Source organism: Panicum virgatum, chromosome 7K, assembly GCF_016808335.1.
Source record: "Panicum virgatum strain AP13 chromosome 7K, P.virgatum_v5, whole genome shotgun sequence".
Taxonomy (NCBI): Eukaryota; Viridiplantae; Streptophyta; class Magnoliopsida; order Poales; family Poaceae; genus Panicum; species Panicum virgatum.
Window position 1 is genome coordinate 28,574,622 of NC_053142.1, and position 71,095 is coordinate 28,645,716.

General features: G+C 46.0%; 4 protein-coding genes, 1 long non-coding RNA gene, 1 other non-coding gene and 1 pseudogene across 7 annotated transcripts; 5 read left to right on the plus strand and 2 right to left on the minus strand.

Moving 5' to 3' along the window:
- The first annotated feature begins 6,422 nt into the window (after nt 1-6,422).
- Nucleotides 6,423-12,979, plus strand: LOC120640077 (annotated as a pseudogene).
- Nucleotides 12,980-15,311: 2,332 nt separating this feature from the next.
- Nucleotides 15,312-16,066, plus strand: LOC120640758. Its single transcript, XR_005661984.1, has 2 exons — nt 15,312-15,457; nt 15,598-16,066. It is a non-coding gene; the product is annotated as an uncharacterized LOC120640758 (long non-coding RNA).
- Nucleotides 16,067-19,038: 2,972 nt separating this feature from the next.
- Nucleotides 19,039-20,919, minus strand: LOC120642992. Its single transcript, XM_039919540.1, has one exon. The coding sequence runs from the start codon at nt 20,756-20,758 to the stop codon at nt 19,283-19,285; it is 1,476 nt and encodes a 491-aa protein (XP_039775474.1). The 5' UTR covers nt 20,759-20,919; the 3' UTR covers nt 19,039-19,282.
- A 742-nt stretch (nt 20,920-21,661) lies between these two features.
- LOC120640078 lies at nt 21,662-23,944 on the plus strand. Its single transcript, XM_039915969.1, has 2 exons — nt 21,662-22,547; nt 23,826-23,944. Exons 1-2 carry the CDS (start codon nt 21,662-21,664, stop codon nt 23,942-23,944), a joined length of 1,005 nt encoding a protein of 334 aa, XP_039771903.1.
- A 2,822-nt stretch (nt 23,945-26,766) lies between these two features.
- On the plus strand, nt 26,767-28,838 carry LOC120642993 (11-beta-hydroxysteroid dehydrogenase 1A-like). Its single transcript, XM_039919541.1, has 6 exons — nt 26,767-27,074; nt 27,170-27,362; nt 27,559-27,644; nt 27,820-27,951; nt 28,099-28,263; nt 28,360-28,838. The coding sequence occupies exons 1-6, from the start codon at nt 26,892-26,894 to the stop codon at nt 28,648-28,650; spliced, it is 1,050 nt and encodes a 349-aa protein (XP_039775475.1). The 5' UTR covers nt 26,767-26,891; the 3' UTR covers nt 28,651-28,838.
- An 861-nt stretch (nt 28,839-29,699) lies between these two features.
- Nucleotides 29,700-36,371, minus strand: LOC120640759 (recQ-mediated genome instability protein 1-like). Of its 2 annotated transcripts, XM_039916677.1 has the most exons (9): nt 35,469-36,371; nt 34,159-34,329; nt 33,314-33,459; nt 32,849-32,896; nt 32,571-32,752; nt 31,384-31,940; nt 31,060-31,170; nt 30,794-30,925; nt 29,700-30,199 (listed from the first exon to the last, which is right to left on the minus strand). In XM_039916677.1, the coding sequence occupies exons 1-9, from the start codon at nt 36,324-36,326 to the stop codon at nt 30,035-30,037; spliced, it is 2,370 nt and encodes a 789-aa protein (XP_039772611.1). In that variant the 5' UTR covers nt 36,327-36,371; the 3' UTR covers nt 29,700-30,034. The 2 variants fall into 2 exon arrangements, with proteins under 2 accessions (XP_039772611.1, XP_039772610.1); XM_039916676.1 differs by having other exon boundaries at nt 32,571-32,896; nt 35,469-36,370.
- Nucleotides 36,372-37,354: 983 nt separating this feature from the next.
- On the plus strand, nt 37,355-37,426 carry TRNAG-UCC. The gene has a single exon. It is a non-coding gene; the product is annotated as a tRNA-Gly (tRNA).
- Nucleotides 37,427-71,095: the final 33,669 nt, after the last annotated feature.

A 71,095-nucleotide genomic window follows, 5' to 3' on the forward strand; every position in this document is an offset into this window, starting at 1 on the left:
CCAAACATAGTCAATTGAGTCCAGGATATCAATACGATTGTGTATGAGATTGATGCAGTACACAAAGTAGTGTTTCCCTGAGCATGCAGGCATGAATATCTGTATGGAAAAAAAGAGACTAAGCCCCCAATTGCAAATAACTTACAAAACAGTTGCAAAAACAAAGTGAAAAAGCAACAGCAAAAAAGTGGTGGTTCACAAATCACTTGCAATGTGGGGGGCTGATGTGAATGTGAAAATAGTTGATCAATTGCAAAGTAAGCTGGCAGCAGTTGTAAATGAATAGTTGGCCAATTGCAAGTAAACTGACGGCAGTTGCAAGTAATAGTTAACCAATTGCAAAGTAAACTGACAGCAGTTGCAAGTGAATAGTTAAACAAATGCAAAGTAAACTAACCAGTTTTGCCTTCAATATGTCATCATAATGCTCAATTTCTGATTCCAGGCACTGCCACAGCACCATGAAATCGTCGGTCTCGGTTACTCCATCGTCCATGTAGATGCTCTGAATGGACATTGCCTGGCCCTAGGATATATAATTTGAATCACAATGGGTAGAGAGAGAGAAAAAACCAGTGAGATAAAAAAAGATATTAAAACAATAGGTGAAAAAATGTTGTATAATCAGGGGCTGGGGGGGAACTCACAAAGAATCCGGTTGTCAAAAACACTCTGTATCCCACCGAGTCTTCCTTGTGGACAATGTCATCGTAGCGAAGGCAATGCATAGTAAAGTCAAGTATGGAAGAGTCTCCATCTTTGTCATCAGCAAAAGTGGTCAGTAGATCATTTCCATCAAAAGAGCTAAAGATGCTGAAGTCAATCAAAACTTTCCTGAAAAACGCAAGCAAAAAAAATATATTAGCAACTGTATGTGCAGGATTGTACTGCTGCTTGCAGCAAAAAAAATGCCAGTTGATTTGTGTTTATGCTTACTCTTTCAACGCTGGATCAGCAGCGATCTTGTTCCGCAATGCAAGTGCCTTTGTCAATGGAACATTCGGGCGACACCTTGGCAGTTTGAAGGGCGATATGTACTTCTTTGGCCTCTTCTTCAACCTCTGGCCAATGTGCTTGTAGATCATCCTCTGGAACTGGTAGAAATCCTGTGAACTTTATTCTATTTCCTCTTGAGACAGCCGAACAGGTGGGGTCTGGAAGTTAATTTCATCAATTGGATCCTCTGGGAACCCTAGAGCACTTGCGGCACTGGGGCCTACCTCTGCATCAACTACACTGCTCTTCAACCTTTGAATTTCTTCATCAGCGTGCTGGCGCAACAAGATCAACTTTTCTCGTGTTCATCGCGTAAAGCTTGGTTATCTTTCGCTAGCTGGGCCTTCGCCCTCTTGTTCTTTATAGCCTCTTTTGCTCTTTGCTGTTTCAGCTTCCTGGTTTCCTCCCTCTTGTTCTTTTCAGCCTCAGCTTTAGCGATCTTTTTTGCTGCATCATCATCTTTCTTGTTTTGAGCTTCGCTAGTGGAGCGCACGCTTCTTCTGCTGTATGCTATTGGACCAGTGTGAATGATTCCTGCAGACTGAATGCCATATATTGAAGAAAAAAAAGAAGGATTAGCTGCATCAAAATTGCGAATATGAAACTTGTGAGTTGCAGACAGCAAAAAAAAGGATAATGTGTTATGGGGGCAAAAGTAACTTACGTCTGAAGTGCCGCCACTTGCAGATCTCTGGGCTTTGGATGCATCCTGGGGGGCGCGTTCATCTGCCGTCTTGTTATAGGATGACTCCTCCTCTTTCTCATTTGTTTTCTCCTGTAGACACACAGATTGCAACACTGTAAGTCACAAAATCACAAACACGTCCGCTGCGAATTGCTACAAATGTGAAAAAGGGGCCCAAGTTGTGTTACTTCAGATGTGGCCCAAGAACAGAACTCTGGGGGTTGGGTGCATGCTGGGGGCACTTGAGTCTGCACCCTTGTTCTGGAATGCCTCCTCTTCAGTGTCATCTCTTTTCTCCTGTACACGTATAGATAAATTGCAAACACTATAAGTCATGAATTGCAAAAAAAAAATCCATCATGTGTGAATTGCTAGAAAAGGGTGTGTGAAAAAAAAACACAATGCGACGTTGTAAAAAACATGGAAACATGCACATTTTATATTATTTTGAAAAGAAAAAAATGTCCAATGTGAAAAAAAATAAAAAAGCATAATACTTACAGCCTGGTCCCTGTCCTCGTCGTTGCCATCTTTGTGGATGCGTGTATCGCTGAGACCATCTCCATCTGGCACTTGGGTTCCGTCACTGGATTCCTGATTTTGATTTTGAAAAACACGAATTGCAACTCATTACATATAGAAATTGCAAATGTGTGGTAGACAGATTGCAAAAAAAGCTGTCAGAGTATTACATTTGATTTTGGACTATCATCAAGGAAGTGAGTCCTCAATTGTGGGGGGTTCTGGGGGGGTTGCGTTGAAGAAAAAAGTCACAAAAAAATGGTGCGTGGGAAGAAAAAAGAAATAAATGTTGCATTAATGCGTACCAGGGCATCCCGGGCGATAAGCGGTGAGTTGTATAACATGTCACATATATTATCCACATCATGCATAATGTCTCTGTCTTCGGCATCATCATTTCCATGGTTGGGCGCTGGAGAGCTGTGATAAGAATCCTCAGGCAGTGATTCCGGAACTTCATCTTCTGGATCTTCATGTTCCAGCGGGCTGTCATCCAGGGGGCGATCACGTCCATCGCTGGTTTCTGGATCATCATCGTCTGTTGCGTTGTCATCATCTGATTGTGCCCCGCTGCTTCTGGCTCTTTGCTCCTTGGTCTAGCCCGCCTCCTAGCCTTATTGAAAGAAGCCTTATCGGCATGGGCATCAACAAGTAGCTTTTGCATGGAGGTGAAGCACTCATGGTGAGCTTTTGCCATGAGCTCATTTGCCCTTGATGTATACTCGACAGCCTTCTACATGAAACCCTGGGCCTGCCTGGTGCTGTCATCAAATGCCTTCAAGATGCTAAGCGCATCTGACTTCCTGCTTCTTCCAACTACATCAACAATGCTTTGGCCGAAAGAACTGCTAAAACTAGGGTACAGGTACATGGGAAGAGGCTCCGCATTGGTAGCGGCATGACCGCCAGGGGCGTCAGAGGTGCCAGCCCCCCTGCTGGGAGCAACTGGTGCTGGCGGGAAAGAAGCTGCTGATGGCGCAACAGGAGGGACATAGTAGCATGTGTCAGGCAGGCTCCTCAGCTGCCAAAAATTTTTTTTGTAAAAAACAATATAAAAGTTAATCAACTGGTGAATGATGGGGGAACAAATTGCAATGATATATGTACACAAATAACAACTTTGCCTTCAGTGCAGTTGCAAAGAAAGTTGAAAAGAATATAAAAAAAAGAGGAATGTGTGCCAAGAGGGTGTGAGTCCTTACCATAAGTTTACCAAACTCAACAGTCTCACTGGAGACATCTCGCATGCGATCCATGTTTGCTATAGAATCAATGGTACTCGTGTCGAGGAAAGCACATCGAGGCAGCGAGAAGGAATTTGTATTTAATCCATGCTGTAGGTTGTCAACATAAAGCATCTACAAAAAAAATAAAAAAACAGAAACAAAAAAGTTAGAAAAAAGGTATTGGCTATCATTGAAGAAAAGCATGAAAAAAATGTGTGCCAGTTGCAAACTAAAAAGGTGACAGCAGTTGTAACATGGTATCTACTCTGGTTGCAGACACATGCATTATGGAAGGTTAAAAAATGAGGCACAAACATGATAGCTACTCTAGTTGCAATATTATAGCTACACTGGTTGCAATATGATAGCTACTCTGGTTGCAACACACAGACATTATAGAAGACTAAAATGGGCACAAAAACATTATAGCTACTCTAGTCGCAACATCATAGCTAATGTGATTGCAACATGATAGATACTCTGGATGCAAGCACAGACATTATAGAAGATTAAATGGGCACAACATGATACCTACTCTAGTTGCAACATGATAGCTACTCTGTTTGCAACATGATAGCTACTCTGGTTGCAAACACATACATTATGCAAAGGTTATATGGGCACAAACATTATAGCTACTCTGATTGCAACATGATAACTACTCTGATTGCAACATGATAAGTAAATGGACACAGTTACACAAAAAACAGAAAAAATAAGAAGAAAAAAGTATGGGAGAAACACTAACCATTAGGAAGATTCCACAGCCACTTATCGGTGCCATAATACCTTTATCCGGGAAATCCTTTCTATACAAATAAGCAGCTTTCCGAAGATGATCAACTACTGCATTGCACCAGTTCCTATTGCCAATGTTCTCCAAATCTTTGGTGTACTTTACATCCTCCAGCTTGATGTAGGAGTCAGTGTTGGAGAATAGCAGCGACTGGAATGCACACATGAAGAACGCTCTAAGCCCCAAACTTCCTTTGAGCGTCTTTTTGTTCAGACCATCCAAAATGTCTCCAGCATTGAACCCCCGCCTTGGGTTGTACGCATTACCACAAATTTGGAATCCCAACTCCCTCCGAATAATATGAGCTTCATCATCCGTCATATGAGGTGGGTCACTTACAGCATTGGGGATCTGAAACACACACCATACACTGTGCTTAGTGATTGCTATCTCTTTCCCGCCACCAATCTCTAATTTCATTGTTTCTGGATTGAGCTTCCGCATAAGCCAACTGAGCAAATGCCTATCAAGTTTGTGTGGCTTGAACCGCAGCAGACCCCCAAAATTCTTTGCCACAACTTGACCTTTGAGATCATCACCGAGAGCTTGAACAATTTCTTTGAATTTCATGGGAGAGCAGCGGATAGAAACGGGCCTCTTCTTCGGCGCGTCTTACCCACCAACAACGCCGCGAGGGGCTGCAGCGTCAGCGGGGGCATGACGGCGAGCCTGTTTGCGACGCCTCTTCCTATTGATGCCCTCTGCTGCAATGCCAGCCTAGACAGGAGAGGATGACACATAATCCAAGTCGTGTCCATCACTCTCATCACTGCCTCCGTTGGGTGGAGCAGGACTGTTCAGTCTTAATACTTTCCTCCTGTTCTTGAACTTCATTCTATCGTTGCTCTTATCTGTACCACGATCTTCACCATGATTGCCGCTGCGCTGATGATCTGAATCTGCGTCCATTTGTAAACACTGCAATAGAAAAACACAAAAAGAAAGCCATGAGAAACCTTTGGATAAACAAATTGCAACTAGTGCTTAAGTATAAAATGCAGCACATCATTAGCTAAAATGCAGGACATCCTGATTTCTGAATTCTGATAACACAAAAGCCAATCAAAGATATTATTCTTGCGCAAAAAAAGATATCCCAAAAATAGAAAAAGACAGACATGTTTGCTGTTCTCTAGACTGGTTAACTAGGCCAAAATGCAAGTCAAACTGTAAATACTCTGCACTTTTTAATACTCTGCTCATAGTGTTGTAACCATTTAATCTCCTATAGACATATAACCAGACATAGGACAGCACAAACTAACCGAGACAAAAAGAACAGCACAGACATTCATAGGCCAGACAAAATTGCAACCAATACTTAACTGTAAATGCAACACACAGTTGGCTAAAAAAAAGATGAAAAACTAGCTGATAACACAAAAGCCTTCAGAGAAATGAATTGCAACCATTGCTAACTGCAAAATACAACACATCATGGACTAAAATTGCAAAAAGATTTAAAAACACTAGCTAATAATTATTACTGCATGGATGGCATTCCCACCCTCAATGTATCATACTGCATTGTAAAAAAAATCTGAAAAAAAAGTGCATCAAGGGGCAAACCCATCTGCCTAGTTGCAGAGTTGCAACCCCCCATTTGCGCCCCGTTGGCTAAATTGCATCGTTAGCTAACAAATTGCAAAGGTGGGCGAAGAGCCATTGCAAAAATGTATGACCCCAATCGCATAATCCATCAATAACCGCAACACAAAAAACTCCACATGCGTGTGGCATCACTGGGGCCCATCCCCCTCCCCCCCCCTCCCCCATATATGCACCAGTGAAACCCTAGGATGTAGTGCGAAGATGAAATTACGCGAGATTTGTGTGATTTTTGGGTGTGGAATGTGCAACGAAAATGTGGGAGCGCAGCAAATGCGGAGGGGGAGGGAGAGATATAGAGGGGTAGGATGGTGTTCAAATCACTTACCACGCCGGTGATGGAGGGCACGGCGCGCGGAATCCTATGCATCGATGCTTGATCAACCCCTGCTTGATCTGCTCCCGCTTGCTCCGCCTCCTCGCTACCAAATCACCAGCGCTCGAGGGCAAGCCACACCCCCTTCGCGCAGTGGCCCCCCTTGCTTGCTCTACTCCCGCTTGCTCCGCCTTGTCGCTACCGAATCACCAGCACTCGAGGGAACCACGACCCCTCTGCACAGCGGCCCCCCTCTCCACCACCTCCGCGGCAATGGTCCGGCGTAGGAAGGCGGGGATGGAGTCGACGATGCTGCACGCGGGGCAGAAATCCTCGATGGGGGGGAGGGATGCGGCGGCGCAGTCGAGCGGCGGAAGCAAAAGGTGAAGCAACTGCTAATTCAAATCAAAATTGGAAAAAGTGGAAACGTGGGGATTGTTTAATTGGGTGTGGTTAGAGAGGGAGCGGGGGTGGTTCTCACTTCGACAACACCGCCTTGCTTCAGTAGGAATGTCTAGAGGGTCGTCGAGCGGAAAGGGTTTTGGGAATGGGAGAGGAAAGGGGGTACGAAAGGGACCTCCTATTGTGTGAGATGGACCAGTTGGTCCTGAATACTTTCCAGAACCAGTGTTTGAGTTCTAGTAGAGAGCAAGACTGATTTCAACCCCAACAATCCTCTCTGAGGATACAATAACCGCAAAGAAGATTGGCCAAAATGCGTTCATGGTGAGGACTGTTTAGTGCAGATGATGACCGAGGTTCCGAAGGAGGCTGGCGTTTCTTCAAATGCCCGCATGCATGGGTAGGTGTTACTAATGTTCGTTCAATACATATGTCCCTATTCTATTATACTACTAACTACAGATTCATATTTCAGGCTTCCAAAGCACCGGAAGACTACGGGTTTGCTAGGTGGGTGGATCCTCCTGCTATTCATCCTTATCAGGAGTACATCGAATACCTTCACAATCGGATCTTCGATCTAGAATTGAGTTTCCCCGAGGGTGAAAACGACGCTGAAGATGATGACAATAGCAATGATGTTGTTTCACAGGAGAGCATCTGCACTGATCCTAATTGCATCTGCCCTTGTCAGAACAAAATGGGGCCTCCTCCACCGTCGGCACCGCCGTCTGAACCTACAATGCACGGATACTATGGCGAAGGTGCCACATAGTTTGCTATGTGGTCACACTATTAGTTGTAATCTTTCTTATGTCCATTCCTAACCCGGCATTTTAAATCCCCCAAGGCATGTTAGGCTTAGAAATGGCACTAGCTAATGATAGTAAGGTGCCGCACATGCCATTGCAAAAATTGTTATATTTTCTAGTGTGTGATGTCTGTTTGTCGCTTCATGTATCGTAGACGTAGACCTGCGGCACTGCGTTGTGTACAACTACCTTTTCTGTAATGTTGGTTCAAAGCCGGGGAATCATTCATTGTGCGTTGCATTTATGACGGATGGGACGTGTCCATGGCATATCTCAGAGCTTTTAATTGTACATTGCATTTATGACAGATTGGACACGTCCATGATGAATCTCAGAGCTTTGCCTCAAAAGTTGTGAATGTACAGTGCACTCCGTGCTGTGCAGCAACCACGCATAGAAGTGAAATGATTACTCACTGACTTCGTTTCGAAAAAGTATATGGACATAGCCTATGTGCTTCTGTGGTTCCTTGTGTAAGCTCATGAAGTCCAGGGTTTTGGGGGATGACTTCGGCATGAGGTTCTTCATGTGCGAGAACTTCGAGTATGACCCACCCAAGTGTTTCGGCAAGGATCGAGCAAAGGTACTGCAAAACACTATCAGGGTTTTCCACTTCTCGATCTGGTACTAATATCTAACATGTTTTGGGCAAAGACTCCACCGCCTCTATGTGATTTCGTACAGTGGTTAGACACCGAGCAATCTCAGGAGGACAAGGACCACGTTGAGCGTCAAGCAAGGTGGGCTGAGGAAAGGTGGCAGCGAATGATGCACGAGGAACAGATGGAGGAGAAGCGCAAGAAAGACCAGGAAGAAATCCAGAAGAGAATTGAAGAAGTAGAACGTCGGAAGGCTGAGGAACGTGAGGCTGACAGGGAGAGGAAGTGAGAGAGGGCTCGCCGTGGTAAGGAAGCAGGGCCCGAAGCTATTAGGAAGGGAAAATATCCCCGATGCACTCAGTAAAGCACCACCATGTAATCCCGGCAATTTCAATTCTCTAAGGCGTGTTAGGTTTAGTTCCAACACGAGGTTATCGTGTTACACATGCCACTGCAGTTCGTGATTTAAGTACTAAGGCCTCAGCGTGATTTACCATAGTACCAACGCATTAGGCCTTTGCTTTGTAATCCTTATCGTGACATTATTTACATAGTTATAATGCAAGCCGGGACTATGCCCTACTACTTTCATATCACTTGATTGTACCGTTTTCAATACAACGTCACAACTTGGTGCCTTTTCACTACTATTATCAGCATTTATTTGTTCGCATAACATCACCAACATATTCAAAACTTAAATTTGAAAGCCTGAACTGCCACAAAATGAAATGAGTATTCAACTCGGGATCAAAAATGTAAAAATATTAATAATAATTTAACTAAATTTGGTCTAATGAGCCGACAAAGTTAGTTACATGAACGAAAACAAAAAAAAATAATATAACTAAATTTCATCTACCCAGTGGACGAAATCTCTATTTTCGTCCACCAGGCGGACAAAATTTCAATTTTCGTCTCCCAGGGGGAAGAAATCTATTTTCGTAGACGAAATTTTAATTTCGTCATGCACAGTGAACGAAATTTGTAATTTCCATGCATTTTTGTCTATTGGCCGGACGAAATCTAATTTCGTCCCCTCGGTGGACGAAATCTACGTATTTCGTCTTCCGGGTGGACGAAATTTGAATTTTGTCTACCCACCATACCACAATAATCTATTTTTGAAATTCATCATATTAAGGGTATTTTTTTATAATTTGATTAAAAAATTGTATTAAAAAAATTCTCAATGGGTGAGCCGCAAACATTGCGTCCAATGCCTTCATCTCTGTTGCCATATTTTCTACTATTGATCTAGCACGGCATCAAAATGACAAGACTTATTTAATTACCGTTTTTGAGTTACCGCATAGGAATTCATTTCGAGATACGACAAGCCAGGAGGCTTGAATTTTTGTTCTAAAAAACAACCAGGAGAGGCTTGATATTAAGAGAGAGAAGAGCATATAAATATCTCTTTTTCGCTAATACAAACGTGCAAGGCAGAATTCTCTGTATTATAACGCTTCAGCTTTCTAGCTGCTTCACCGAATCGATTTGTAGCAATGGATAACGTGTCCGTTCCTAGAAATCGATTTGTAGGAACAGGGCATGGCGTCACCCGCTCCTAGCTACAAATTGATTTCTAGGAATAGTCACGCCATGATCCATTCCTACAAATCAATTTTCAAAAAATAAAAAAATAAAAAAAATAGAAAACAGCAAAAGAAAAAAGAAAAAATATCCCAGCTAACCGACCACCACCACAAGCCCCTAAAAATATTTTCTATTTTAAAAAATTCATTTATATCTTTAAATATAAAAGAACAAATCGAAAAAAGTGAAACTCCTACACTATGGTTATTGTGAACTATAGACATGCATAGAAAAAAAATATGCCAAATATATTACAGTGTATATAAATGTTAAGATTATGGAAACTTGAAAAATACTCCCTCCGTTCCAAAATGTAGGTCGTTTTGACTTTTCTAGATTCATATATTTTGCTATGGATATAGACATACGTTATATCTAAATGCATAGCAAACACTATGAATCTAAAAAATCCAAAACGACCTACATTTTAGAATGGATGGAGTATAACTTAAGTCGTATGAGATACTATATAGTCGTAGCCATATGTAGGGCATAACTAGTAAATGATCTTGTGATTCTAAATGGTCTTAAATGAATAATATATAAACTACGAAATTTTAGATCTTACCACTACAACTTTGATATGGAACTACTCTACATCGAGGTTGTTTGAAAACAATTCAAAACATGTAGATTTTGAAACTAGAGCAATTACAATAATTTTTTGGACTATTAAATGACTGTAAATGAAAGAATTATCAAATATAAAATTGTAGATCTCATCACGCTCTACAATTTTTGTACAAAGTTTGTCTTCATTCGAGATCATACGAAAAAGTTATAAATTTTCTTACGTGACACCATTTGTAGGGGCAGATTATGCCATCACCCGCCCCTTAAAATCATTTTTAAGGGCAGATGACGCCATCACCCGCCCCCTAGAAATGCATTTGTAGGAGTAGGTGATGCCATCACCCACCCCTAAAAATTATGGTCATTTCAAAGGGTGGTGATGGCGTCACCCGTCCCTAAAAATGGTGGCCATTTTCTAGGGACAGGTGATGCCATCACCCGCACCTAAAAATTTGTTTTTAGGAGTGGGTCAACGGTTAAAGTAGCTCCTCTCTATTTATAGGAATGGGTTACCTTTGATCTGCCCCTGGCAAAAAAAACGATGCATTCCTACAAATCATTTTTGTAGTAGTGAATTTTGTTGCCCTAAATTATAAGTTGAGTTGAACTGACCCTGGGCCCTACAGATCACTAATCTATCCATGGTCTCTAGATTTGCCGAGGCTGGACATGCCTCTATATGATCCGGTTTCTAAGGGGGCGATTGGTTGCTGTATGCAAGATCAGCCTGGCCCGTGGGATGCAATGAGCGCATGATTTCTTTTACTGTGCACAATACTAGATTATACTACCATTTGATAATGACTAGTATATAAACACTGGACGGTTGAGATTAATTGTATACTAATAAAAACTATCTGTGGTATAGCCGTATAGGTGGTATGCACAAGTAGTATAGGTAGTAGAGAGGTAATTTTGGAAAGAAAATGTTGATGGCATGCCTGTAATATTTTGTAACCCAGCAGTGAAATCGTTATTGTCGTTTTACAATTAAGCTGTATTTATCCTTTATTTAAAAATTAAGCTGTATTTTTTTCCCTGTGTTCCAGGTTTTTATATCTGTAGCTGTGATTCTTGTGGATGGTCTTTATAATCTCATCAAGATCATTTATGCTACTATAAAGGAAATAATGAATGCACGGGCAGAGCAAGGAAGACTTCCACTTGTCCAGGTTCAGGATGGTAATGTGATTTTCCTATTGTATACTTCTTACCTATCAATACATCAAAATCGCACGATCTTATGCTGCTATTCTTGGACAGATGATGAAGATTCTAAATTATCAACTGAGGAAAAGCATCTGAATGAAACATTCATAAAGGACAGTAGTATTCCTCCCTGGCTGGCTGGATCTGGTTATGTTGGTCTTGCAGCAATATCAACTCCACCTGTCCCAATGATCTTCCCACAGATCAAGTGGTACCTTGTCCTCTCAGCATATGTTGTTGCTCCCCTACTCGCTTTCTGCAACTCGTACGGTGCTGGGCTAACAGACTGGAATCTTGCATCCACATATGGAAAGATTGGCCTCTTTATTTTTGCCTCATGGTTTTGGTCAGAATAGAGGCGTGATTGCTGGCTTAGCTGCCTGCGGTGTTATGATGTCCATCGTAGCCAGTGCATCTGATCTCATGCAGGACTTCAAGACCGGGTACCTTACACTCTCTTCACCTAGGTCGATGTTTGTGTCACAGTTGATTGGGACCGCCCTTGGCTGCGTCATTGCCCCACTCACCTTTTGGCTTTACTGGTCGGCTTTTGATATTGGCAATCCTGATGGTTCGTTCAAAGCTCCATACGCTGTGATCTTCCGTGAGATGTCGATTATAGGTGTTGAAGGATTATCTGCGCTGCCCCAACACTGCCTAGCGATCTGCTCATTTTTCTTCATTGCGTCCCTAGTGATCAATCTCCTCAGGGATGTAACCCCAAAGAATGTATCTAGATTCATTCCTATCCCGATTGCTATGGCCATTCCCTTCTACATTGGTGCATACTTCGCCATTGACATGTTTGTTGGGACGGTCATCCTTTTCGTCTGGGAGAGGGTGAATCGCAAGGAATGTGAATATGTGATGATTTTGCTGGTGCAGTTACCTCAGGCTTGATCTGTGGTGATGGGATCTGGACTGTTCCTTCTGTGATATTGTCGATCCTTAGGATCGACCCACCAATCTGCATGTACTTCAAGCCATCCCTTACCAGCTAAAACTAGGTGTATAGCTCGCGCATTTGCGCGGCTAGTATTTAAAATTCAAAAATTTGCATGTCGTTGTGTCCTTACTTAAAGGTTATACTATTTTTTTACCATACATCATCCTATTCATTATCGTAAATTGTGTCTTATTGTTGATTAAAACAATTCAACTATGATCTACCTATAATAACAATTTGATTAGTTGAGCTTTAATAATATTATGAAGATAATTATTCTTATTTTCATTTTTATTTTGATTGATTGTTGTTAGCTTTTGTTTTTATTAATAGTATATATTTGTAACTGATATATAGCTAAATGGTATTTTATATTTAATTTTTCATAATGGCATTGGTGGGTGATTTTTAATTAGGCACATGGGTATTTTAGGCTAATTTTTATCGTAATGGCAGTGGTGGGTAATTTTTATTTTTTCTATTTTCTCCGATTAACGTGGGAATTTCTAGGCCTTGAGAGCGAACGTGGAGGCTCCATTTGTTGGCCAAATCATAAGATAATAGATTAGAACTAGTGCTGTCCTTTATTTTGGATGTCGTAATGGGACATCCAACTGTGTATATATGTTCTCTGTGAATTATAGAGCGAAGAAACTGCAGTTGCCTTATTCAATATTCATCGACATGTTATTATGTTTGGTCAGATCGACACAAAATCTATCGTACATACCTCACAGAAAATTCTTGTGAGGTGTCAGATTTGATCTGAATTCTCGTTAACCCTTATTTTCAAAACCAGGAACATTTTAAGCATACATGATTTAATATAAAGGTAGAAATATAGACAGTATTTGTTTTATAAATTAGATAAATTAGACTAAATATGTATATGTATCTCAATAAAAATACTACCTTTGTTCTTAGATATATTTGGTTCAGGACAAGCAAATTAGACAATATATATTTAAAAACGGAGCTAGTAGTGGTATAAGGGAACTCAGCAATGAACATGAACAAATATAAGAAGAGAATTAGTATTACCTTGCTAGGAATAATCATTTTGGAACTAGCTAGGGTAGATAGAAGATAGTGGATCATAGGCATGCGTGCATGGTCATTCCATCAATTACTGTTCTGACTTCTGAAGCATCAAGCAAGCAAAAATATGGATGACAATAATTTTGCCGCCATATCATGAAAATGACCGGATGGATTAACATATTTAGATTCACATATTTACATACAAGAAATTAAATTGTTGAACTGATCATCTAGTCTCAAAGTTGGGTATTTCTGTTATTTGAGGTAGCTTATTTTGTTGGAAATAGGGAATGCTAACACACTTTTGTACTGCATATCCATACACGCTTCTCAGTTCTCACAAACTTGATGCTTATGATATTATCCTCCATATTAGTTATTCCTATTTTGCATGAGTTCCACAAATCTTACACGTTAAACTATTATCCAACTCAATATTGGTTCACTGTTGACATAAAGTACTCATAGAGGTTCATCTGATCCTGGTTGGTGTAAAGGAAAACAGTAATGAACATTAACAAATTTAAGAAAAGAGAATTAGTAACCTTGCCAGGGATAATCATTTTGGAACTAGGGTAGATAGTGGATCATAGGCATGCGTGCATGGTCATTCCATCAATTACTGTTCTGAAGCATCAAGCAAGGAAAAATATGGATTACAATAATTTTGTCGCCATATCATGAAAAGGACTGGAAGGATTAAAATATTTAGATTCCCATATTTACATACAACAAATTAAATTGCTGAACTGATCATCTAGTCTGTCTCAAAGTTGGGTATTTCTGTGATTTGAGGTAGCTTATTTTGTTGGAAATAAGGGATGCTAACACACTTTTGTACCGCATATCCATACACGCTTCTCAGTTCTCACTAACTTGATGCTTATGATATTATCCTCCGTATTAGTTATTTCTATTTTGCATAAGTTCCACAAATCTTACACGTTAAACTATTATCCGACTCAATATTGGTTCACTGTTGACATAAAGTACTCATAGAGGTTCATCTGATCCTGGTTGTTGTTAGTGCTTAGGATGTACATGTTTACTACTCATTTTAGTGATAACTTTGGTCATATTCATATTACATGTGCCACTTCGCATTTAATATTAAAATACGACATATAATTGGTTACTCTTTGATGGAGCTTTTGGATTCCCAAAACTAGGGGACCCTAACCGATGGCATGGCTCTTTGAAGCCCAATCGATGCCATGATGATTCCGCACATTGCTTACCCAAGGCATCAAAGATCATTTGTTATCACTTGGATTTGATTAATTATCAAGATAATAAGGAAAGAAAGATGAGAGAAATTGTGAATATTGAATGTTAAACCTTATCACCAAGTCAAAAATGTGACCAAACTAATATATGAATTATTATAACATGATAGAAGGGAAAAAAATCAATGAGCACTATATATATAGGACCTAGCATTAATCATCCCATCTAGGGTACATAATGGATCTTTGGCACGCGCTTACTTTTTCTTTCATATACTTTTTGAAAAATAAAACAAGTGAGAAAAGTAGAAAGAAATATTTTTTTCTTTGATACACCAAAATGACTCAGTTGATTGGCATGTTAGCAAATAACCCAAATTTGACAATCAGATTGTGCCAAAATTCATTATTACATAATTTTTCGTGTCTATTAGTTGAAAAATTACTTTGAATCAATATGTCTGGATAATTGTTGAAATTATGGTAAGTAACCAATTTTATATGAAATAATATTTGAAAGCTAATTGCATATAATGTGATTTCTAAAATCCAATCTTTTAAAGATTTTAGAGTCAGTTTAGCTGAGCAAAATCTAAATGACCAAAAACCTTCATGACACAACACATAATTTTGTGAAGAATCAGATTTCCTTAACAATGTTTTGTCAATAGCGTTGTAGGGAACTTTTGTAGCTCGTGTTAGGCAGAATTATTGTGTCGATATAATGCGTCGTCATTACTCGAGGATCACTTGACTTTGTGGCACATGATTTGTAGCAAATTGTTACAGAAATATATTCCTTTATTCGTGTTAACATATAGAACTCTAGCTATAAATATGGTTGTAATGGTGTATAACACAATTCATACCTGGCTTCCACACAGAAAGAGTGTTTACAAAGGTTAGTTTCTGTTCTTGCATGCATGTACTACTGGAGTAGTAATAATAATTTTCTGATAAGTGTTTAGTAATTAGCCACTGTGAATATATATCTATCTCTTGCGATCTTACACCATGTTCATGTTGTGTGATCTTTAACAGTGTAATCATGATCATCAAATCTGCAAAACCTGTTGCACTTTCCATCCTGGTGATCCTCTTAGTAGGTATCGTAGTTGATGGTGTCCAAGGAAATGCTGATACCGAATTTACTCTTCGAGGGATCAAAATAAATAATCCTACAACGTTTGGTGATAGCATCCCCAACTCTGGTGACAAGGAAGAACACAAACAGTTAACCACTGCCCTTGGAGCTACTACGACGTACACAGACCACCATATACTATCTCGTGAAGAGTACTGCAAGATCTTCAAATGCCCTTAGTAAAACTGGGTATATGTATGGGTGTCCTGGAGTAACTGCAGCTTTCAGGCCTAATGTTAAGGCCAAGTAATAGAATAAAGCTCCAGGACTTAATTGGAAATATGAAAATATGTACACTGAACCCTTGCACGTCAAGGGAAGACTAGTTATAAAATGGAGATATGTTAACTCTCATGTTATGTGCTACTTTGTTGTTAGCTTTTAATTTTATTCCGCTATTGTTTGAAATGCATTATCACGTATACAAACATTAGGCTCTCTTGATTATTTTTTAATCCAAATATCATATAATCTACATTAATGTAAACAACTTACAAATGATAATGTTATAACTTTCTGGGGTTTGATGATCATTAATTCTGTATGCATGATACTTCTATAGTTCTAGCTTACATATAGGAGATGGTTTCAGCGAATATTTTGTCCAATGTGTTACAAATTGTAGTACATCGTGTATGATCCGTGCAGAGGAGGGTTCTGTCCTATTGAGAAAGTTGAACCAGTAATTTGTTCGTCCCGGAATCAAAGTATGCATCGCTGCCAATACATGGAGTTTTAGCGAATACTCCTTCCAAATTTTGTAGATTGAATATGTAAGATGCATGGATTTAGATACTTCTGTCTTGAATATTGTGAAAGCATTGCTATGAGGGAGTTGATGAATTGATATTGTTATGAGAATTGGGCATGAATCTTCTTTGAGAAAAAACTCGTAGAGTACAACATCCCCTGCTAGTTGATCTCGTCGAGAAATCTTCGAGTTATCCTAGTTGAGAAATCTATAATATCTGTTGCTAGTTGATATCGGGTGACCGTTGAGTGATTGTAATGTATCCAATCATCCAGGGGTGGGCCCAAGACCTGACGAGCCTGGGCACTGGCCCGGGCTCTTTGCACACCAGCCCAGTAGATTAATACCATGGGCTGTTGCCAGTCCAACTCAAAATACTTCAGTGGTCCAACCCAATAGGTAAAATCAGGTGGAGTTGCAGCCCAATAGGTAAGTTGGCCTAGGCTCTAGAAAATTTCTGAATCCGCCACTGCAATGATCCATCTACCATCACGCTTCGTTACTCGATCATCATCACCATAGTTTGAGCAAAGGACCCAAGTTCATGCCATGGGCAAGGTAGGCATGACTCTGTCTTGGCCGTTGGATCGGCCCCGAAGAACCACTAGCTACTGCCGGCAAATATTAGGAGTCGTTCGGACTACTGGCAGTCAAACCATCGCACAAGGCCCAATAACTACTTTTTGTTCCAAAACAAAAAAAAAATTTGTTCTCGAACAAATTTTTTGTATTGCTAGAACAATTAAAAAATTGTTTCGGAACAAAACGAATTTGTTTTATAACAAATTTGACTATGGGCCAGTTTGTTAGGCCAGTTTAGGCCCAATAACATAAAATTTGTAGTGGGTGATAGGTCTGCTGGAGGTCACCCGCGTGCACCAATGTTAGGAGTCACTCGGGCTACTGGCAGTCAAACAATCGCACAAGGCCCAATAACTATTTTTTTCCGGAACAAAATAAATTTGGGCCAGTTTAGGCCCAATAACATAAAATTTGTAGTAGGTGACAGGTCTGCTGGGGGTCACCCGCGTGACCCCGGCAGCGCCCGCTACTGCCTCCCCATTCCATTTTTGCACTGCACTTGCTTCAACATTCCAAGTTGAACCACTAATGTTCTTTTCCGGAATTTGAATCGAAGTATACATGTTGCATTTCTACCAACAAAGTGGAGTACGCGGAGTTTTAGCCAATAATCCTTTCGAATTCTGTAGATTGAATAGGTAAGACAGAAATGGATAAGTCCATCAATATTGTGAAAAGCGTTCCTATGTCAGTGCTAGTGAATTGACATTGCTATGAGAATTGAGCATGACTACCCTTCGAGAAACACGTAGAGTAACATCCTGTGCTAGTTGATCTCATCGAGTAATCTTCATGTTATGCTAGTTGAGAAAACCTATTAGGGAACATATCTGGTGCAAATCACGACTTCGTGAAAACCCGTGCAAATCGCGATAAAAAGTCGTCTAAATTTACCAAAAAAATCACACATGTAGATGATATGATGATATACAATGTTGTAAAATATCTTGTCCAAACTCGACTTCGTTTGTGAGATATAAAAATAATTTCAAGCAAGAAAGCTGTCCAGATGATTTGTTAGAAATTTGTTATTTTTATATCTCACAAATGAAGTAGATTTTGGACAAAATATTTTACAAGATTATATATCATCATATCATCTACGTGTGTGATCTTTTTGGTGAATTTAGACGACTTTTTTGCCGTGATTTGCATGGATTTTCACGAAGACTGTGGTTTGCACTTGATACGTTCCCAACCTATTCACGGGTCACGCGCTTAGGAAAAGCTGAAGAGTGGCAATGTCGCTGGGGAGGGAAGGAAAAAAAGGATCGTACCCCTGCTGCCCCTTTAAAATTGCTAGTGGGTGCTTTATGGCATACTTTCTCTGGTGCTTTAGTTGAGATGTTTTTGGGTGGACTGTTGTCCCTACTAGTGTCTCGACTCTCGAGTTTCCAAGAAGAAATCATAGAGCAGACCGGCAATGACAACCGAGCGAAGCAAGACGCCGAGTTTTTATCTTTTTCTTTGATTGTGCTGCCTGGTGCCACTGGCTTATCAGGAACTAGCAACATGGCCTGCGCTAATGATGCGGCTAGACCAGCCTCAGGTCGGCTTGTTCCCGGTGGTGCGCGGTGGCCATCGTGGACACCGTCTGCCGCGGTCGGCGCCACCTCACCGTGCCGCTGTGTGGTACCGAGCGCCGTTCCTCTAGCGGATGCTCGCGCCGGAGGTCGGGGACTTCACCCCATCGGCTGTTCTACCGCCGGGCCGTTGGCGGCAGCCACGGTGACCAGCAGGCCAAGGCCAGGAGGTTCCTGGAGGCCACCGGCGTCGCTGCAAAGCTGATCTGAAGGAAGCAGAGTGGTTTTGTCGTTGTTTGTCCGGTATATACAAATAACGTTAGAGCGAAATTGAGTTTGAAAATCCGATCGACCAGTGATCGGGTGGCTGTCACGTTCGTGCCGTGATAGTATCAAAGTGTACCAAAAAACAGACAGAATTGGTTTGATATTAAGAGAAAGAAGAGCATATAGATATCTCTGTTTTGCAATGTACACTACAGACAGCTATGTGCTAGTCCCTATTTATCGGTAACGATAAACAAAATACAAATGGCCACAAGAAGTTTTCTAATGCTTCAGCGTTTTTAGCTGCTTCACTCAGTTTGAGAAGCAACAATGTTAACATTCCATCCCAAAATCTACACAGAAGGAAACACAAATAGATGTACCTACGTAAACTTGTCTGGTGTGGCGCTCTCGTCAAGCCTTCAAATAGTGTTTGTTTTTTGTTTGTTCGCGAATTCATCAGCCTTCGAATAGCTCTTGCAACATCTCTTGCAAGTTCGAGGGACTAAATTTTAGAGGGGCATTTCCGTAGTCATCCTCTAGGTACCTCGTGTAGCATGGAATGACTTTATCTATGATAGCTCTGCGCAGCCTATTCCTCAGACAAGGATTGGGGACCTTCCATAGCTTCTGGGTAGTGTACGTCTTCTGAAATTCAGACTCGAACTTAGACAGGGGGGAGTAGTTTTTCCCGAAGCAACTAGGTGTAGGATTGATTAAGCATGACAACACTGGTGCCCATGATACTTGTATATACCTCTCCATGTAGCCTTTGACTTTGCCAACTAGGTCTATCTTGATGGACTTGGGAAAATCAGGAGTGCAGTGGAGTTGCTCCGCTATGAAAGATGAGTTGTTGAGCAAGAATAAAAACCTAAGGCCCGGGTCTGGAAATGCTTCCGACTTGTTGGCAAGCTTTTCTTCAAGACAAGACAACATCTCCACGGTCAGGTTTGTACGTTCTGTGGCTCCAAACTGAGAAACATACGTACCAAGGCTAGAAGCTTCGGAGACAATTGGCTCAATTAACGAGTAATGATCCGTCAGGAACATTACGTACATCGTAACGGACCTGGTGGCATCGTCAATGTCAGATGATCCTTGTGGAGTTTGAGTACCGGATGAGCCTTGGCCGTGCTCCAGTGATTCCATGATCCGAGTCCTAATCTCCTTCAGTGTGCTCCATATGATCTCTCCCACCTTGCCCTCCTTTGCTGATACGACGTCGACTAACTCGCGAATTATCGTTGCAACTTCTGAAGAGGATGATGAATCGAATGTCAACTGGATCTTATAAAAGGTCTTGGACAGAGCCTCACGTACACGGAGCAGGGTGTGGAGCCTAGCGTATGGTGCCGGGACACGAGTAAAATTTGGAGCAACAATGAAGTCAAGAAAAGTGAGCATCTTCAATATGGCTTGCTGGGTAAAGCTTGCAAGCTGTAATCGTTCCGCCATATTTTCCACTGCGCCGTGGCCGGGACGGAGCCCCGACGTGAGGCAGAAGATATCTACAATTTCGATGATGGCCAGGAACCAGCTGGATGCAAGATCATTGAGTTCCCCTGCAAGTGCACCATCAGAGATGTGGAGAACCCACCCGACGCCCATCTCCGTGAACCACCTCTCCAGGACAATCAGGTCGCCTCCTTCGGCGCTGCATTTTGTCGACGGCGCACCAAAGAATTCCTTGGCAAGGATTTTAATCTTCTTCATCTTCTTCTCTCTCGCCAAATCTTTTGGGGACTGAACAAACTCAAGATCCATCATCTCCATTTCTTGGATCTGCCTGGCCGCTTCCATAGACAACCAAGATAGCCGAGAGCTGGTGGACGTGTAGCCAGATGAGACCGTACCTGAGGTGCTGCTGCTGCTGCTGCTGGTGGTACAATGCCTCCAAGGCCCGCGGCGGTCATCCATGCCCATCGCCTCCATGCTAGACTGGTGACCTGCAGAGAGCAATCTCCAGACCGAGGGGGAGCCGATGTCCTCTGAAGAGGGGACGGGACGCCTTTGGTCTTCATCAAGACTGCAACACGCGTCTTGGAATTAATATATGATTCCCGTTCGCCGGCAATGGCATCGTTCTCGCTTGCTGACGCCTTGGTCTTGCCGATGAGGAGGGGAGGAGAAACCGAGAAAGGATCGTTACTGCCTCTTTAAAATTGCTAGTGGGCACCTCTAAAACACGGATACGGCAGGGGACATGCGTATTCACGCCGTATCCGCGTATCCCAGTTTAACTGGGCCCGAAACTCAGGATTGGAAACATCTCGGCCCATTATTGGATACGGCCCAGCCCAACTAACCAGCTCCCAGTTGCTTTTGACCTACCCGATTGCCGACCGCGACCCCTCCCAGCTCCCAGTCGCCTCCCTCACGCAGCCGCCACCCGCACGCGGCGTCCAGACTCGCCGCCCTCCGGCGACCGGCCTCCACCCTCGCCGGCGACCATCCTCCGACCTCGCCGACGACGAGGAGACCCCGCAACGGCGACGACAAGCCCCGCATCCGGCCTCTAGGCTCCAGCAACAAGTCCCGCGACGGCCCCGAGCCCCCGCGTCCCTCGTCGGTGACCAGCCTCCGCCCTCGCCAGCGACGAGGAGCCCCGCATCCGGCCTCCAGCAACAAGTCCCGCGACGGCGACGAAGAGCTGCGCCGAGCCGGCTACTACGCCACGCCCACGACCCCTGCGACGGCGAATCGTTGACTGCAACCTTGCTCTGCTCGTGCCCCCTGCTTATGTGAGTTACTGAGTTCCTCTCCCTCCCCAATCCAATTTAGATCTGAGCCAGTGCGTCCTGCCTTATTGATTTTGTCCAATGTTCATTGTCCAGTATGTCATCTCCAAATTTGAGTAGTGCTGGAAGTGGTACTGCTAGTGCTAGTGGTAGTGTGGGATCTGGGGCCACAAGAACAACTGATATCAAGGCTCCACTGTGGGATCATGTCACCATTCTAGAGAGGCCTAAAGCTGGTGGAGGAAATGCTTCATGGAGATGCAACTATTGTGGATTGGAAAAATGCACCAGCTACACTAGAGTTGAAGCTTATTTGCTGCAGAAATCAAGGAAGGGGATTGGCAAATGTCCGAAGGTTACATATGAAATGCTGAGTCAGATGAGGATGGACATGGAAAGGTGCCAGGAGCTAGTGGAAAGAGCGAAGCAACGCACAGTTTCTTTGCCTGTAGCTCCTTCTTCAGTCAATAACAGCAAGAAGAAGAGGGGACCTGCTTCTATATTGGAAAAATCTTGGGCATTGGAGGACCGCAAGCACTTGGATGCTTTAATTGTTAGAGCAATGTACTCTAGTAGAATATCTTTCAACTTTCTGAGAAACCCATATTTTAGAGAAGCTTTTGCATTTGCTTGCAGCCGCCACAATTTGCAAGGTTACACAATCCCTGGGTATAACAGGGCTAGGGAATCACTCTTGAAGCAAGAAAGAAGGCACATAGAGACTCTATTGGAGAGTACAAAGAGCACATGGCCAGAGAAAGGGGTCACAATCTGCTCCAATGGTTGGTCAGATCCTCAGAGGAGGCCAATCATCAACTTCATTGCTATTTCTGAGAAAGCACCAATGTTTTTGAGGGCTGACAATTGTGAAGGCGAATACAAGTCAAAAGAATATATTGATGAGAAGTTGAGGGCTATCATTGATGAAGTAGGTCGACAAAATGTGGTACAAATCATCACAGATAATGCTGCAAATTGCAAAGGTACGGGTCTTTCAATTGAAGCTGAAAATGATCACATATTTTGGACACCTTGTGTAGTGCATACTCTCAACCTTGCTATGAAAAATATATGTGAACCTAAACTGCCAAGGACACCTACTGATGAGGATATGCATGTTTGGAGTCAATTAGAATTTATAAACAATGTCAAAGTTGAGGCTATTATGATCAAGAATTTCATAATGAATCATGGCATGCGTCTTTCCATGTTCAATGAGTTCAGCCATTTGAAATTGCTCTCTATTGCTGAAACAACATTTGCATCGGTTGTGTGTATGCTAAAACGATTTGTTGTGGTAAAAGTAGCTCTCCAACACATGGTGATTAGTGCCAAATGGAGCATCTACAAAGAGGATGCTTCAACTGCCCAACATGTAAAGGAAAAAATACTAAGTGATGTCTGGTGGGGCAATGTAGAATACATTCTTAGGTTCACTAGTCCTATCTATGATATGATACGCTTTGCGGACACCGACACCTGTGTCTTCACTTAATATATGAGATGTGGGATTCAATGATTGAGAAAGTGAAGAAAGAAATATATTTGCATGAAGGGAAGGAACCAAATGAGGAGTCAGACCTCTACTCTGTTATTTATGATATATTGATTGCTAGGTGGACAAAACGCAATAATCCACTTCATTGTTTGGCTCATTCACTCAATCTAAGGTAATATGCACTGTGCAATTAAAATTCAGATTCTTTGCTCTTCATTTTTTCAGTTGATCATGATCTAAATTGCTGCCCATTCCAGATTTTACAGCAACATGTGGCTTCAAGAAGGTGCTGGCCGACTACCCCCCCCCCCCCACAAGGACAAGGAAATATCACAAATGAGGATGACTTGCTTTAAGAAATTCTTTCGCATACCGCAAGAGTTGGCTGCAGTAAAGGAAGAATACGCAAGGTTTTCTAGTTGTTCAGAAGAATTCAATGACCCTGATTCTATACATGATAGATGGGCTGTTTCCCCAATGACATGGTGGACAAATCATGGACAATCTGTCCCTCTTTTGATGGGTTTGGCCATGAAACTGCTCAGCCAACCAGCCTCTTCTTCTTGTTGTGAAAAAAATTGGAGCACATATAGCTTCATCCATAGTGTCAAGAGAAATGCCTTAACTCCTGAGCGAGCTGAAGATTTGGTCTTTGTGCACTCAAATCTGAGACATTTGTCAAGAAGAACTGATGCATACAAGAAAGGAGAAACAAGGATGTGGGATGTTGGGGGAGATTCTTTTGATTCCCTTAGTGGTGTAGGTCTTCTTGAAGTTGCTGAACTCTCCATTGATGAACCTGAGCTGCAGACTGTATCATTTGGATTGGATGATGCCGAGGTTGAAGGTGTGAAGGAGATGGGGAATGAGGAAGAAGCTTGATGTTGATGGCTTCATGCTAGTTTGCTACTACCTTTTAATTATTTTCTAAATTAGAATCGGCTCATATCATGTTATTTTGAGTGTAATAGACCTTTAATGTCTCTATGTTGAACTAGAATATCTATTTTGTAATTTATTATGCATTATTATTATTTATTAAAAAATAGTTAAAATGTATCCGCGTATCGGGTTGTTTGGGAAATTGCCGAATTCGCGTATCCGTATCCTTCCGATACCGATACACGTATCTGTATCCATGCTGCTTAGGTGGGCACTACACCATTATAATTTTTAAGGCGCGAGTAGCTAGAAGTACCCTGGTCACTGTAGCTGAAGTTCAAATCTTGCCGGAGGAGGCTGCCATTCTTGCTGCTCGCCGTGATATTAAGGAATACTCGTTCCATCTAAAATTATTAGTTGTTTTATTTTTTAGTGTATCATCCAGATATACGTTATGTCTAGATACGTAAAAAATTTATATGATAAATTTATGTATTTAGAAAAAAACAAAAACAACTAATAATTTAGGACTAATAATTTGAGACGGAGGAAGTAGTAGCAAGAACAAGATTAACGATGCACTTACAGAGGATCATTGCTGAGCTCGAGAAGAAAATTCCTATTGTTTCTGAAGAGAAGAGGACACTTGTGGCTTACTAACTTTTTTTTTGTCGCCCTGATTTATGACTTGAATTGAACTGACCCTGTTCCCTACAGATCACAGGTCTCTGGATTTGCGGATGCTGGACATGCGCTTGCTGGTGCCCTCATGCCTGAATATGATCCGGTTGGTGCTACGATTTCCCATCATTCCTTGTGGTCAAGCCGGTGGACTCGCGTAGATTGTTTGCGCCAAGCGAAGAGAGGCTTGAATTTTTTTTTGAGATTACACAGTACAATTTAGACACTCATAATGTACGCATATTCACACTCCTATGAACACACGTACGCAAACCCTATCCCTATAAGCATCTTCGAAAACTGAGCCGGCAAATCCTCAAAATTGACGAAGTCACCATAAGCGCCTCACTGTCGACGGGAACGTCGCCTACCACTGAATGCACAACACCGTTAAATCCCTGAATATTCGCTCCTATGGGGAGTCGAACCCAGGACCTCAGATGCTACCGAGACTCTTGTAACCACTAGGCTACATACACGGTTTACAAGTTCATGGTCCTTCTTAGGTGGACTAGGGATACAAAATTTAGAATTAAAGAACATGGCTTTACCAAGTAAATGGTTATATCGTCTGTTAACAATAGATGATACTTGGCAGCAGATCATACGCAATAAATATCTAGGGACTAAACCTCTGGTGCAAGTCCAATAGAAGAGCGGAGATTCGCATCTCTGGGCAAGTCTAATGAGGGTAAAAAGAGATTTTCTAGGGTTCGGAAATTTTGTAATTAAAGATGGGTCACAAGTAAGATTTTTGAAGGATATTTGGATTCGCATTTCTGGGCAAGTCTAATGAGGGTAAAAAGAGATTTTTTAGGGTTCGGAAATTTTGTAATTAAAGATGGGTCACAAGTAAAATTCTTGAAGGATATTTGGCTTCGGAACAGCCCCTTCGCGAACAATATCATCAACTCTATAATATCGTCAGAAAAAAAACCAGGATACAGTAGCTAAGGTACTGAGGACATCGAGTCCTAATCTATCCTGGCGTACAGACCTAATAGGCAGCAAGTTGGTGATGTGGAACAACCTTGTCTCACGGCTTGCAAATGTGGTGTTAACATACCACTGTGATGAATTCAAATGAAACCTAAACCAGCATGGTGTTTTTCGATTAAATCATATTATCTGGGTCTAATAAACCAAATCTCAAATAATATGAATAAAAGAATTTGGAAACTGAAAACCCCGCTTAAGATAAAAAATTTTCCTTTGATTCCTCAAGCGAGGTGTCACATTATCTAAAGATAATCTAGCTAAAAGGAACTAGCAAGGAATCAACAGTGTTGTTTCTGCCATGAAAATGAAACAATACAATATTTGTTCTTTGATTGCCAAATAGCACGTTTAGCTTGGGCAACGGTTTATGCGGCTTGGGGCATTCCAAAACCACGCAACTTCGCTAACATGTTTGGGAACTGGCTAAATGAAATAACAAAAAATCTTAAATAGCTAGTCCTTGTAGGTGCTGCAGCCTTGTGTTTGTCTGTCTGGCTCTACAGAAATACTGTGATTTTTTATAACATTTTTTTTTCCTTTTTGCAGGTTATCTACTCGACTAGTTACTGGCTCCGTATGTGGGCTATTCTTCAGCAGCCTATCTCACAGGATATGCTTATAGCGGCGTCTCATTTCTTGACTGAGGTGGTCAAAGTTTTTTTTGTCCAAGTACATGGGCGGCGGTCATTAATGTGTCGGTTTTGTTTATTCTTTCTGTAAAAGGCTGTGTGCTTTCAAGACGATGTATTGTCTTGATGTGTCCACTTAAAATTAATAAAATTTTTCTTTTCCAAAAAAATGTTCCTTCTTGGGACAGCAGGTCCGCCACTATAAATGGAAATACACTAAGGGGGAAAAAACGTGTTAGGCTGGAAGCAGAGCCTGTAAAATCTAAGCGAAGAACTTGGCCTCCTTCAAACTTCAACAATTACAACGCTTGTGCCCCGAAACAGCTTCGCTACATCCTGGGCTGTTAGCCGGTGCCGATGCGCGGCGCTGCACAAAGCGGGGGCCGGTGGCACGCACACGCGTTCATGTTGGGCCCCCAGGTGTCGTCGACTCTCCACGTGTCTCCTCCAGCCCGAACCGAACCAGCCATCATCACTTCGTCATCACGCCGCGCAAGTGCTGGTGCAGACAGGCACCGTACCCACGGCGGCGAGGTGTGTCCCCAATTCGCCGTCACCACGAGCTCTCGCTGCTGCAGCTGCTGCCGAGTTTGCATCATCGATCGCCGATTCGCCGGCGACGGCGCGCCGCGTGGGCCATGACGGTGTTAAGCAGGCTGGCCGGAGCGGCGCTGCAGGTGTCGCTGACAGCGCTCCTGGTGGCCGTCGTCCCGCCGTACTACGTGTACAAGCTCACCACCTACCTCCTCGGCGCCGTCTTCCCCGAGGACGTCGCCGGCAAGGTCGTCCTCATCACCGGCGCCTCCTCCGGCATCGGCGAGGTGCGAACCGTTCGTTCACCACTAGCTAGCCATCCATTTGCAGAGAGATCATGTTGCTACTTGCAGCTGCTCATCTGTGAGACCTGTGTGTGCAGCACCTGGCTTACGAGTACGCCAAGAGGGGGGCCTACCTGGCGCTGGTGGCGAGGAGGGAGGTGAGCCTCCGCGAGGTCGGCGACAGGGCGCTGGCGCTCGGCTCCCCGGGCGTCCTCGTCTTGCCGGCCGACGTCTCCAAGCCTCAAAACTGCGAGAAGTTCGTCGACGACACGATCCGCTACTTCGGTCGGCGTAAGTCTGACATACCGATTTCGCGGTTTATCGATCTAGCATGCTCTGACGAGCGACTGACGGGTGAATCGAATCAGTCTGATTGATCACATCCTGCTCCCTCCAAGCTCTGTTTCCACACACCTAGTTGGCCGCCGCTTATTTTCCCCTTGATGAAAGGACGAGGCTAACTGAGAAATCCGCGATGCATCTGCAGTGGACCACCTGGTGAACAACGCCTCGATCTGGCAGGTGTGCAAGTTCGAAGAGGTGGAGGACGTGAATCACTTCAGAACACTGATGGTACGAGTAGTACTGGACCATACAGTTCACTGAACTGTTCCACAACACCGTTGCTTCAGGCCTATCAAAGAAAATTTACCTGTATTTTTTGAGGGGGGTAATAATTTAACCTAATATTCTCTCTGCATTGGTTTTAACCGAATGTGGCTGCTGCTTGCTTGCACGCGCTTATCAGGACATCAACTTCTGGGGCCATGTGTATCCAACTCGGCTCGCCATCCCTCACCTGAAGAAGACCAACGGCCGGATCGTCGGCGTCACCTCCAACTCGTCCTACATATTCATCGGGAGGAACACCTTCTACAATGTCAGTAATACTACTGCTCATCGGTTTTTTGGAATATGGAATGATTTCCGGCCTTGATCGTTCACTACTACTCGTCGGTATATAGCAGCTCGAGCACCATCTCAATTTGAAACTGAATTGCTATTGCGCGTGTCCGATTCAACCCAGGCTAGCAAGGCAGCAGCGATGAACTTCTACGACACCCTGCGGATGGAGCTCGGCGGCGACATCCGCATCACCGAGGTGGTGCCGGGCGTGGTGGAGTCGGAGATCACCAAGGGGAAGATCCTCACTAAGGAGGGAGAGATGAAGGTGGACCAGGACGAGAGAGACGTACGCATCGCTCAACACCTTGTTGATGATGATCTATCTGGTTGGTGTAGCTAGCTACCATTGATCGCTAACAGAGACCTTGTTGTGCTGGCGCAGGCGATCCTGGGGCCGACGCCGGCGGAGCGTGTTGGCGACTTCGCGCGGACGGTGGTGCGCGACGTGTGCCGGGGCGCGAGGTCCGTGTTCGAGCCGAGGTGGTACATGGGGGTGTACCTGCTCCGTGTCTGCCTCCCGGAGGTCCTGGCCTGGAACTCCCGCATCCTCACGGTCCACAGGGCCGGCGCGTCCTCCACCGACACGCTGGGGAAGTGGCTCGTCGAGCTGCCCGGCGTGCGCCGCGCCACACAGCCGCCATCGCTCCGGTCGCCGGAGATCAAGGACCAGTAGGTTGTTCGGTGGTGACTGGTGAGGCCGGAGGAGCTGATAGTGGGCGTGCATCCGCCATCGCTCTGGAGCCTGGTCGTTGTGTTCAGGCTGTGGCAGCATGGAGTGCGAATAAGCTGCTTGATGGTGACCTGTATGTAAGAACTAATAATCAACATAATCAGCTTCATGCTTTCTAGTTTGATTCACAACAGGGGGAACAGGCCAAACCAGAAGAGGCGGCAAGAGATCGTTTTCTTGTCACCATGTTTTATCAGAAAAATGGAGTCTGAAATGTCAGTAATAAAATTTCCAGAGAGTCTGTACAAGCACGAGACATCGGATCGTGAATTATCGCCAGCCAATTCACGAAAAATTGCACAATGCCATGATAGTACAGTTACAACAATGCCCAGTTTAAAAAAATATAGAAAACTTGAAATGGTAAACCAATAATCTTTTTTAATTTTGTTACTCATGAACAAGTCCAGGTGCTGCTCTCTTTCTCAGTCTTTGACAGATTTTCACTGTACCAATTAAGATAAAGTTCCATGTCTCCAATGGGTACAAGATGCTGGATTCCCAGAAACGCCAGGGGGGCTGGTTAACGCTGTTAACCAGAAATCCCAGTAGCATCAAACCATTGAAGATCTGGATTTATAATTCGAATGCTATTTTGAATGAATTAATATAGCATTGAGGGTAACAGAAATTTGCGGAATGGGATAACACTACTAGTATCCACACTGAAATTGGACCTATTGGTTAACTGGATGGTTGTAAACAGAAAAACAGAACCTTGTGCCATATACTACTATAACACTATTAGCCAATGACGTTAAGTCTATGAATTATGTTGCTATTTCTCCTGAAGAAAAAAAAAGTTCAGTCCTACTTACCAAACTCAAATAAAAACCAATGATGTCAGCTACTGCAATTGGCACGGGTGGCCCTGAGCTTAGAGGAGTTTCTCTGTCGATCACAGGATAGCAATTCAGAAGTTCAGAACAGAATGAGACAAGCAGTATTTACTATTTTACCAAAGAACCCAAAAGCCCAGATCATGCAGATGGCAGGCCATAACAAATGTTTGGGGTTTAGGACCAGCACCATTTCTGGATACCTGGTTTGCTTTAAATTCATAATGTTTCGATTACTAATCTACCGACTAAATTTCGCAGTATTGTATGATATCAAGTGATGTGAATCAGTGTTGATTAAAATGTTCAGAATAAAGCACGAGGACCAACACATAGAAAGGATAATTACAGTAAGATATACAAGAAGCCAACAGGTGTCTGAAGCCTGAAGCTAAGTACTGATACTTCACAGATGCACATGGCCAATGACCTGGCTCATCGCAATATATGTGTATGCATCATCATCAATCATGTAAGGATGCAAATTATCATGGAGTGGTATCCATAGCATCCAGACTTCGCATGTGTCTTTGAGAAGAAAATGTTTTCAGCCTTCGGAGCAGAAGCCACGCATTAGAACTTGAAGAGCCTTCATTGAACTCACGTACGATAGGAATAGAAAAGTCTTTGTTGTACTCAATGAGCATCATACCCTAGAATCAAGGGAACCAAAGCTTATACACCTTTCAAATGCTATAATTTTTTTTAAAAAAATAGATAGCTCTTATCTTTTTAAACAGAATGTATAAGTAGATGGTCCCAAAACTACTCTAGAATGTATAATTGTACAAAAATAAGTAGGATTCAAACTCAAAATGAGTGCCCAATATATGGTTAGGCTAAGCCCTCATAACAAAGTAAGCACCAGTCAAAAGTGTCCATCAAGTTTTATGAGCAGTGTTTATTGAAACCTAAATTTATGGAGTTACTTAGCTTGATTAATTGAATTATATATTCTACAAAGCCAACAAACTAGCTCGTATGACAAGGGAGGCCTGAAAACCCAGAAATATCATTCCCCTCAAAACAAGGCCTGCTCAAGTCTAATAAGCATATTCAGACAATTTTGAATTTGTGTCAGCTCACATGTGGCCCTGATGGTAGATATTTGGGTAGTGATAGCAACGCACAGACAAAAAACAAAAGTCATCTAGTATGATAATGAGCATACCTAATAAAACACTGCTTTTCCAATGTAAAAGCACAATTAAGGAAACAGGTGTATGAATCGGTGAAAATAAACCAACCTCAAATTTCACCAAAAAACTCTGAAACCCTCTCATAGTTTCTTTTACTTCACTGGGTGATGCTAACTCGAATTCACCAGCAAGAGCTGCAGTGACCTCTCCAGGAGAAAGACCAAGCATGTTCTTCACAATCTATCAAACAGAAGTGAACATAATGAAATGTGGTTCTTAGAAAACAAGGATAAATTAGTAACAGAAGTGAACATCATGAAATGTGGTAAGATAGAAAACTAGGATTAACCAGTAATAGAAACAAATGTACTCACATCATGGTCAACAATGGCCTCCGAAATAAAACTCCCATCATCTATATATACATAAAGCTCATATTTGGTACGTTGTCTATATTGGAAACTTTTGACAGAAGTGATCAGACCCTGTAGCAGTTATGCCATAAATTAACACTTACATAAATCACAGACATTTAATGCAAATGAACAGTTCCATGAATCATCAAAAAAGTACTTTGGTAAAAGTGGAAATATGGAATAGCTGCACTTTTAATTCACGTTTTTTAAAAAAATAAACAAAGGAACAGAGAGGTTCCTAAGCTTGCAAACAAATGGTAAGGTATTTAGAAGCAAATGAACCTTGATTTTTCCTTGAATGTAGGCCTTTGTATCCTGTTGTGTACCCCAGTCATCAAGCAGGCTGCAAATATATGTAAATGGTTTTTCATTTTCACCACTTAGAATGAAAGAGTATTCCATATGATTGATCCTGTAGACATTTGGAGACCGTGCAGCATCCACATCAATAGCAGCAGTGTCACAATTAACATGTGACCCATGTTGGGAATCATACCCGAAAGGGGTAGACACAGACGATGCAGGCATACCAAAGACATTAGCCTGTTCCTGCATGGTGATTTCTTGGACACGCTGTATTTGTTCATGGGCATTGTTTGCTCTAATAGGAGGGTCAACACATTCTTCTACGATAGTCTGTGTACTTGTTTCATTTATATGAGTGTGATTATATTCATGGGCAGTATGTGCAGAAGTTTCTGTATTTTTCCTGGTATCATAAGTAGATGGATCCTCCATGTTAATTTCTTGGACACCCTGGATTTGCTCTTGGACAGTGTTAACTACTACAGGAGGGCTAACATGCTCTTGAACCACAGTTTCTGTACTTCTACCAATACCTGCACACAAAAATTACTATCTTTTAGGGAATGGAGAACACATAAATTACTTGACACTTAAACTTGAAACTGATAAAATTATGAGAGCTTTACATTCTTAAATAAATAGAAAATTAAAACATGAGGATTGCTTGATAACAGTACTTTTTTCAGCAAAGTATGGCATGCCAGAAAGAATGAGATCATATACAGAGAGCTAATCAGTAACTAGTATCACCACTTGAGTGAATGAGAAGCTTTAAGATAAGGAGCACTTTTATGAAACAGGAGGGAAGTAGAAAGAGTCCTCTAATAAAATGAAGATGTAAACCACGCCTTTCTGTAAGTGCATTTGTACTAGCATTATTAAATTTTTTTCCCCGGACAACATAGGATAATTGTGTCATTTCATTAAGAGGAGAGCAAATTATATCAGCGCCACACACGCCTAAGAGAGACTAAGTTATATCAGTGCCACCCTACTCAATCAAAACAATCGCGACCATATATACTCCTTAGATCTATGAGTCAGGGGCCAACTAGCATTATTAATTGTAATTAAGTTATAAATATTACCTCAAAAAAGGGTGCTAGGCCCAAAAGGCTAAAAGCTAATAGCCAAATGAATTCCATACAAATTATATATAGTACCTAGTCCTGTTGGATGAGAGGAATTAACTGCTCTTGGCATTGAGATCCCTTGTTCACCACCATTCGTAACATTGGTACTACATGGCCTTATAGTATCAAATCCTGTTGGATGAGAAGAATTAACTGCTCTAGGCATTGAGATCCCTTGCTCACCACCATTTGTAACATTGGTACTACATGGCCTTATAGTATCAAATCCTGTTGGATGAGAAGAATTAACTGCTCTAGGCATTGAGACCCCTTGCCCACCACCATTTGTAACATTGGTACTACATGGCCAGGCAGCTAGAGTGGCTCTTGAAGACAAAGGTAATCCACCTTGTTTTCTGCAGCATGAAGAGGTGAACACATGTGAAATCTATATAAAAAACAAGTCGTGACAGAACAACTAGTGACCCAATAAGGGAGTACGGTGTGCCACCAAATAGCAATAGCATGACATGCAGCGAATAAAACATGTATGAATATTCACTATTCACTATTCAGTGTATAAAATTTGAGATAATTGCAGTTGAAGGAAAAAGAAACAAACTGAAACCAACAAGTTTCACTGCACATAAAACATTCTAAACTGAAATGTTTGTGTTTCAGTTGATCCAATAAATGATCATAATCTAATCTAATAGGAAAATTGCATAAACAAGTGCTGATTTATTTCTTAAATATCTGTTATGAGGAAATATACATAGAAACGAAATATCATGTATGAGCATCTATCAGGTTCACTAATGTGCTATGTATACCTTTTCCCACGAGGTGGTTTGTTTACTTCAGAAACAAGTCTACCACGTGCTGCTTCCAATTCATCAACTACGCCCCCAAGAATATTAATAACCTCGGGAACTAACATAAGAAGCCCCCTCCTTATGTGCACATTCCGTATAATAATCTGAGATACGATACAAAAATAAGTGAGCTGTAGATAAGAATTTAGTAAAGAAAAATATATATGATGACAAGTTCCTGAGAAGGCATGGTTCTGAAACTGAGTTCCAAGTTTTCTTAATTACAGTCATGCCTTAGCCGAATAGCCAGCTTCCTAATAGCTTCACATGTCACATGCATCGCTTTTTTATGTTTGTCACAGAAAGAAACTTTGACATTTTCTTCAGTGAAAAAGCACTTGATGGAAACTAAGCATCCACCTATCAATCACATTATTCAGATGTGTAATGTAAGTTTATATTAAGAAGGAACATATGGGAAAAGATATTGAACAATCCAAGACAGTGGTTGACAAAAGCTTAGCAGTGTTCAAGTCAACAGGGTAACAATAAGCAATGGGAGGGCAACAGATAGGCGACAGATGCAGTTCTTTGTTGGCATATCATGAATTATTAGAATATCTTGTGGATAAAAGAAATATAAAGAGTGCCATACTCACACAAAAAAATCTGCACAAATTTAATATACATATAACAACAGCAGTAAAAATTTACACATTTATATCATAGTGTGCATATCTTATATTGCTATATATTAAATGCAACTAAGCATATTTGTCTCAACTCTCAAGTATAGTCTATGGGGCGGGGGACATTCAAAAGGTAAGGCAACCTTCTCAGGCATGAAGGGGCATAAAAATGACCTTTAGTCCAGCAGGAGCTAGAACTGCCAGGTCTTTGATAGGCCTGTATTCCATTCCAAATATGCGTTGGATGCCATCTGTCATTGACAGTTTTAAGCATCGTTTTGGCCCCGCATGTGCATCACGATATCTTTCCTTCAAAGGAGCTGACATGTTGACAATTTCATCAACCTGCAAAACCCAGAGTTACATATACAATGCATCATCGCAAAAAAGACATGAAATCCTTTACCACATTGTCCTATAGAGGAAAAACTAAGAAAATGTGCAATAAGCATACAATATTGATGGTAAAAGGATGAAGGGGTGCTGTAGCAAATAAACTGGCATATGGAAATTAGGAACACAAGACATCTGGTAATGCATAGTGAAAACCCCATTTCTTGAAACAGTCAGCAATTAGCCATTTAGCGCATACCAAAAGCCTAAAAAAACTAGTATGGTACAGAGTGATCTAGTGTGTGCAATGACTGCCAGGGACAACAGTACCTTGGGTTTCATAAATCAGATGATGATATAAGCATGTAAGGTCGATCAACCATTTCTCTGATTTATTCTTACAATTCAATTGTAGCTCCTAATAAAGGAATTAACATCCTAGGGTAGTTATTCAGCAGGGCGACATTTGGAAAACAGGACTTTTGCAGATTTATGCATGATCCAAACTTCTGTTAATTCCAGCATAAGGGACAGGATCTAGTTTTGTACTTTTGTAATATTTTCAAGAAGGCAAACTAGCCTGCATAGTTGCTTACTACAATGTGTATCTTCTATAATTCTATATTTGAAGATAAAGTCAAGTATAGCTACATTAGCTTGGAGCAGCTGAAGACATTAAACCTTAGCTTAGAAGCACAATCAAAGTAACATCAATCTGCCAATCTCAAGTCTGAACTATTTTTCCTAATTGATGTGGCCTTCATTTACCTTCAAGCTCTGAATACCTTCAGTATTTCTAATACTATGCAGCCAGCGTCTGGAAACAGTTCTAACCCAGATTTCCTGATTTTAATGAACTGTGCATTTCTGGAACACAAGTTAAGAATACATCAAGCAAACCAAAGCTTTTGACATTCGAGTTTGACAACCCACTTCAGATGAAACTCAAACCATAGGGCAGTAACATCTAAGTTCGAAACAGAGACTAATTTGCAAACATTCTTTTTATCTATCAGAACCATGTGCGGCATTCCATGGATTTTACAACTACATTGCCACTAGGGGGACACAAGAAACAGCATGAAAACCAACAGCTTAGTAAGGAAAGTATAACCATCATTTTTCCCAAATTGCAGTAAGCAATGTCGAACCTGGAGCACGAAGGGGCCATCAAGGACGGCGGCGTGCATGCTTCCAACACCCTCCGGGAGGACCCCAGCCCCGCAGGCGTTCATGTCGGCGAAGAGGAACTGCTCGAAGCACCGCCTGGCCTGCGCCTCCGCGCCGCCGAGGACGTCGAACCCGGGAATGCCCGCCGCGCAGGACTCGAGCCACTCCGGGCGCAGCCGCAGCCCGAGCCCCCGCAGGAGCTCGTACACCGGGCGCAGCCGCCCGCTGAGCGCCGACGGCGGCGGGCTCGGGTGCGGAGACGCTGCCGAAGGCGGCGTCCGCGCCAGAGGCGGGGTCGGAGTCGGAGTTGGGGTCCGGAACGGGGTAGTGATAGGAGGGGGGCCGGGAGCAGGCACGGGAGGCGGCGGAGTCGGGGTTGGGGTTGGGGTCCGCGCCGGAGGGGGCGTCGGAGTTGGGGTCCAGAATGGGGTAGTGGTAGGAGGGGGAGGGGGAGGGGGAGCTGGAGCGGGAGGAGGCGGGGTGGGGGTTGGGGCCCGGAACGGGGCAACGGTAGGAGGGGGAGCGGGCGCTGGAGGCGGCGGTGAGATGACCTCGGGGGCGTCTACGATGGGGGAGTCCCCGTCGGAGTCCACAATCTCGTGGACCTCCTCCTCCTCCTCCGCATCGTCGTCGGAGATCACGACGGGATCGAAGGATTGCGAGAGGGAAGGGAAGGGGACCGGGACGGGGCTAGGGTTTGAGGGCGAGGGCCGGCCGCCGCCGCCGCTGGCAACGGAGGCCGAGGCCGAAGCGGAGGCGGGGGTGGCGGTGGGCGTGCCCTCGCCCTCGCCGTCGTCCTCGTCGGAATCGGAATGGACGACTAGTTTCCGGCGCCCCATCTTTGTCGAAGGAAATTCGATTTTTGGCGGCGGTTTGAGCGGGGAAGGAAATGGGGGGAGGGTTTGGGGGGTTTTGGTTGGTTTCCCTCCAAAGTTTGGAATTGGGGGAGGGGAGGGGAGGGGAGGGGAGGGAGACGCTGAGAATGACGGGTGGGTCCTCCTGTCAGTGAGAAAAGGTATGGGCTGCGATGCGATTGTGCTGCAAAACAAAATGGGTTGGGCGACCGAAGTATTGGGCTTGATTCGCCAGAATTCTACAGTTGCCTGCTAGGGGCACTGATTAGTTGCGAAGTTCGCTCATCAAGAGTTGGGCCGAATTAGGCTTGTCTGGCTGCAGCTAAAGTAGCTCTCGTAGCAAACCCAAACTTTTGGTTTTGGTTTTGGTTTTGGTTTTGTCACAAAGGGGAAAATGGCCAAATGGGTGTCAAGGCCGTGTTTTTTTTTTGTTGAAGACTACTACAATTGAAGTACCGTTTTGACTTTTGAGCCTTTCCTTTTGCGAAATGCAATACATGCCCAAAGCTCCCATACCACGGTATTGCCACTTACACTGGGTACAAGCAATTAATATCAAATTCGTCTAAACAAATTTCAGCAAGTCAGATAGAGCTAACTCTAGCCTCTTGGCATATATATTATTTATGGGACTTGGGATCACACACACTGGCGTCCGAGAACTTTGCGCATTACTCTACAGTATTCTTGGCATGAATATCATCAAGTGGTACCACAACAGAACACCGCTAGAATCACATCTTATTTGTTTGCGTCAAGATAAACTGTTGTCCTTTCCACACCCTCACAGAGTGATGCTAAGACTACGGGGGTCGTACTGATAAGTCTCAAAATAAAACTAGCAGGAGTCATTCGTTGTGATTGGTTAGCACTGCCAGTGACAGCCGCAAGGAGGCGGCTGCAACTTGACATAGAGGATCATAGTTGAGTCATGCCAAACACGGTCGCTGTAGTGATGCGTAGTAGAGGGAACACGAATATTTGTTTCCAGCGTACGCACATCTCCAACAAGGGCGTCTGTAGTCCAACGGTTAGGATAATTGCCTTCCAAGCAATAGACCCGGGTTCGACTCCCGGCAGACGCATCTACTTTTATTTCATTTTTTTTCCTTTCACTGTGAAACAGTACCTTTCTCGATCTACCCAGAGCCCCGGATCCTTGCCTCACTCCACGATGAAAGAAGGGCGACAACCACTCTCTCAAGAATAATATAATATAATTCACGCGCATACATGTCCATTTCACGCTTTAGACTTTATTTCTCGGAATCTCGGTGCTGTTGCTAGTAGTCTTGTTGTGATCAACAGACCGTGTCCATCCAGTGTGTTGATAGTAAAGCACACGTGATCGACCGTTACGTTCATGAGCATCGTACATACACGCGTCGCATAGTACAGTAATTGATGATCAATCAACAAGTTAATCACCTGCCGGTGTGCTGTATACGTTTTCTGAATACGATGTGATGCTGTATATAAACTAGCACTGTCAGAGTGGCAGCAGCCCGCAAAGTGTGTAATAAATAATAATAAGTCAAGCACGCAAAGGTGCAGTGGTAATATTTGTCAAAGCTAGTAAGACGTCCACGGGAGCTGATCGATCGATGAGCAGCTTATTAATTATGTAATAACCATATCACTCTAGCTAGTTTATTTTTCCTCGCAAATCGATTACTCATTTGGGGTATTACTCTAGTTCATTTTGTTATTAATTTATCGGATCGACCTAATAATTCAAAGTATTTATGATTTGCATCCCTACTGTGCGTCCATCCTGCGTGTGTGTCCCGTCAGCGCGTATAGTCTCGGCCGAGGAGTAGTAGTGCACTCACAAGCAAAGCAAGCTAGTTCAGGCGGCACAAGCAGGTGGTTAGTTCAGGCGGTGCCACACCGGGCGGCGACGACCTTTGTCGCATGTTCCCGTCTCACCCTCGCGCACGGTCGCCGCCGCGATCCTCCGAAAGCGACGGCTGATTCGACCGATGATCTAGTATCAGAGATAGCTAGATTCAGGCGGCACGACACCATCTTCGGAGTGGGGTTTCTTTTTCTTCTCTCTTTTTTTTCCTCTCTGGAATGACCGGTTCCTGCAGGAACGTAACCCCCAGCTCTCGCTAGCTCCATCGATAGATATCAGCCCAGCCAGATAAGGAGGAAGAAGAATCATCATCCTGCATGCCTCTCTGGCCATCTCTCCCTTTCTCGCCGTGTGTGGTGTGGCTCGACGGCGGTGTTGCTAGTCTTGTGTCCGACAGGGACGTATTACGACAGATCCTCTGCAGCAGCGACCCACAGTTAATCATTGGCGCAGTTCGGTCGCAGCTGATAATTCATCTTAGCAAATACTCCTTCCATTCCAAGTTATAATTCGTTTGATTTTTTTTCATTCCAAATTTGACCACTCATTATTTTTTTTGTTGTGGTTTGCTTTATTATGAATAAAAATTCTCCAAAAATGACTGAAATTAGATTATGTTTGCATATTTTTGATAAGATGAGTAGTTAAATTTGAGATTAAAAAGTCAGAAGAATTATGATTTAGAACGGAGGGAGTACTACTTAATTTTTGTGTGGAGGACACGCATACTTGTGTAAAGACTCGTCGAGTACATGCTACATATTAATCCAACAACAAAAATCCATGGAACAACCGGTGTGCACGGCAAGGATTTTCTCCCGTGGCCGCCGTGCCACGTGGCATGCACCCCTGGCGCGCTGGCCTTATCCTTATCCAAAACACCAGCAAGATACTCCTACTACTAGATCGCTCGGTCTTGTCAGCGCCATCTAAGCGGCGCGTGGCTTATACGCGCCTACGTGGACGCTTCCGGCAGCGGCATATCGTCGTGTCCCTCTTTCTCGGTGTACAGGTCGTTAGGTGCCACGGTGCACATCAGAGTGATGTGTACCCACTGCGCATGTGCCTTGTTTGGTCCACAAACGAACATGATGACTCTATCCCAGCCTAGCTCCACGAGCTACATGCTGCAAGCTGACTTGACTTGCACACAATATTTCTTGTTATTTCTATAACCGGCCATATTTAATTCTCAAAAAAATTCTACAATATCCATCACATCGAATCTTCGAACATATGCATAGAACATTAAATACAGTTGGAAAAAATAACTAATTACACAGTTTAACTGTAAATGACGAGACGAATCTTGTAAGCCTAATTAGTCCATAATTATATATTAGTTGCCAAATAACAACGAAAATGTTGCAGTATCAAAATTCAAAAAATTTCGCGAACTAAATTAATTGGTACTATCTAACTGAAATTGTAAGATTATTCGGCAGGTACTATCTACACTGTACTGTCGATCCGATCCCTTTGTTAATTATGTTTGATCGATCTGAACAAGCAAGCAAGCTAAGTGATCTCCTGATGCCTGACGGTCTGCAATCTGAATGATGACGAGGTCTGAAACGGTCGCTGTATATATAGCACTGTCAGTGTGGAAGCAAGAGAGCCAGAAAAGGTCAAGCACGAGAGGGCCGGATATTTGCCGAGCACCGGGGACCTTCGTCTGATAAGCGGAGCAGACGTGCACGGACTCTGGACAGGGATCGATCATCGTCGCAGCCGTTGTGCTGCTGGTCAGTCAGTTCCGGTCCGAGAAGCAATCTCCCCTGGCTGCCGGCGATCGTATCGACAGGCACCGTGCTGCTCTGTGATTGGTTTGGGAGGAGATCGACGGCGACGGCGACGGCGACATCATCGGCAGAGGTCGATCGGTCCGTATGTATGTGTCCGGGAGGAGCTGGTCGTCGTCGTTCCAGTGGGATCCGACGATGATGGTGACTTGCGGTTAGAGTAGTCAGGCCGTCGTGGTTAGATGTTTTGAAAAAAAAATTTGCATAGAATTTTACTAATTTGAAGTACTAAATGAAGTCTATTTACAAAACTTTTTACATAGATGGATTGTAAATCGCGAGACGGATCAACACTTTTCGGCTGGGTGATTCTGGCTGGCCTCAGGGCGAACAGGTTGGCGAACAGGTGGTCCAACGTGAGGAGAGAGAGTAGAGGAACAGTAGAAAATCAGAGAGAGCAGAGACACAGAATTAGGCTAGCGCCGGATAGAGAGACAGTCTTAAGATTTTTATACTGTAGAGTGAATAAAATACAATCCCAACTATCTCTAAGCTGGCCGTTGGAGGAGGCCTAAGAAATGTGTCTGATGAGTGACACCTAGTATTATGTGGCTTTGAGGGACCGAAACTGGCGACCAGAGGGGGTGAATGAGAGCCGATCAAAATTTCTTCCGAAATTCAAACCATCGGCCTATATCCCAAAATCACCACAAGTCCTCGAGAGTTCTAGGTGAAATTTGGAATAGCTATGGAATAGCTAAACCAACACAAACAAACCCTAGAACGAGCAAGCGAAAACTCGGAAGCAAATACGAAAATCTGCAGACCTGGCAGACTCGGACCGGTCAGACCGCTCTCTCCAACCGGTCAGACCGGTCGGCTGGAATTCAAAAATCCAGACCGGTCATACCGGTTTCAGAGACCGGTCAGACCGGTCCCTTCCAGACAGCCCGCAAACAAAGCTCCAAACAGCAAATCTTGAGCAAACGAAGGCCAAATTCGATGAAACTTAGAGGATAGCTTCGCATCTACCCCATGAACATATCTCTAAAAGATCTTTCCCAAAAGATTAACATATCGAGAGAAATCAAGGGAAGATCAAAGAGAATTGGGGTTTTCTCAAGAACTCAAAATCTCCAATTCGTGAGAACTCTCGATTCCAGTGGATTTTGCGCTAGGCTAGAAGGATTAGAATCGTCACAAAGAGTCCATCAAACCACGAATTCAAGGGTTTGTCTCCTCCGAACACAAAACACTCCAAAAGAGGAGAATTGAAACCCAAACGCAATAGAGGAAGGGGAGGACGAAAAACTCAGCACACACGAGTGAATTTCAAACCAATTTTATTCATGAATCTCAGAGGAATTCACCTATACAAGGCTAGAACCATCCGCCCATCATCCACCCTCTAGATTTGAGAGATTAGTTATATCTAACCCTCTTTTGCGTTGGAGTTCTTGTCCCTAACCTAGAGCAGGGGCAGGGAAAAGGAAAAACGAAGAGAATACAAAAGGACTTAAGAGACTCAACCAGCCACGGGCTGGTGGGGGTATTTATACCCAGCTGCTGCGGCCAGACCGGTCAGACCGGTCCATGGGACCGGTCGGGTCTGCAGCAGCCCGCTGTACAGCCTCGATCGATGGCGGAATTTCTTTCTTCGACTCGAAGTCTTTGCTGCGATGCCGCCACGTCGACGAAATTCCGGTCCGCGGTTTTGGAGGGTTCGCGAAACCCGGGTAGGTGGCCGGTTTTGAGAAAACCGCCAAAACTCCTCGCGCGGGAAGATTCTCGCCTCCACGCCGTGGCCCTAGACGCCGTTCCCGCCTCGGCCTTCTGACGGCCCTAGACGCCGCCCGACGCTCGTCACCTCCTCGCCCGCAGCAAGGCCCTAGACGCCGTCGACACCCGTCACCTCCGCCAGTCCCGAGACCGACGCCCGTGCCTCCACGACTTGGCGTCTTAAACCGCTGTCCGCCTCCTTGGTTTTGTGGCGCAAACCAAGAAACACGCCTTCTGTCGCCGCTTGCGCCCTCGATCCAGGAGTGGACGCCACAGCTGTCGCCCGGCCCGAGCTCCTCTACGGCAACTCTCCGTCGACACTCGACGCCCGTGTACCTGCAATCCAAAGACCTAGCGCACGATCACACCGCACGGTTGACAATTCACTCATCACAGGCAGGATAGAGTACTCTCGTTCCTCAATCTCCCCCTTGATGAGTGCATTGTCAACACACCACCTAAAACCAAAGAAGTGATAAAATAGAAACAAGAAAGTGAAGAACTCAAGCAAGTGACAAAAAGCTCAGAAGAACAAAACCAGTCACTCACTCAAGCAAAGATCGATCCCCTAAGACAAGGGCAACGGCTCGACGCAATCGATCAAACGCCAAAACATGACTCCTCAAAGACAGAGGTAACGCTCGACGCAGTCATGCTGGAAGTGGAGAGAAAACGAGGAAAACCACCAGGAGCCAGAAACAAAGCAGACACTCCCCAAGCAAAGCTTTTTCCTCTCACAAGTGCAACTCTCCCGAAATGATGCACTCACAAAGACCTGTGCACAACAAGTTTTTCAAAAATCAAACAAGTCTCCCCCTTGTTTGATCACTCCTCCCAAAATTCTCCCCCTTATTGGCACATGCACACATCAAGTCTAAAAAGACCTAAAGCTCCCCCTGAAGCTGAAACTCCCCCTGAACAGATGCTATGCAATGAATGCAATGCAAGAGGTGCAAGTGAAAGCATTCAGGGATACAAAGATATGAGCAATATCTAGTCACAAGCACGTGTGCATCCATAAACAAGACCTGCATCTAGCTCAACAGGGTATATCAAATCAGTCTAGAGCTAGGCAAGTTCAGTTTAGGAGAAATAACAGCATCACCCATGATCTAGCACTAACAAGTAGGGAATGAAAAGCAGTGCTAATCATACTCATACAGGTGAGCCAAACCAGCCAAAAGCATGTTGCAAACATTCATTGTTCGATCAAATTTATATCAAGCAAATCTTAATGCCAGGGGTTGAAAGTTTGTCATACTTCACTTAGCAACGAGGCCAAGCCTATGCCAAAAGACAATCAGAAGCTTAAAGCACTCGTTCTAGTCATGCACAGCCTTGCCCAGATTCTCACAAGTGCATCGTGAGCCGTCCCGAAAGCTCGATCAGTGCGACAAGCAATCCCACCTGGATCTTTTCATTCCATTTCACGAGCAATTCAAGCAATTTTATCAGATTTAGATCATTTCAATTATGAATTGCTGAACGAAAGGCGACACTAGCATGAATAAGATCGCAAAACATATCAACACACCCTAACATGCTAGTAGCCAAGACAGGGTGATCATGTTTTCAGATTTTCAAATCAAAATAGCTTAACTCAGATGATGTCATATACACAATGGAGCAAGCTATACATGATCAAATTTATCAACTCACACTAGCAGGCACTAGAAGATCATAGCAATGTATACAAGAATGCTAGTGCAAGTGAGACAATGCAAAATGCAAACATGTACAATGCATATGCACAATGCAACTACCAAACCTAGAAAACAAAAAGAAGAGCAAACAATACCTACAAAGCTAACCAAAGAAAAGTCAGCGATCAAAAAGGGTAACAAACCTCAAGCTCCCCTCGCAAGCGAGCAAAGGTGTCCTGCTCAAGAGCTTTGGTTAGGATATCTGCGGTTTGCCTCTCTGAAGGGACATGGTTCAGGTCTATGTGTCCTCTTTCATGGTTGTCTCGCAGGAAATGGAATCGGATATCTATGTGCTTGGTTCTGGAGTGTAGGACAGGGTTCTTTGCAATGCTAATGGCTGACATGTTGTCTATAAAGATGGGAACCCTACCGAAACTCAAGCCATAATCCTGCAAGGTTTGTTTCATCCAAAGTATCTGGGAGCAGTAGCTAGCAGCGACAACATACTCAGCTTCTGTGGAAGAAAGCGCTACGCTAGCCTGCTTGCGAGAGGACCAAGACACCAAAGACGTACCGAGAAATTGACAAGTGCCGGATGTCGACTTGCGATCCAACCGACACCCACCGAAATCGGCATCAGAGAAGCCCACCAAAACAAGAGAGGCATCCGCAGAATACCAAAGACCAAATTCAGGGGTGAATTTCAGATACCAGAAGATGTGTTTCACCACCTGCCTGTGGGAGGTGCGCGGAGAAGCCTGGTAGCATGCACAGAGGCAAACGCCGAACTGGATGTCCGGTCGCGTCGCCGTCAGGTACAGGAGAGAGCCAATCATGCTCCTGTACTCCTTCTAGTCCACTGCCTCGCCGTCCAAGTCCTCATCAAGCGTCGTCGATGTGCTGATCGGAGTCGGCTGAGGAGACAGGTCGCTCATGTCGAACTTCCGCAGCAAGTCTCTAGTGTACTTGGCTTGATGGACAAAAGTGCCCTGAGGAGTTTGCTTGATCTGCAGCCCAAGGAAGAACTGCAGCTCACCCATCGTGCTCAGAAAACTTGGAGACAAGAGCGTGAGAAGAGCCACCAAAGATAATATCATCCACGTATATCTGAACTAAAAGAAAATCAGTGTCAGATTGCATGAGGAACAAAGTTTTATCCACACATCCCATTTTAAAACCCTGAACCAGCAAAAATGTTTTCAATCTATCATACCAAGCTCTGGGTTCCTGTTTCAAACCATAAAGAGCTTTCTGAAGTTTATAAACACGGTTTGGAAACTTGGGATTTTCGAAACCAGGGGGTTGCTTCACATAAACCTCTTCTTCAATAAAACCATTCAAGAAGTCAGATTTAACATCCATTTGGAAAACTTTAAAACTCTTGGAAGCAGCAAATGTAAGAAAGATTTGAATAGCTTCCGAGCGAGCAACAGGAGCAAAAGTCTCCTCAAAATCATTACCCTCTTTTTGGCAAAACCCATGGGCAACAAGACGAGCCTTGTTTCGAACAACCAAACCATCCTCATCCTGCTTGTTTTTGAAAACCCACTTCATTCCGATGGGATTACAAGCAGGTGGAGGCTCGACTAAAACCCAAACTTGGTTTCTTTCAAAATTTTCAAGTTCCTCATGCATGACATTGACCCAATTAGAATCAGAAAGAGCATGTCCAATATCTTTGGGCTCAAAAGAGGCAACAAACGCTGAATGAGCAAAGCCAGCGATACTTGTTACCTTGGACCTGGTGACTCACTCGTTGAGATCACCTAACATCTGTTGAGGTGGATGGCGGCACTGAATGTGTCGTGGTGCTTCCCTTGTCGATGTCGCCTCCTCCTCAACCAAAGCTGGTGTCTCCTCAGGTGCATCTGGTGAAGCCTAAGTCACCTGCTCGACCGGTCCCCGGGAAGTAGACGTAGTCGGGTCGGGGCCGTCGTCATCATCTGAGCTCGTGGCGGAAGCAACTGGGTCCACAGCACACGTGGTAGCCTCAGGGTCGCCCTCCGCAGCTTCTTCATCCTCATCTTCAAAGATGGAGGTGCCGAGCTCATCATCTCCTGCAACTTCAAAGACAGAAGAATTGCACGGTGCAGTCTCGTCGAAAGTGACTTCACAAGTCTCTCTGACGATGTTAGTATCAACAATCAGCACTCGGTAAGCTCTGGAGTGAGAAGCATAACCGAGAAAAATGCCGTCAGACGAGCGAGACTCAAACTTATCAAAATTTCCATCTTTCAGCACAAAGCACCGGCAACCGAAAACTCTGAGATGGTCAACACGGGGCTGACGTCCAAATCGCAACTCATAAGAAGTCATGTGCATGAAAGCACACAAGAAAATGCGGTTGGACACGTAACAAGCGGTGTTAACCGCCTCAGCCCAGTATTTGCGAGGAGTCATATGCTCATCGAGCATCGTCCTCGCCATCTCAACCAGCATCCGATTCTTCCGCTCTACAACTCCATTCTGCTGTGGAGTGTAGGGAGAAGAATACTGGTGTTCAAGTCCTTGATCACTGCAAAAAGCGTCAAAACGAGCGTTTTTGAATTCTGTGCCATTATCACTATGAATCGCTCTCATGGCCTGGGGTAGCTCGTTTTTCAACCTCAAGATCAAGTCTCGAACAAACTCGAAATCTTCATCCTTGGTTCTCATGAAAAAGACCCAGGAATAGCGAGAAAAGTCGTCCACGATCACAAGAACGTACCACTTCCCACCAACAGACATCACCCTAGAAGGACCGATTGTGTCCATGTGTAGCAATTCTCCAGGGTGAGCGGTCATCACTTGATTGACAGGCGGATGAGAAGTAGCAATCATCTTCCCGTGGCGACACGGATGGCAAACAAGGTCCTTTTCAAACTTCAATTTGGGCAATCCTCGGATCAGGCCAAGTGAGCTAAGTCTCGACAACAAATCGAAGCTCAAATGTCCAAGTCTCTTATGCCACTTCCACAAATCAGAAGAAGGACCAGCCATCAAGCAACGAGAAGGGCCAAGAGGAGTTCCAGAGAAGTCAACCAAGAAAACCCGATCGCGAGGTGTAATCCGGCAAACCAAATCTCCTCTGGAATCCAAAACACGCGAACAGCCCTCCTTGAAGCGAACCTCAAACCCCTCATCAAGAAGTTGCGAAACAGAAAGCAAATTGAACCCAAGGTTCGAAACCAAAGCAACCTCTCTCAGGGTAAAGCGATCAGAAACTCGAACAGCGCCAAGTCCACGTACCTTTCCTCTTCCATTATCACCGAACACAATGTATTCCTTTGAGCACATCGGGGTGAGGCTGGAGAACCATTTATCATTTCCGGTCATGTGGCGTGAACAACCGGAGTCCATGATCCACCTATTCTCCAAGCCTCCAACCTGCACATTAGTAGTGAGACAAAGGGTGAGCAAATGTCTCAACACTGGGGTGAGCAAAGTGAGAAGCAAACCAGTGTCGAGCCATTTGCTCTACAGAAGGGTTAGCAAAACCAGGCAAAGCGTATCCCCTGTCCCGTCTACCGCGTGGCTGACAAACACCACCGCGAGGAAAGCGTGGAGCCTCAAAACCTCCTCCAAAGCCTCGGTCCCGTGGTCCATAGCCGTACTGAAAACGACCAGGAGCATGACCGGCAAAGCGACCACCCACTGGAGAAGAGTCGGCATGCGTCGGTGTAGCATGTCCACCTGAAGACACACGAGAACCATTGGCTTCGCCCGCCATGGTGCAGAAACCCTTGCGCCGACCGGCCGCCAAGCAAAGGCCGATGAAGCCAGTGGCTTCCTTGTCCCGCTTCTTCTTCTTGTTGTTGTCGTCGTCGGAGATCGGTGAAGAAGAGCGGTCGGTGTCGGAGCTCTTGTCGAGGTCGCTGAGCTGTGCTAGGAAGGCCTTCTCCCGCTTCTTGGCCTTGTACTGGAAGCGCTTCTTGAGCGACTCCTTGTCGAAGCGTCCTCCCCGGTCCCGACTGCGGTGCTTGTGGCGCCGACGCTCCTTGTTTGAGCCTCCCTCATCGCGGTCGCGGTGGCGGTAGTAGTCGAAGTGGTTGTTCTGGCCACCGCCGGACTTCTTGGGGCAATCGGCGATGAAGTGGTTCAAATCGCCGCAGTTGTAGCACCCGGGGTTCTTCTTCCTCTGCCTATTGTGGTAGACGCGCTGGAACTTGCTGATGAGGAGGCACAAGTCGTCGTCGCCCAGCATCTCCAGCTGCTCATCTGAATTAGAAGGCAAAGAGGCAAGAGAAAAGCCAAGAGCAGAGTTAGCGTTAGAGCTCGATCCACCTGGGCCAGTCACAAGAGCGACGCTCTTGGAAGGAGGGGCACTATTGAACTTGGCTCGTGTCTGGTTATCCATCTCTGTGGCCTTGAGCTTGCTGAAAAGCTCGTTCACCGTCAGAGTCTCTGTTGTCGGTCGAAACCCACCGGCGAGCAGCAATGGGCAACACGAAGAGCCGGGAGGTCGCCGGGGCGCTGGCAGGCACTGCTCCCTCGTTGATGGCCCGCAATTCCGTCACGCACCCGGAGAATGTGTGGAAAGCCGGGCGTGCCACCTGACCTATACCCGATCAGGAGGGTGCGAACGTGCTCCAAACAGTTTCCTGCATACAAAGACACGTGTAAATGTAAGTCCGAGCCGTGGTCGGCTCCCCGGGACGACTCTTGCATCGGCTTTAAAGAGCCGATCGAGTCCCGGTGTCAGATTGGATCTGTTGCATCCAGATATTGATGAATAAAGCAAATAAATATAAAGCTACTTCAATTAAATCTAACTGATCTAATCCATGATGGTAACAACTTCACTGTTAGATCGGAGCATCCTACACGTGACTAGGCCTAATGAACATAACAGACAACTAAACCACAACCCAAAACAGAGGCCTAAGAACTAGCAAGAGCCGATTCCCGGAACAATCCATATCTGGGCTAAGATAAAGCATCTATTACAGCACCGGATCATCCAATCCGTTTGCAAGGCCTAACCTATCAGATATTACGCCAACTCTTAAGATAAGAGCAAACCATAACAGATCAAATCTACTAGACATAAAAGAAGCAGGGTGTTGCCTCTGTGCAACTAATTCTATGCGACAAGAACTAGCATGAGATTGAAACGTGACTGCACAGAGACAACATGATATTCGTAGATGATAAGCAACGAAGCACAACAGATCTACTAAAAGCCATGCTACGAACATCAAGATAACTAGTACTACTCGCCATTAAAATGCTTCAGTACGAGTAATACCAAGGTAAAAGCAAGAACAATACTGCCCTGATCGCAAGGAGCGATCAGGACAGCATGGAACTTACTTGGATGAAACCCTAGGATTAGGGGTGGCGATGCGCCGAGAGTTGTTGTTTGCGAGACGTGATGACGCTCTCCCTTTACAAATGTCATAGGGTACATATTTATAGTCCGGAGACTTCTTGCCGTGCAAGGCAACCTCTAAACTCTTTCCTAAACGAAGACTAGAGATAGATTACAACTCGATAAAGACTCAAAGATTAGATAACATGATCTGGACTCTTCCCTCCACCGGCCCAGATCTTCATGAAGCTTCCAAATATCAGCCGAAATATGCCGTATAATTCTGGCAGATTCTGGTCGTCCTATTGTTTCGGCAGTTCCTGTCAACTCCGAGCGAATCTGGATGTGATTCCAATTGTATTGGAAAGCTTATCTCCTTAGTTTTCCATGCATATCTAGAACGTCCAAAACAGAGTCCATATGTGGTCTGGGCGTCCATTTTTGTGCGGCCTCTTCCAGCAGTCCGAACCAGCCTCGCGAATAAACTGGGCTTCAACATGGATTAGCCCCGTGACCCCATCTCAGCTTGAGCTTTGAGTGCCCAATTATCATTATATTTGGCCAAACTTATCATATAAGCCTGGCTAAGTGGACTCCTTTACCGTGGGCTTCTTCTGACATTTGGCCTACCAATTCTGGTCAAATTCTGGCGATAACACATGCCCCCAAAGTTTGGCCAAATATGACAAAATCTTCTAAGTGCCAGCCAAAAACCAAATAAAAACATCATCTCCTCAAATTGTCTTCTCATGCCACTGATGGTCTTGCCCACCGAGCCGATAGATCGGCTATTAGCCAACTGACTTTGTGACCAATTGATTGAACCGGCCTCACGCCTTCCTCGACCAATCTCAATGTTGTTGCAGACCGGTCCTAGTTTTCATATTCCATGGATGGCACTGACTTATGTGATCATCCTCGTGCTTCATCATCTCAGCATCAACACATACGGCCTCTCCTGCAAAACAATCACTTGCCGAACCGACGCTACAAAGATCATTGTGAATCGGCTAAAAGCTGATGAATCATATTCGGTTAGCCAAACAGTTCACATAAACCAAACCATCATCATTGATAAAAATTTCTCCCCCCCCCCCCACAAAAATATGTTATGTCATGCAAAGAGTGAGTGTGAGCTTCCAGGTATGTCTCAAAGCATTTACAAGTGCTAGCATGTATATACAGCGAGGTTATAGCATAAAGACACCGCATAGAAAAGCTCAAAAGAATATATCTATATTAGAACATGAGCAAGCAATTTTTAGGATTTTCAAAATAAAAAGCATCAGCACTTAGCCCAACCAACTAGTACATTAAAGCATGACAAGCAAAAACCAGCAAGTACCTACACCAGTGAGCTCTTTCTGATACAAGGATCTTTTAACAAGCTTGATTACTCACGCCCTCAGGTCTTGCAGGTTAAAACATATTGCATTTGAAACTCAAACAAGCCTTTTGTTCTGTGCCAGGGGTTATTTGCTTATCAGGCCACTTCTTACCAACCAATGCTAAGCCTAGGTCCGTTGAACCATCAGAAGCTTAAAGCAAGGTTTTGGTCATTTACAGCCTAGTCCAAGTTCATGCTAAATTACAATAGCAAGCAGTCCCGAACTAGATCAGTGAGACAAAACAAACCCACCTGGATCTTTTCATTATAGCACAACATGGACATCATTCAGATTTTAATGTAATTTAGCACAAGATTATCATATAAGCATTGAGACTCGAGCTGCATAAATGATTCCAAGAAAAGGATATAGCTACCAGGCATGTACAAGATAGTAAAAGCAAAGTCAGCCTACACATACTAGTAGCCAAGTAAAGCGGTGACCATATTTCAGATTTTCAAAAGAATAAAAGCCATGCTCGGTATCAGATATTCAACATATTCAAATGAGCCTAACCACACATGGTCACCAGCATCCACACCTCAAAATATATACACAAAACACAAGTAGAAGCTACTAAGCATACAAGGAAGCTAGTGCAAGTGATAAACGCATATACTGTATGATGATGTAATTGTGGGTTTGAATATTACCAATCAAATTGGCTGTTGACGAGCCGATGGTTAAAATCCCGCCTGGTCCGTACTTGCCATAATGCATTCTCATCACAACTATCGGCTGTTAGAAAGCCGAACATCTGTAGCCTAAAGTCCAATCAGCATATCTGTTGCCGTAGTGAGCTCTTCAAATGCTTTGTCCATGTGGATGAAGTAACCGATGTTGATCGCATCGAAGGAGCACAGAAGCTGAATCAGCCGGCTGATGTGACGAATGCCCTGACCCTCTATCCACGGGGGTCGGGCGAGACGGACCCCGTCCGCAGGGGTCGGACGAGGCGGACCCGTCCATAGGCGACAAATGCCCTGACCGTAAGAGCTGAATCTGCCGATGTCGATGGTGTCACAGGAACAGGAATAGCCGATGACGATGACGATGCAGAAGTACTGTTGGCCGGATCAATCGGCTAATGTATCATACACTCCCACGCCCACATGGGAGCAGAAGTAGCCGATGTCGATGGCCGGAACTGCGAAGGAGCGGAAGTAGCCGATGGCGAAGAAGCTATAAGAGCACCGGCGGTAATTCTTCATCCGGACGAAAAGTTTTGTATGGGTCTCCATATTTCATCACCAAATCTTCGCTTATGCCTCCCGAGCTAGATCCTTCATGTATTGGAAGAGATCGGCTCTCCAATCGGCCGTACCCAATTCACTATGAACCAGAGAATTCAGACATTTTGCCGCCGATTGCTGGAATCGGCTGTGTATGGGGCTGATCTGCCCATCGGCCCGGACTCAGATATTAGCCATGTAGCAAATTTGTTCTGCTACTATTTCTTTTGACTTTCTTTTCTGGCATCGCATCGGCTGGGGCCGATCACTTAGATCGGCCAGTACAGGGCATGATCCCGTAGAATTCATGAAGTGGTGCCAGAATGTGTTTATTCTATGAGGCCAGTGGATAAGACCAGCCTCAGCCCATTTTTTGTCACTTCGATCCGATCACAGTCTTCCAGCATGATCCCTGAGATCGGCTCTTTCCCTTCCGCGTCCCAGGTGTTCATGTCTGCGAGCGAGACTCCACTGGAATCATCTGCAGGGACCACTTCTACCTCATCGCTGTCCCATTGGATGAGGTACTGATGCATTGTGGAAGGGATACAACAGTTGGCATGAATCCAGTCCCTCCCAAGCAGCACTGTGTATGTACTCTTGCTGTTAACGATGAAGAACGATGTTGGTACAGTCTTACGGCCCACTGTCAGTTCCACATTAAGAACCCCCATCGCCTCTGATGGCTGTCCATTGAAGTCATTAAGCATCACATTGGTCTTGATCAGATCGGCAGAAGAACGACCCAATCGGCGCAGCACAGAGTATGGCATTAGGTTGACTGCGGCACCAGTGTCGACCAACATCATGTTCACAGGCTTGCCATTGATGAAGCCCTTGAGATACAATCCCTTCAGGTGCTTGTAGCTCTTCTCCTTGGGCTTCTCGAAGATGATCGGCCGTGGGCCCAGATCCAGCTGTGCGATGGCCGACTCTTCCGGTTGGGGTGCCCGAAACTCCGATGGGAGCACGAATACCATGTTCACATCAGCCGATGGCTTCTCATCGGCTTTTGTCTGCTTGGGGCGTCACTCTTTTCTGGGAGGGCGCCTTTCCTCCCTTCGTGATCGCCTGACTTGTTCCGCGAGATCCGGACGCGCTTTTCTCAGCACGTCAAGGTACTTTGCTTCTGCCTCTTCCAGATTGCGCAAGCGCTGCACTCTGTGCTTTTGCGAGCGATTAAGCCCGTCAGGACACTACCGCGAATGATGGTACCTGTCTTCTTCTTCTTCTTGCTCGGAATCACCCTTGGTTGGCCTCCTCATATGGTCATCATGACGTGTTCTGGGCCCTAAGCGCCGGAACACCGATGTCTCGTCCTGCTGGCATCCTCGAGGCCTGCACTCCAAGCAAACATCTATAGTAGGCAATCGGCTCATGCCGGAATTCCAGCAGTACCTGAAGAACGGGCAATGCCAGTGGTCGTGTATAGCTTGGCGTCTCCCCAATGTCCTTCCTGAGCGGTGCTCATACTCGTCTTCTTCCGATTCATATCGGCGCCGCAACTTGTACTGGTACTGGTACTTTTCCAGAAGCCGATTAGAAGCTGGAAGCTGATTGCGGATGTGACGCACCTACTCTTCGGTCACATGCTGCTGTTCCAGTTCGCGACTACCCTGCGGCCGTTTGCCAGAAGCGGCATCTCTCCTCTGCTTGTCATGGCGGCGCACGGGCCCCACCATGTTGATCTGAAATGCCAAATCCTGGCCCTTGGCTCCGAGATCTGACAGCTCCACCATGTTAGCTTGCGGGAAAGGCTTTGTGTCAACTTTCATTGTGTGTTGAGCTAGGATTAATCGGCCTTGCTCGATAGCCGATTGTATCTGACGATGTAGCTCCTTGCATTCACCCGTGGAATGAGTGAACGAGTGGTGCCATTTGTAGTACAGTCTTCCCTGCAGCTCTTGTGCCGTCGGCAACTTGTGATTCTCTGGGAGCTTCAGCTGTTTTTCTTTGAGGAGCAGATCAAATATCTGCTCTGCCTTGGTCACGTCAAAGTCGAAGCCCTTCACAAGTCCCTGCTGTTTGACTCACTTGCACGGGACAGGGTTTGCCCCCTGGGTCCACTCTGCCACGGCTACTTCTTGCTCCTCGCCAGAGTCATCAGATTCTTCCGCCTGGGCCATATATTACATGGCGCTTGAACTTGTCCTGGTACAGCTCAGGATGGTAATGTTTGTATGCTGTAAGCTTCTGCACCAGGTGTGCCAAAGATGTGAACTCCAACTGAAAAGCCGCATCCTTGATCGGCTTACCGAGTCCCAGGACAGCCAGATCGACTGCCTCCTTCTCTGTGATGCGCGACGAGTAGCATCGGTTCTCGACCTCCCTGAAGCGCTGTATGTATTCTGACACAGCCTCTCCTCACTTCTGCCTGACTTGGGCGAGGTCGGCAATTCCAGCTTCAGCAGCCTCCGAGTGGTACTGGGTATGGAACTGATCTTCAAGCTGCCTCCAAGTCCGAATCGAATCCGGAGCCAGTGATGCATACCATCCAAAAGCTGGGCCTGTAAGGGATTGGCCGAAGAACCGGACCCTCAACGGATCCGACACTGAGATCATCCCAAGCTGCGTTAAGTATCGGCTCACATGCTCGATGGAGCTGGCTCCTTCTGACCCGTTGAACTTGGTGAACTCAGGAAGCCGATACTTGGGTGGCAGTGGGATCAAGTCATAGTCACTTGGATACGGCTTGGAATAGCCGATCGCTTTTCTCTTGGGTAGGATGCCGAACTGGTCTCTCAGTATTGCACTGACCTGTTCCACACTGAGAACTTCTGGGGCCGATGGCTCAGCACTCAGCCTAGTAGCATACTTTGCCAGCCACGCTTGTTTCTCCGCGTCTGCTCCAGAAGCTCCTGGGTTTACCATCTGCACCGAGCGTGCTGGACTGACGCTGTCAGGGATGTAGGCACACGTATAGCCATGCGGGATCTCCTTGGGTGGCTCAGTGAGGAACTGGCCTTCTCCGGGATCACCGCCGATCTTGTGGACGACGTAGATCGGCGCGCTCTGTGGTTTTGGAGCCGCAAATGAGAATGGCAATTGCGGCCTAGAATGCAATGCAGCTTCCTCTGTGTGACTCCCCAGGGTTGGCCCCGATGGAGAGTACTGGTTCTTGATTATCTCCTGGATGACACGGTGCGCCATGCGCTCGAGTTCGTTCATCAGGCTCTGAGTGTGCCGATGAAGCGCATGGGCCACCATGTAGTTCATCTCCTGACGCAGGGCTCTGGTGCGCTCTTCTGATGGCACAGACAGATCTACATTGTCAAGAGCACCTTCTGGTGAGAACCCCTTCCACCTGATGCCATGGTTGCGGGTCCTCTCAAAAGAGCCGATGAGATCGGCTTCCAGCAGAGCTTTGATCTCATCATACTTCTTCTTGTGTTCAGGAGGGAGCTCTTCATACGTGACGGGCTTGGGAGCGGGTTCTTGATCTTGAGCTCCAGTCATTGTTGCAGTGGACGTTGTTGCAGAGAAGGGTCCCACCGAGCGTGCCAGAATGTGTTGTCGGTCGAAACCCACCGGCGAGCAGCGACGGGCAACACGAAGAGCCGGGAGGTCGCCGGGGCGCTGGCAGGCACAGCTCCCTCGTCGACGGCCCGCAATTCTGTCACGCGCCCGGAGAATGTGTGGAAAGCCGGGCGTGCCACCTGACCTATACCCGATCAGGAGGGTGCGAACGTGCTCCAAACAGTTTTCTGCATACAAAGACACGTGTAAATGTAAGTCCGAGCCGTGGTCGGCTCCCCGGGACGACTCTTGCATCGGCTTTAAAGAGCCGATCGAGTCCCGGTGTCAGATTGGATCTGTTGCATCCAGATATTGATGAATAAAGCAAATAAATATAAAGCTGCTTCAATTAAATCTAACTGATCTAATCCATGATGGTAACAGCTTCACTGCTAGATCGGAGCATCCTACACGTGACTAGGCCTAATGAACATAACAGACAACTAAACCACAACCCAAAACAGAGGCCTAAGAACTAGCAAGAGCCGATTCCCGGAACAATCCCTATCTGGGCTAAGATAAAACATCTATTACACCACCGGATCATCCAATCCGTTTGCAAGGCCTAACCTAGCAGATATTACGCCAACTCTTAAGATAAGAGCAAACCATAACAGATCAAATCTACTAGACATAAAAGAAGCAGGGTGTTGCCTCTGTGCAACTAATTCTATGCGACAAGAACTAGCATGAGATTGAAACGTGACTGTACAGAGACAACATGATATTCGTAGATGATAAGCAACGAAGCACAACAGATCTACTAAAAGCCATGCTACGAACATCAAGATAACTAGTACTACTCGCCATCAAAAACGCTTCAGTACGAGTAATACCAAGGTAAAAGCAAGAACAATACTGCCCTGATCGCAATGAGCGATCAGGGCAGCATGAAACTTACTTGGATGAAACCCTAGGATTAGGGGTGGCGATGTGCCGAGAGTTGTTGTTTGCGAGACGTGATGACGCTCTCCCTTTACAAATGTCATACATAGGGTACATATTTATAGTCCGGAGACTTCTTGCCGTGCAAGGCAACCTCTAAACTCTTTCCTAAACGAAGACTAGAGATAGATTACAACTCAATAAAGACTCGAAGATTAGATAACAAGATCTGGACTCTTTCCTCCACCGGCCCAGATTTTCATGAAGCTTCCAAATATCAGCCGAAACATGTCGTATAATTCTGGCAGATTCTGGTCGTCCTATTGTTTCGGCAGTTCCTGTCAACTCCGAGTGAATCTGGATATGATTCCAATTGTATTGGAAAGCTTATCTCCTTAGCTTTCCATGCATATCTAGAACGTCCAAAACGGAGTCCATATGTGGTCTGGGCGTCCATTTTTGTGCGGCCTCTTCCAACAGTCCGAACCAGCCTCGCGAATAAACTGGGCTTTAACATGGATTAGGCCCGTGACCCCATCTCAGCTTGACCCTTGAGTGCCCAATTATCATTATATTTGGCCAAACTTATGATATAAGCCTGGCTAAGTGGACTCATTTACCGTGGGCTTCTTCTGACATTTGGCCTACCAATCCTGGTCAAATTCTGGCGATAACAGTCTCATAGCCAGCAGACTCAATGATGGTGTTCACCTTGAGATCCCACACAGAGCGATCAAGTGCTTAGAGCAATTTGAGAGCCTTTTCGTGCTCTGTGTACTCAAGGGCATCAGCAGATCAGTTCGCATTGACTTTGTTCACAATCGACTGAAAACGACTAAACATCAAGTCAATGCTCTCACCCGGCTCATGCGTGAAGTTCTCGTATTCACGCCGGTGAGTCTCGAACAATCTGGCCTACACCTGAGGTGTGCCCTCGTGGTAGTTCTCAAGGCACGTCCAAATCTTGTGGGCTTCCTAAAAACCCTGGACGCGTGAGAACTCCACACGAGAAACGCCAGCGAACAAGGCATTGATAGCCTTGGCGTTAGCCTCGTGCTCGGACACCTGAAGAGGTGTGGTCCGAACGGCAAGCACCTCGTAAGTCTGGTTCTTGGTAATCTCCCAGACATCGGCTCACATGCTCTGTAGGAAGGCTCTCATGCGAACCTTCCAGCAGGCATAGTCCTCGCCGGAAAACACCGGGATCTTCCCAAGACTCGCCAAGGTCGCCAAGTGGTTTTCGAACCGATTAATGTACTGAAAACCTCAACCAAGTTCTGATACCAATTGAGGGACCGAAACTGGCGACCAGAGGGGGGTGAATGGGAGCCGATCAAAATTTCTTCGGAAATTCAAACCGTCGGCCTATATCCCAAAATCACCACAAGCCCTCGAGAGTTCTATGTGAAGTTTGGAATAGCTATGGAAGAGCTAAACTAACACAAACAAACCCTAGAACGAGCAAGCGAAAACTCGGATGCAAACACAAAAATCTGCAGACCTGGCAGACTCGGACCGGTCAGACCGCTCTCTCCATCCGGTCAGACCGGTCGGCTGGAATTCAAAAATCCAGACTGGTCAGATCGGTTTCAGAGACCGGTCAGACCGGTCCCTTCCAGACAGCCCGCAAACAAAGCTCCAAACGGCAAATCTTGAGCAAACGAAGTCCAAATTCGATGAAACTTGGAGGATAGCTTCGCATCTACCCCATGAGCATATCTCCAAAAGATCTTTCCCAAAAGATTAACAGATTGAGAGAAATCAAGGGAAGATAAAAGAGAATTGGGGTTTTCTCAATAACTCAAAATCTCTAATTCGTGAGAACTCTCGATTCCAGTGGATTTTGCGCTAGGCTAGAAGGATTAGAATCATCACAAAGAGTCCATCAAACCACGAATTCAAGGGTTTGTCTCCTCCGAACACAAAACACTCCAAAAGAGGAGAATTGAAACCCAAAACGCAATAGAGGAAGGGGAGGACGAAAAACTCAGCACACACGAGTGAATTTCAAACCAATTTTATTCATGAATCTCAGAGGAATTCACCTATACAAGGCTAGAACCATCCGCCCATCATCCACCCTCTAGATTTGAGAGATTAGCTATATCTAACCCTCTTTTGCGTTGGAGTTCTTGGCCCTAACCTAGAGCAGGGGCAGGGAAAAGGAAAAACGAAGAGAAAACAAAAGGACTCAAGAGACTCAACCAGCCACGGGCTGGTGGGGGTATTTATACCCAGCTGCTGCGGCCAGACCGGTCAGACCGGTCCATGGGACCGGTCGGGTCTGCAGCAGCCCGCTGTACAGCCTCGATCGACGGCGGAATTTCTTTCTTCGACTCGAAGTCTTTGCTGCGATGCCGCCACGTCGACGAAGTTCCGGTCCGCGGTTCTGGAGGGTCCGCGAAACCCGGGTAGGTGGCCGGTTTTGGGAAAACCGCCAAAACTCCTCACGCGGGAATATTCCCGTCTCCACGCCGTGGCCCTAGACGCCGTTCCCGCCTCGGCCTTCTGACGGCCCTAGACGCCGCCCGACGCTCGTCACCTCCTCGCCCGCAGCGAGGCCCTAGACGCCGTCGACGCCCGTCACCTCCGCCAGTCCCGAGACCGACGCCCGTGCCTCCACGACTTGGCGTCTTCAACCGCCGTCCGCCTCCTTGGTTTTGTGGCGCAAACCAAGAAATCCGTCTTCCGTCGCCGCTTGCGCCCTCGATCCAGGAGTGGACGCCACAGCTGCCGCCCGGCCCGAGCTCCTCCACGGCAACTCTCCGTCGACACTCGACGCCCGTGTACCTGCAATCCAAAGACCTGCAATAAAATCTATTTATAAATGTTTTTTGACAGCTGAGTGCTTTTTCGAGAGACGAATCTAATGAGCCTAATTAATTCATAATTTGCTACAGTGATGCTACAGTAACCATTCGTTAATCGCAGATTAAGATACCTCATTAGATTCGTCTCGCAGTTTAGCCCCAGGGTTCTGCAGTTAGTTTTATAATTAACATTTATTTAATACTTCTAAATACTAAAAAGTTTCAGGGACTTAAAAAAAAGTTCCAGGGACTTAAAAAAAAGTCCCTGGAACCAAACAACCCCTTAATTTCCAGTTTCAGCTCATGCATCAGCACTGCCATTATCTGGATGCAACATCACAGAGAATTAAGCACGGCCCGGGAAGATATTTGTGAAAAGCTAAGCTAGCTAGCTGGATGCGGACCGGATAGGCGTCCACGCATGGAAAGCTGGAGGCTGGTTCGTGGGTGGGTCGGATCCACTACCACACCTGCAGAGAAGAGCCAGCATGATCAGATATGATGATGGCCTCAGGGTAACCAAAGACGACAGATAAGGCAAGCAGGGCGGCTGGGGAGGCACGTCAGATGACGGCCACAAACACAAATAGTTTCTTTTACTTTTTTTAAAAAATAGGGTAGACAAATACGCGTTTCTTATATTATTAACAGTGTACAACCGAATTGTACTAAGCGTCTTTGAGACATTAATTCTGTACAACTGAAAGAACTGTACAGTTGATTTCTCGAATGAGTTAGCCGTGCTTTGGAAACTTTTTTCTTTTTGTTTTCACGGCGACACAACATGCGTGTGGGTGAATTCATTCGCCAGTTATCTCCACGGGACCAGGACAGTTTTGTAATAATTCATGAAAACATGGAGTATTCTTTTTTTTTGGGGTTCATGCATGTTACTGTCGTCGTCCTTCTTAGCCAGCAGATTCATCAGCCGCCGCCGTGTCCATTACTATTCCCGGCGATGGCCGTGACAGGCACCGTGCGTGGGCTTATCCAAAGCGCAGCCATACCTGCTGCTACCATTTTTTTTTTAAACACCCAGAGCACTGGGGAATCATGTAAGAACTCAATTTGGACACCCGTGCGGACCGCACGCTCACACACGGATGGGCTGCAGGGAAGTCCGAGAACGCGCCTGAGGAACGAGAGTACTCTATCCTGCCTGTGACGAGTGAATTATCAACCGTACGGTGTGATCGTGCGCTTGGTCTTTGGATTGCAGGTACACGGGCGTCGAGTGTCGACGGGGAGCTACCGTGGAGGTGTTGTGGCCGATGGACCGTGCGGTGGACGGCGGTGAAGGACAGCCGGGACCGGAGCTCGGACCGGGCGGCAGCTGTGGCGTCCACTCCTGGATCGAGGGCGCAAGCGGCGACGGAAGGCGGGTTTCTTGGTTTGCGCCACAAAACCAAGGAGGCGGACGGCGGTTGAAGACGCCAAGTCGTGGAGGCACGGGCGTCGGTCTCGGGACTGACGGAGGCGACGGGCGTCGACGGCGTCTAGGGCCTCGCTGCGGGCAAGGAGGTGACGGGCGTCGGGCGGCGTCTAGGGCCGTCAGAAGGCCGAGGCGGGAACGGCGTCTAGGGCCACGGCGTGGAGGCGGGAATCTTCCCGCGCGTGAGGTTTTGGCGGTTTTCTCAAAACCGGCCACCTACCCGGGTTTCGCGGACCCTCCAAAACCGCGGACTGGATCTTCATCAAGACGGCGGCATCGCGGAGAAGACTTCGTTTCGAAGAAAGAACCTCGGCCGTCGGATGAGATCGTTGTACAGGGGGTGCTGCATGCCAACCGGTCTGACCGGTCCCTGGCACCGGTCTGACCGGTCTAACCAACCGGTCTGACCGGTCCAGCGTACCGGTCTGACCGGTCCCGCGGGTATAAATACCCCTTCACTTGTGTTAGGTTAATGGCGGCTTTTGTATTCTGTTCGTGGACTCTCTGTTTCTCCAGGCCGCCGCCCCTGTGTTCTCCTCCATCTGTTCCTCTCGTTTGAGTTGATTTTGTCCATAGATTGTTGAAACCTTGTAAGGGATTTGATTGGGAAAGGAGGCCCTATCCTCCTCATGCCCTCTGGGCTTTTGATTTGATTCAATCCCCTGGTTTTGTGCCTTGTGCAATGGATTTTCGATTTTGTTTTTGGCACACATGATTGAGAGGAGACCTCGAGTTCTTTGCTGTGATTCCCGTGCTCCCAACTCTGACCTAAATCCTCTGGAATCACTGGCGTGTTCGATTGCGAGTTCTTGAGTATTTGAGAAAACCCCAATCCCTTTTGATCTCCCCCATAATTCTCACGATTCGGTGATCTTTAGGACGAGATCTTTTGGGGATATGTTCACGGGGTAGGGGCGAAGCAATCCCCCAAGTTTCATCGGATTTCGTGGTCGTTTGCTCGGGATTCATCGTTTGAATCCAATTTCTCGGGGGCTTTCTGGGTGCTACCGGTCAGACCGGTAGGCACGACCGGTCAGACCGGTCCAGCGCACCGGTCAGACCGGTCCTGGTAGATCAGTTCTGCAGTTTTCCCGATTCGCTTCCGTTTTGCTTCGTGGTTTCGCACGCTCGTTCGTGGCCTCTTGTGTTGGGTTAGCTTTTCAATAGCTACTCCAAACTTTGGCTAGAACGCTTGAGGGCTTGGGCGATTTTGGGATATAGGCCGACGATTCGAATTTCGAAGAAATTTTGATCGGCTCCCATTCACCCCCCCTCTGGTCGCCGGCTTCGGTCCCACAATTGGTATCAGAGCTCGGTTGAGGTTTTCAGTACCTTAACCGGTTCGAAAACCACTCGGCGACCATGGCGAGTCTTGGTAAGATCCCGGTGTTTTCCGGCGAGGATTATGCCTACTGGAAGGTTCGCATGAGAGCCTTCCTGCAGAGCATGGGAGCTGATGTCTGGGAGATTACCACGAACCAGATCTACAAGGTGCTGGCTGTTCGGACCATGCCTCTTCAGGTGACCCAGCACGAGGCTAACGCCAAGGCTGTCAATGCCTTGTTCGCTGGCGTTTCTCGTGCGGAGCTCTCACGCGTCCAGGGTTTTCAGGAAGCCCACAAGATTTGGATGTGTCTTGAGAACTACCACGAGGGTACACCTCAAGTGAAGGCCAGACTGTTCGAGACTCACCGGCGTGAGTACGAGAACTTCACACAGGAGCCGGGTGAGAGCATTGACCTGATGTTCAGTCGTTTTCAGTCGATTGTGAACAAGGTCAATGCGAACAGATCTGCTGGTGCCCTTGAGTACACAGAGCACGAGAAGGCCCTTAAGTTGCTTTACGCACATGATCGCTCTGTGTGGGATCTCAAGGTGAACACCATCATTGAGTCTGCTGGCTATGAGACTCTGACGGTGAACGAGCTTTTCAGCAAGCTCAAGGCCACGCAGGTGGATAACCAGACACGAGCTAAGCTCAATGGTGCCCCTCCTTCCAAGAGCGTCGCTCTTGTGACTGGCCCAGGTGGATCGAGCTCTGACGCTAACTCTGCTCTTGGCTTTTCTCTTGCCTCTTTGCCTTCTGTTTCAGATGAGCAGCCGGAGACACTGGGCGACGACGACTTGTGCCTCCTCATCAGCAAGTTCCAGCGCGTCTACCACAACAGGCAGAGGAAGAAGAACCCCGGGTGCTACAACTACGGCGATCTGAACCACTTCGTCGCCGATTGCCCCAAGAAGTCCGGCGGTGGCCAGAACAACTCCTTCGACTACTACCGCCACCGCGACCGTGACGAGGGAGGCTCCAACAAGGAGCGTCGGCGCCACAAGCACCGCAGTCGTGACCGAGGAGGACGCTTCGACAAGGAGTCGCTCAAGAAGCGCTTCCAGTACAAGGCCAAGAAGCAGGAGAAGGCCTTCCTGGCGCAGCTCAGCGACCTCGACAAGAGCTCCGACACCGACCGCTCTTCTTCACCGACCTCCGATGATGATGACAAGAAGAAGAAGAAGCGGGACAAGGAAGCCACCGGCTTCATCGGCCTTTGCTTGGCGGCCGGTCGGCGCAAGAGCTTCTGCACCATGGCGGGCGAAGCCAATGGTGCTCGTGCGTCTTCGGGTGGACACGCTACACCGACGCACTCCGGCTCTTCTCCTGGATCCGAGAGCGATTCAGAGGTAAACTCCACGATCGACCTGCTTGATACAGAGGTTAGGGAGTTGTACGCCGCTCTCGACAACCAGAAGAGGCTGCTTAAGGAAGCAGCTAGAGAGCGTAGAAAGCTTAGGGCTGAGCTGGCTTGTGCTAGGGAAAAGTCTAGTGAGGATGAGTGCGCTGGCTGCATATCTCATATGAACAATCTTGTTGCTCTCCGTGCCAAGCATAATGAGAACGTCACGGACTTAGATGTTGCTAAGATTTCGCTCGCTGACGTTTCTCATGAGCTCGCTAAGGCCAAGCATGAACTAGAACTGGTTAAGGATGCTCCTATTGTTAGCGATGTGCATGAATGCGAGGAGTGTCCTATCTTTAAGTCCGATCTAGCTTCATTGCAGTCCAAGTTTGGTACTGTTGTGTGCAAGCTAGAGGAGATGAAGTCTAGGCCAGTTTTGCTTGGTGCTTGTAAGCTTTGTCCCACGCTTAGGTTGGAGCTAGAGGAGAAGAACGCTTTGATCAAGTCTTTTGGAAAGACTAAGGTCATAGAGTCTAGCCCACCTATTGACTGCTCTGTTTGCCCTGGTTTAATTTCTGATTTGGATAATCTTGCGGTAGAGAAAGCCAACCTGGAGAATGAGAATACCTATCTTAGGGCGATTCTTAGTTGGGTTTCTGCTAGTGAGCCGCAGTTGGGCATGATGATCAAGCAGTTCAAGTGTGGTGATGGGTTTGGGGTCGGTTACACATACACGAAGTCAGACTTTGACAGGTTGTATGGTAAGATTGGCAAGGCTGCTGGAAACACTGCTAGCACGAGCATGCAGCCTTCGCTTGTTGACCCCGCGGATGCTGTGCTTAAAGAACCACCGAAAACACCTCCACATAAGCAGGTTTGGGTTCCAAAGCCCAATGAGCTGAGGAACTCCCTCGACACGCTCCCTGCTGCCACAGCCCAGGTTGCCCAGAAGAAGGGGGCTGCTCCTCCCCGTCCGCAGGCTAGGCCTCCACCTCCCAAGCGTGAGGTGAGGTACCACTGCGAGTTCTGTGACAGGGAAGGTCACTTGGAGTAGTTTTGCTTCAGGAGGAAGCGGGCTGTGAGGAGAGAGCAGGAGAGACGGAACGCGGACATGTACTTTGCTCGGGTGCATGGTCCTTCTCGGCGTGGTGATAGGCGAGATGCTAGGGCGCGCTGTGTAGGTGGAGGTCAGGGAGACGGTGGTGGTTACCGTGCTCCAGCGGGTGGTCGCTTTGCCGGCCGTGCTCCTGGTCGTTTTCAGTACGGCTATGGACCACGGGACCGAGGCTTTGGAGGAGGTTTTGAGGCTCCACGCTTTCCTCGCGGTGGTGTTCGTCAGTCACGCGGTAGACGGGACGGGGGATACGCTTTGTCTGGTTTTGCTAACCCTTCTGTAGAGCAAATGGCTCGACACTGGTTTGCTTCTCACTTTGCTAACCCCAGTGTTGAGACATTTGCTCACCCTTTGTCTCACTACTGATGTGCAGGTCGGAGGCTTGGAGAACAGGTGGATCATGGACTCCGGTTGTTCGCGCCACATGACCGGAAATGACAAATGGTTCTCCAGCCTCACCCCGATGCGCTCAAAGGAGTACATTGTGTTCGGGGATAATGGAAGAGGAAAGGTACGTGGACTTGGCGCTATTCGGGTTTCTGATCGCTTTACCCTGAGAGAAGTTGCTTTGGTTTCGAATCTTGGTTTTAATTTGCTCTCTGTTTCGCAACTTCTTGATGAGGGGTTTGAGGTTCGCTTCAAGGAGGGATGTTTGCGTGTTTTGGATTCCAGGGGAGATTTGGTTTGCCGGATTACACCTCGTGATCGAGTTTTCTTGGTTGACTTCTCTGGAACTCCTTTTGGCCCTTCTCATTACTTGATGGCAGGTTCTTCTTCTGATTTGTGGAGGTGGCATAGGAGACTAGGACATTTGAGCTTCGATTTGTTGTCGAGACTGAGCTCACTTGGCCTGATCCGAGGATTGCCCAAATTGAAGTTTGAGAAGAACCTTGTTTGCCATCCGTGTCGCCACGGGAAAATGATTGCCACTTCACATCCGCCTGTTAATCAGGTGATGACCTCTCACCCTGGAGTGTTGCTACACATGGACACTGTTGGTCCTTCCAGGGTGATGTCTGTTGGTGGGAAGTGGTACGTGCTTGTGATTGTGGACGACTTTTCTCGCTATTCTTGGGTCTTTTTCATGAGAACCAAGGATGAGGCTTTCGAGTTTGTTCGAGACTTGATCTTGAGGTTGAAAAACGAGCTACCCCAGGCCATGCGAGCGATCCGCTCTGACAATGGCACAGAATTCAAAAACGCTCATTTTGACGCCTTTTGCAGTGATCAAGGGCTTGAACACCAGTATTCTTCTCCCTACACTCCACAGCAGAATGGAGTTGTAGAGCGGAAGAATCGGACGCTGGTTGAGATGGCGAGGACGATGCTCGATGAGCATAGGACTCCTCGCAAATACTGGGCTGACGCGGTTAACACCGCTTGTTACGTGTCCAACTGCATTTTCTTGCGTGCTTTCATGCACATGACTTCTTATGAGTTGCGGTTTGGACGCCAGCCCCGTGTTGACCATCTCAGAGTTTTCGGTTGCCGGTGCTTTGTGCTGAAAGATGGAAATCTTGATAAGTTTGAGTCTCGCTCGTCTGACGGTGTCTTTCTCGGTTATGCTTCTCACTCTAGAGCGTACCGTGTGCTGATTATTGATACTAACATCGTCAGAGAGACTTGTGAAGTCACTTTCGACGAGACTGCACCGTGCAATTCTTCTGTCTTTGAAGTGGCAGGAGATGATGAGCTCGGCACCTCCATCTTTGAAGATGAGGAGGAAGAAGCTGCAGATGGCGAGGCTGAGGCTACCACGCGGGCTGTGGACCCGGCTATCTCTGCTACGAGCTCGGACGATGACGATGGCCCCGATCCGACTACGTCTACTTCACGGGGGCTGTTCGAGGAGGTGACTCAGACTTCACCAGCTGCACCTGAGGAGGCACCAGCTTTGGTTGAGGAGGAGGCGACTTCGACACGGGAAGCACCGCGACACATTCAGCGCCGCCATCCACCTCAACAGATGCTAGGTGATCTCAACGAGCGAGTCACCAGGTCCAAGGTAACAAGTATCGCTGGCTTTGCTCATTCAGCGTTTGTTGCCTCTTTTGAGCCCAAAGTTATTGGACACGCTCTTTCTGATTCTAATTGGGTCAATACCATGCATGAGGAACTTGAAAATTTTGAAAGAAACCAAGTTTGGGTTTTAGTCGAGCCTCCACCTGCTTGTAATCCTATCGGAACGAAGTGGGTTTTCAAAAACAAGCAGGGTGAGGATGGTTTGGTTGTTCGAAACAAGGCTCGTCTTGTTGCCCAGGGGTTTTGCCAAAAAGAGAGTATTGATTTTGAGGAAACCTTTGCTCCTGTTGATCATTTGGAGGCTATTCGAATCTTTCTTGCATTTGCTGCTTCGAAGGGTTTTAAGGTTTTCCAAATGGATGTTAAATCTGCCTTCTTGAATGGTTTTATCGAAGAAGAGGTTTATGTAAAGCAACCCCTTGGTTTTGAAAATCCCAAGTTTCCAAACCGTGTTTATAAACTTCAGAAAGCTCTTTACGGTTTGAAACAGGCACCTAGAGCTTGGTATGATAGATTGAAAACATTTTTGCTGGCTCAGGGTTTTAAAATAGGATGTGTTGATAAGACTTTGTTCCTCATGCGATCTGGCACTGATTTCCTTTTGGTTCAGATATACGTGGATGATATTATCTTTGGTGGCTCTTCTCACGCTCTTGTCTCCAAGTTTTCTGAGCAGATGTCCAGGGAGTTCGAGATGAGCATGATGGGTGAGTTGCAGTTCTTCCTCGGGCTGCAGATCAAGCAAACTCCTCAGGGCACTTTTGTCCATCAAGCCAAGTACACTAGAGACTTGCTGCGGAAATTCGACATGAGTGACTTGTCTCCTCAGCCGACTCCGATCAGCACATCTACGGCGCTTGATGAGGACTTGAACGGCGAGGTGGTGGACCAGAAGGAGTATAGGAGCATGATCGGCTCTCTCCTGTACCTGACGGCGACGCGACCGGACATCCAGTTCGGCGTCTGCCTCTGCGCGCGGTATCAGGCTTCGCCGCGCACCTCCCACAGGCAGGTGGTGAAACGCATCTTCAGGTATTTGAAATTCACCCCTGAATTTGGTCTTTGGTATTCTGCGGATTCTTCTCTGGTTTTGGTGGGCTTTTCTGATGCCGATTTCGGTGGGTGTCGGTTGGATCGCAAGTCGACATCCGGCACTTGTCAATTTCTCGGTACATCTTTGGTGTCTTGGTCCTCTCGCAAGCAGGCTAGCGTAGCGCTTTCTTCCACAGAAGCTGAGTATGTTGCCGCTGCTAGCTGCTGCTCCCAGATACTTTGGATGAAACAAACCTTACAGGATTATGGCTTGAGTTTCGGTAGGGTTCCCATCTTTGTAGACAACATGTCAGCCATTAGCATTGCAAAGAACCCTGTCCTACACTCCAGATCCAAGCACATAGACATCCGATTCCATTTCCTGCGAGACAACCATGAGAGAGGACACATAGACTTGATCCATGTCCCATCTGAGAGGCAAACTGCAGATATCCTCACCAAACCGCTAGAGCAGGACACTTTTGCTCGCTTGCGAGGGGAGCTTGGGGTTTGTTACCCCTTTTGATTGCTGACTTCTCTTTGGTTAGCTTTGTAGATTTTATTTGCTTCTCTTTGTTTTCTAGGTTTGGTAGTTGCATTGTGCATATGCATTGTACATGTTTGCATTTTGCATTGTCTCACTTGCACTAGCATTCTTGTATACATTGCTATGATCTTCTAGTGCCTGCTAGTGTGAGTTGATAAACTTGATCATGTATAGCTTGCTCCATTGTGTATATGACATCATCTGAGTTAAGCTATTTTGATTTGAAAATCTGAAAACATGATCACCCTGTCTTGGCTACCAGCATGTTAGGGCGTGTTGATATGCTTTGCTATCTTATTCATGCTAGTGTGGCCTTTCGTTCAGCAATTCATACTTGAAATGATCTAAATCTGATAAAATTGCTTGAACTGTTCTTGAAATGGATGGAAAAGATCCAGGTGGGATTGCTTGTCGCACTGATCGAGCTTTCGGGACGGCTCACTTTGCACTTGTGAGAACCCGGGCAAGGCTGTGCATGACTGAAACGAGTGCTTTAAGCTTCTGATTGTCTTTTGGCATAGGCTTGGCCTCGTTGCTAAGTAAAGCATGACAAGCTTTCAACCCCTGGCACTTAGAATTGCTTGATATAAAAAATTGATTGAAAAGTGAATGTTGGCAACTTGTTTTGGTTGTTTTGGCTCACCTGTATGAGTATAAGTAGCACTGCTTTTCATTCCCTACTTGTTAGTGCTAGATCATGGTTGATACTTTTATTTCTCATAAACTGAACTTGCCTAGCTCTAGACTGATATGATATACCCTGTTGAGCTAGATGCAGGTCTTGTTTTTGGATGCACACGTGCTTGTGACTAGATGTTGTTCATATCCTTGTATCACTGAATGCTTTCACTTACACCTCTTGCATTGCATTCATTGCATAGCATCTGTTCAGGGGGAGTCTCAGCTTCAGGGGGAGCTTTAGGTCTTTTTAGACTTGATGTGTGCATGTGCCAACAAGGGGGAGAATTTTTGAGAGAAGTGATCGAACAAGGGGGAGACTTGTTTGATTTTTGAAAGGGCTTTGAGAGTGCATCATTTTGCGAGAGTTGCACATGTGAGAGGGAAAAACTTTACTTGTGGAGTTTCTGCTTTGGTTTTGGCTCCTGGTTTTCTCGTTTTCCCTCTGCTGCTTGCATGACTGCGTCGAGCGTTACCTCTGTCTTTGAGGAGTCATGTTTTGGCTTTTGATCGATTGCGTCGAGCCGTTGCCCTTGTCTTAGGGGATCGATCTGTGCTTGAGTAAGTGACTGTTCTTGCCTTTCTGAGCTTTTTGTCACTTGCTTGGGTTCTTCGCTTTCTTGCTTCTCTTCTTTTCACTTCTCTTGGTTCGTTTGTGGTGTGTTGACAATGCACTCATCAAGGGGGAGATTGAGGAACGAGAGCACTCTATCATGCCTGTGATGAGTGAATTGTCAACCGTGCGGTGTGATCGTGCGCTTGGTCTTTGGATTGCAGGTACACGGGCGTCGAGTGTCGACGGGGAGCTACCGTGGAGGTGCTGTGGCCGATGGACCGTGCGGTGTACGGCGGTGAAGGACAGCCGGGACCGGAGCTCGGACCGGGCGGCAGCTGTGGCGTCCACTCCTGGATCGAGGGCGCAAGCGGCGACGGAAGGCGGGTTTCTTGGTTTGCGCCACAAAACCAAGGAGGCGGACGGCGGTTGAAGACGCCAAGTCGTGGAGGCACGGGCGTCGGTCTCGGGACTGACGGAGGCGACGGGCGTCGACGGCGTCTAGGGCCTCGCTGCGGGCGAGGAGGTGACGGGCGTCGGGCGGCGTCTAGGGCCGTCAGAAGGCCGAGGCGGGAACGGCGTCTAGGGCCGCGGCGTGGAGGCGGGAATCTTCCCGCGCATGAGGTTTTGGCGGTTTTCTCAAAACCGGCCACCTACCCGGGTTTCGCGGACCCTCCAAAACCGCGGACTGGATCTTCATCAAGACGGCGGCATCGCGGAGAAGACTTCGTTTCGAAGAAAGAACCTCGGCCATCGGATGAGATCGTTGTACAGGGGGTGCTGCAGGCCAACCGGTCTGACCGGTCCCTGGCACCGGTCTGACCGGTCTAACCAACCGGTCTGACCGGTCCAGCGTACCGGTCTGACCTGTCCCGCGGGTATAAATACCCCTTCACTTGTATTAGGTTAATGGCGGCTTTTGTATTCTGTTCGTGGACTCTCTGTTTCTCCAGGACGCCGCCCCTGTGTTCTCCTCCCTCTGTTCCTCTCGTTTGAGTTGATTTTGTCCATGGATTGTTGAAACCTTGTAAGGGATTTGATTGGGAAAGGAGGCCCTATCCTCCTCATGCCCTCTGGGCTTTTGATTTGATTCAATCCCCTGGTTTTGTGCCTTGTGCAATGGATTTTCGATTTCGTTTTTGGCACACATGATTGAGAGGAGACCTCGAGTTCTTTGCTGTGATTCCCGTGCTCCCAACTCTGACCTAAACCCTCTGGAATCACTGGCGTGTTCGATTGCGAATTCTTGAGTATTTGAGAAAACCCCAATCCGTTTTGATCTCCCCCATAATTCTCACGATTCGGTGATCTTTAGGACGAGATCTTTGGGGGATATGTTCACGGGGTAGGGCGAAGCAATCCCCCAAGTTTCATCGGATTTCGTGGTCGTTTGCTCGGGATTCATCGTTTGAATCCAATTTCTCGGGGTCTTTCTGGGTGCTACCGGTCAGACCGGTAGGCACGACCGGTCAGACCGGTCCAGCGCACCGGTCAGACCGGTCCTAGCAGATCAGTTCTGCAGTTTTCCCGATTCGCTTCCGTTTTGCTTCGTGGTTTCGCACGCTCGTTCGTGGCCTCTTGTGTTGGGTTAGCTTTTCAATAGCTACTCCAAACTTTGGCCAGAACGCTTGAGGGCTTGGGCGATTTTGGGACATAGGCCGACGATTCGGATTTCGAAGAAATTTTGATCGGCTCCCATTCAACCCCCCTCTGGTCGCCGGCTTCGGTCCCACAGCGCCACCGAACACCTCACACACACGCGCGCACAGGCGCTCAATCCCCTCAGGGGAAAATCCCCGTGCGACACCCGAAACTCGAGCCAGACAGGTCTCGAGCTCGGGCAGGCGGCGCTCCACCGAGTGTGCCTACCACTGAGCCACAGGCTCGTTCGCTGCTGCTACCGTCTTCTCAGCGCCAAGTGTGAATTGCCGAGCTGCTGCGAGTGGCGTAAGCGCGCCGGCCTACGTGGACGCTCATGGCGTTGCCGCGTGGCCAGGGGGAGACACGGCGAGAGCGGCAAGCTCCGAGGAATCGAGCGAGCAGGAGGGGATATATATATATATATATATATATATATATATATATATATATATATATATATATATATATATATATATATATATATATATGTGGTACTAGTGGCCGTCGTCGCACGCGAGACAATTCGTATCCCCAGCCAAGGAGAGGTTGTGTAATGTGTACAGTGACACTTGGATTCGGTGGTGACGTGGCAGCACCTCGCGAGCTAAAGCCAGCTGCTTTTCTTATCCCATCTCTTATCCGGCCCCGGACAATGGGATAAAAGGGCGAGGGACGAGAGATGCCCTCATCACCTAGCTACATAGTACAAAACACCATCTTAATTAATTCCCGATGTATATCTTCACAGAAGGCGAGAAATATCATCAGATCTAATAGGACCACTAAAAACCAATTATATTATTATCTGCGACAGAACCGCACCAACGTTTAACTTGTCAATTTGCAATCGACTTTATGAAGATAACAATGCCAATCAAACACTGGGTTATTATTGTTTACAGCTATATATAGACAATATC

Bases quoted from the DNA above. Each gene is read 5' to 3' on its own strand.
- LOC120642992 (XM_039919540.1), bottom strand. From the start codon at position 20,758: ATGGAGGCGATGGGCATGGATGACCGCCGCGGGCCTTGGAGGCATTGT.
- LOC120640078 (XM_039915969.1), top strand. From the start codon at position 21,662: ATGTCATCTCCAAATTTGAGTAGTGCTGGAAGTGGTACTGCTAGTGCT. The intron at 22,548-23,825 runs GTACGGGTCTTT...TTAGTGGTGTAG, and splicing joins TAATGCTGCAAATTGCAAAG to GTCTTCTTGAAGTTGCTGAA.
- LOC120642993 (XM_039919541.1), top strand. From the start codon at position 26,892: ATGACGGTGTTAAGCAGGCTGGCCGGAGCGGCGCTGCAGGTGTCGCTG. The intron at 27,075-27,169 runs GTGCGAACCGTT...CTGTGTGTGCAG, and splicing joins CCTCCTCCGGCATCGGCGAG to CACCTGGCTTACGAGTACGC. The intron at 27,952-28,098 runs GTCAGTAATACT...GATTCAACCCAG, and splicing joins GGAGGAACACCTTCTACAAT to GCTAGCAAGGCAGCAGCGAT.
- LOC120640759 (XM_039916676.1), bottom strand. From the start codon at position 36,326: ATGGGGCGCCGGAAACTAGTCGTCCATTCCGATTCCGACGAGGACGAC. The intron at 33,460-34,158 runs GTCATTTTTATG...ATCGTATCTCAG, and splicing joins TAGCTCCTGCTGGACTAAAG to ATTATTATACGGAATGTGCA. The intron at 30,200-30,793 runs GTTGGTTTATTT...CCTTGATTCTAG, and splicing joins GTTTTTTGGTGAAATTTGAG to GGTATGATGCTCATTGAGTA.